This window comes from Eublepharis macularius, chromosome 8, assembly GCF_028583425.1.
Source record: "Eublepharis macularius isolate TG4126 chromosome 8, MPM_Emac_v1.0, whole genome shotgun sequence".
NCBI lineage: Eukaryota > Metazoa > Chordata > Lepidosauria > Squamata > Eublepharidae > Eublepharis > Eublepharis macularius.
In genome coordinates, this window is record NC_072797.1 from 64,494,601 (window position 1) to 64,566,689 (window position 72,089).

Here is a 72,089-nt window from a genome sequence, read left to right on the forward strand (position 1 = left end):
CCTCCGAGATGGGGAAGAGGTCTCTTGAGCCAGGAGCCTCTGCTGGGGCACCTCAGTCATGGAGTCCTTGCACCCCATCTGCCCTCTCTCTGTGAGGGAGGAGAGTGGAATTGGCAGGCGGTGTCCACAATCTCTGCTGTGGACTGGCTCCACCTTTGCCTGCCATTCACACAGCTGTCAAGGCAGCTGCCATGTGACTGGTAGATGTTGCCAGAATTTCCATGGAAACAAGAGAGCATGCTTTGCTGGCCATGCTTGGACAGGCTCACCCGCCAAAGAACCTCCCTGCCAAAAGTCCTTTGAGATCAGACTGGTGCTGCCAAAGTTAGACGAGCTGCCGCACAACACCTCTCCAGTGGGGTTTAGGACTGCACTGCCCGTCTGTTACAACAGCTGAATCATAACATTTGCTAAAAACATACTCTGCCCTTTATTCAGGAGTTTACAGTCAAAGGTGTGTATATATAACTGGAAAAGAGTGTAGAAATGTTTTTAAAAGTGAGGAGAGGGGTGTATTGTGGCCTCAAACATTAGGACAAGTTCATGAAGTTGAAAGCTACATGCTGAACTTCCTGGAGACAATTCTGCAGGCCACTATAAAATACCATCAATTAATTAATGACTAACCTGAAAAACTAACCTAGAGATGTCCTAAAGAATTTTAAGGCATAAAGTTCCCATCAAAACTCAGTTTAAATATATACAAAAATGTAATTTTATGTAGACTTGTTGGCACACACTTCTTTTTTAAAAAGCAGACTCTCAAGAACAAATATATGAAAAATAAGGACCAAATTAGATATGATTGGAAAGATCAATAACTTAACCATAGGTTTGAGGGTTTTTTACTCAAAGCAGTGGGGGAGAGAAGAGAGGAGGATTTGGAGCAGGGTCACAGGGGATAAGGGAAAGAGGGTTAAGCCATTTTCTTGCTAATCTAACATACACAACATGAATACATAGCGCGCGCACACACCCATGGAGCTGTTATTTTCCCTAGAGGATGGGAGACCCAAATGTGCCTATATAATACCTGTCCCTGTCTTCCCCCACCACAAAGGCCAAAAAGCAAGTTAAGAGTGATGAGATTGAGAAAACGGTACAAGTGAAGTGTGAAAGCCTCATTTCTATTCCGAAGTTCCAATTTGAAGTTTTCCCACCCCACCCCAACCCATTGCTTTTAGCCTAATTCTGATCATGGATCTATTTGATCGTATCTTGTAGACCCAGACAATTAATCTTATTTGCAAGTCCATCACTGGGTTGCATCCACTCTCCTACAAGTGTAAGAAATTCATAGCAATGGTTCTTTCTGTTCACAAAGCAGCCCTCTTTGCCTCCCCTCCAGAGGAGGATGCTGAGGGGACCTTCCAGAACACTACAGCATGTAGCATTGGGTGGCTGTAGCAAGAAGGATAATTGGACAAATCTAAGAACGCCAGGTCTCCCATTCTGGAGATCTCCCACACCTGCTAGCTGTTCTCACTGCCACTCAGCTGCATGGCAAGACAGAAGGGGTGTGTGTGTGTGAAGAGCAATAACTGGGACTGCAAGAATATCACTTTTTGTGTAACCAGATGTCACTGAGTTACTGTGACATCCAGATTTTGAGGACCCTAGCCATATTAAAAATTTTAAAAACTACCAATGCAACTACCAATGAAAACAAAATCAGGCACCAAAAAAAGTGACAAAATCTATAAACAACAAAAAATATGTCATTTACCACTTCACATCTTTTATTTGCTTAAACTGGCAAATATAAGCTCAGAGAGTATGCCACATTCTGGTCTGATAGGAGTGCACAAAAACAAGTTGTGAATTTTTTCATATGCCACAATACAGATAGTCTAAATTGGATAGTCAGGTCAAATGATTCTCCTGCCCCTTCCCATTTGCTCCTTCCTATTTGACCCTGTGTCAAAGTATTAGGCAAAGAATATGCCTAATACTTTGATTTTCAAAAGTTATCTGACTTTTTTTTGGACAATCACAGATAGAGCCAAAATAGATGTGATTCAGGTGAACTGTGATCAGGTTTTCTGACATCTTTTTCTTTATTTCAAGCTTTATTTCAGAAGAGTGCATTAATATAGCCAATGCATTAATCATACAACACAGTGTGTGTAGTTTGGTGCATGTGATGTATGAAAATAAGAGCTTCAAATAGGAAGCCTCCTGATTAATATGAGTGAATGTACATGGATACATTAAAAAAACTAGAGCAGTTTTACATTGTATCTATTTTAGTTATGTACATTATGAAGAGTGTTTTTGCTAGAAGATTTTGCATGCCGCCTGTATCCTTCAGTGAGGCACACCTTGATTCATCTACTCTGAGTTTTTAAATATGCATTGCAAACTCACTTTCATGAATGGACATGTTAATAATAATGTGGTCATTTGTATTCAAGCTCCAGCTAGCTCACCTTTAGGGACCCTTTGTCTCAAAGACTTGATTCATTATTAGTCTAGCTAACAAGGTTCCAGTTTCTCAACATCAGTCACCTATTTAGGTTCAATTTGTAATATCACAACCTTTGCTTAACCTTGGCTGCAGAGACATTTTCCTGATTCTCTTTCAGACAGTAAAAATACATTAATTTTTCAGTGCTTTTTGATATGAGAATATTTAAATCCCTTTGGCCAGTGCTAGCAGGATTTTATGGGCCCGAGGCAATCTGCCCTCAGTGTGCTCTTGTCTTCAAGAAGACAAGAGGTGGTACATGTAGAGTTCCATCATACTACCTGTGCCACAAAAAACAAGAATGCTTACTTTAGGACCATGCCCTTTGCTGCTCTTGGGGGGTACTGGCAAATGCCTTGCATAACTACCCTCTAGAGCTGTCCTCGATATTCAAAAATAGCAGAAATCATTATTGCATTGTCTCAGAATGGGTGCTTGCAAATTGAAATTATTCTGTTCCTAATGACCATTTTCTGTTGAATGGAGCAATTAGAAAATCCAGATCCCCAAATAAAGGTATGAAACACCAAAATATGGGTTGAATTAGGTTTTATGGGTGATCTGTGTCATCAAAACTTCTTCTTAACTCGATTACGTACAGATCACGATGGGCAGGTAGCCTCTAACTGGCATGAGTGTTGTGAACAAATCTACCCTGGCTCTGTACTTGGCCACCAATAGCATAAGAATTGATTACCTAATTTTTTTAAAAAACACAAAAACAGCAGAGGGTGGTTGTTATCCAGTATATTTTTGAGTGCCACATGTATGATTATCTGCCATTGAAAAGTTGTGGGTGAGTGCTTGACACATGGAGCTCTGAGCTCTCAAGGAATAGGTTTGTTTGCTCAAGACTAGGTTTACTGACTTATAGATGCAGGGCGGGGGGGGGGGGTGAGAGAGAGAGATTTGGAAGAAACTTTTCAGGGACCTGCTAAAATTGTCTCACTTCCCTGCTGGCAGCTTTTCTGCTGCCAGGAAAATTTAACGTCTCAAATTAGGAAGGTATCTGACTGAGGATAGGGGAAATGACCCTTAGAAGGGACTGCTTATTCAGATGGTGAACCTGTGATGTATCTTCCCCTCACATCTATCTGGGCACTCTCTCCGTGCTCATGCAACTAGCCAGCAAGTGGGCAAGTGAGGCACAATGCCACCCAGAGGCAAAGGGTTATGTTTTTACTAGGAATAGCCCCAGCACTCCTGTGGGAATCCTTCAATACACCCCAACTCTCCCCAATTCAGGCATTAAAAATATTGAGATTGTGAGTCTATAATGGAAATATGACAGCACAGTACATTCCTAATGTGAAGGCAGTAGCTATCACACATTGGTCTTGTTTCTGAATGGGCTTAAGACCTTGTGTGAAATATATGGAATGTTGCACTTATCGTGAACACTGACTACAATGCTATCAAGTGTAGTGTTTTTCAGTGAAACATTGTCCCCAAAGTTTAACACAATGTTTTATTTCAAAAAAGAGGGAACTGTACAAAAATGAGGGCCCTAATCAGAAGGAAGCTGAAAGGGACAAGAGAGAGAAATGACTCCAAAACGCTTGCAGGCTATTTAAAATCACATTAACTGGGCATACCACCAAGGTACCATCAAGTCTAAAAGGATGTCTGCATGGTTAAATAATGACCCAAGCCACAGAAGCCATAAAAGTGGGATGTTTACCTAAACAAGGTGAACAAAAAGGAGCACAGCTTCTGGAAAAACAAATGTAAGTTGACAATAGGGTGAACAAAAAGGGAATTTGAGGAGACTATTGGTAAAAACATTATGACAAACAATAAACATTTCCTCAATTGTATCAGGAACAGGAAACCTGCAAGAGAGGCAGTCAGGCTGTTGGAAGATAAAGGAGTGAAAGGATTACTTACAGACGATGGGGAGATGGCAGAGAAACCAAATGAATTATTTTCATCTGCTTTCACTGTGGAAAATGTGGGGCACTGCACAGGAGAGTTCACATATTTACTTAGAGCAATGACTAAATTTGAATCAATATTATTGAGGCCATCAGTACAGATAGGCCATTTAAGCTAATGTTATGATGCATTCGTGGGGAAAGTTAATTTCTCTGTCACATAAAAAGAAAGTAGGGGGAAGACTTATCAGTGAATTATCAGACTAATAGGTTGTGGGTATTTATGATGTGGACCTAAACACCTCCATTTGATAGTTTCATGCAATCAATGCCACTTCATACCTACCCATCACCCACAGGCACCCAGCCAGACTAAAACTTATTTTTTATTTTTAAAAAATATGTAATAACAATAGTAGATGAGAAACAGTTGGGGGAAGCAAAGTAAGAAAGTAAAAGAACAGAGTTTTTGCAATACAATTCCAAATATCCCAACAAAGCAAACTATTTTTGAGTTTTCAGTGGTGCTGCTTACACTTTGTAATTAAACACTAATTCAAAGAGAGGATGATCAAACACGTTTGTCTCTCTCTACCCACTATCAAAGCAACATCTTGATAATTTGTTTATCCACTCCAAATAATCACCAAGAAATGTGCAAGTAAAATATTGCTTTATTTTTTTCACGTGTCATTGTTATAATAATGTATAGTTGAGGTGGACAGATGCCATGAGTAGATTTGGAGTACGTATAAGAGATGTGGAAAAATTGTGGTTTACAGTCCTTTGCTTACTCTGGAAGGAAAGTGAGGAATAAGCAAAGGTTAAAGGCAATTTTCCCCCACTCTGCAGTGTAATACAATAACGTAGACTAGCCTCTCATGTTTTAAATAGGACGAAGGGAGCTGGTGTTAGAAACCACATTATTCCTTAGCCCTCAATTCCTCTGGAAAAAATAACTTTAAAGAATGCCTATTTTGTTTGACAGAGAAGTGGAGAACTTGTCTAACTTCTTGGAAGAACTTTTCAAGCCACAATGGCAAAAAACCATACACAAGCTCTCAGATTGGCCCAGGACTTCGATAAACCACAAAAAAGTTCTCAAGCATTTATTAGCTTACTCATTACACCACAAAATCCCTAAGCAAATCATAGGCCATGAAATCACTTTGTCAAAACAACTTGTGAAAGGGTATAATAATCTTGAAACTCTATATGAATTCTAGCTGTCACTGAAGGCAGTAATTTAAATATTGCCTTTTCCCATTATTAGGTTAAATCTTTTCAGAAGCTGTGAGCTATAAGAATTCCTTGCATGTCACAAGATCAGATATAAGAAAGAGGTTGTGTAGTTTTGGCAAGTTATGAAACCTAATGTTATTTACCTTTCAAATGGAAAACTGGAAGAATTACTGCATCTATATTTTTTTATATACATGCCAAGCATATTGTTATTGTATGTACATACAAACCATTATCCAAACTCATTATTTTCAATGGGATGTTTCTATTTATTTAAATAGGCTCAGGACTGCAGCCACACAGATTATTATCAGAACAAAGCTTACTGACTATTAAGATCTGAGTGCATTGTTGTATGAAAGACTACACAAATGACCTGGGTATTCTAGAAGAAAACCCAAAGGAAATCACATAAGCAACACCAGGCAAACTAGAAGATCCTTAAACAGTTTTGAATGACAAGCCTTTTTACACATGGAAGAGCAATGCAACAGAAATTATCTTCATATGATCCCTCATACCACCACTAAGCAAAAGCTACTTTCACTGCTCCCATCCTTAAGAGAATTAAAAAACAAAGAAACTTATATTATTTTCCTGAGATTCTTTCGCTGTTCCTCAGTAGCATGGGTATAGTCCATTTTGAATATCTCCTGTGTACATCCATAAACATGAACAGAATTGTATTAGAGTACAAACTGGGTCCATGCTGTTTAGGAAAGTTCCTGAAAATTACATTCAGCTGTTGAGCAATATATTGGCCTAAATCACTCCATAAGGTGGTGACGTGAGAAGTAATCCAGCAAAAGTGAGACACCTAAAAACTAAATCAACGGATGTCAAGTATATAATGACATATTTTAGTTCTATTCACGTCCATAGGATTTAAGCTTGCCTGAATAATATCTATAGAATATTGTGAATCAGTGTGTGAACTGACACATATTTATTTATCGTAGCGTAGCTGCTTCATCTGATGCACAATGTATAAGGTTATTTTTTAGGCAAAGCACTTCTAAAGAACAATACAATAAATTGTTTTCTATGTGTACAACCAACTTTAAACCTAAGTAACTATGGTACAGTATATTCTACAAAAGATTATATCATACATCTACAACTGGTATACATTGAAATTCTCCTTAGTTGGCCGTTTAGGTTTCAGAATGATATAGATGATCAAGCTACTGTAAAAGAGAAAGTTCACAGGACATTTTGATCACCTGAAAAGGAATAATCACACCCCTACAAACAATTCCCTTGTCTTGTTCCCTCCTCCGTCCCGCCTTTCCTTTCTACTCTTTCCTCCTCCCAACCAATCCTTTATATTACTCTTTCTGCCCCAACCAAGCCTTCCTTATTATTTATCTGCTTCTCAGCCAGGCCTTAGCAGGCTCACAGCAGCAGTGGCTGGGTGTGTGGATATTCACAGCTATGGAGTCCAGGCCTATGGGGCCTTGAAGTGGAGGCAACTGTGTCAGGGAGAGGTAAGGCCTGCTTCCAACCCCTCTAAAGCTTCACAGCTGCTGGCTTTATGAAGAAGCGAGAGTCAGACAGGCCTGCCTGCCATATCTGTGGAGGTATATTTACTGGGGGGGTGGGTGAGTAGTAAACATGGGCACAAACAGCATTACGAATGAAAATAACCACCAAACAGGCCGCTTGGTTGCTCGCGAACGGGCTGTTCAGGATGCGCCATTCCAGCCAAACGGGGTCGGCGCAAGCCTCATTCATTGCGCTTGGCTGCTGTTCGGGAAGCCAGACACTCAGGCACCTTCAATCAATTGCCTCAGCAATGGACGGAGGGAGTGCCTGAACTCTGTCTGCACTCCCACTGTCTCCCCGGACACCCCAATCAAAGCCCAACTTAGCTTGATGGGCAGGTCTTCCTTACACACGTGGAGCTGCAAATTGGTAACAATTGGTAACGTGGGAGCAGACACCAGGGGGGAGGGAGGGAGGAGGGGGTGTTCTGTGGCCATGGGAACTCCAATCTCATCCTCGAAAACCCTGTTAGGCAGTTCTGACTGCCAACCACAGACCTCCTGTGTTTCTCAATCAGACCTCTGTTTATAAAAGGGCACTGCGCTCCCAGTTCTGGTTTCACTTTCAGCAAGCAGTGGAGTAGTAGAGAGCTGTTATAGCCTTTTGGAAGAGAGACAGGTAGAGTACATTGGAGCTGGGCTTTTTTCTGTATGTGGTGGGTGGGATAGGGAGCTATCCCCTCTGGTTCCAGGGCTGCTGCCAGGCCCTGGGGCCAAGCTCAGTGGGCACCTCAGCTGAGGGCTCACTAATATTAGTACTAGTGCCTGATCTGGTCAGGTCTCTGGGAGTGCTGGGCTAGGGCTCTAGCCTCAGCCTCCAGTTCGAGGGCTGCTGCCAGGCCCTGGGGCCAAGCTCAGTGGGCACCTTGGCTGAGGGCTCACATTATTATCAGTGCCTGATCTGATGGTCAGGCTTGTGGGTGTGCTGTGCTAGGGCTCTAGCCTCAGCCTCCAGTTCCAGGGCTGCTGCCAGGCTCTGGGGCCAAGCTCAGTGGGCACTTTGGCTGAGGGCTCATAGTGTTCTCTCCTTTTCTGTCCTCCTTAATTCTAGTTTGGTGGCACAATGAGGCTTCCTGTTGTGGTGGCCGCCACGGGTGGTCGTGGGGTGAAGTGCAAATGCAGTCCTCCTGGTTTACTTGTGGAAAGCAGTACTTGATGTGGCTCGGGGGCAGCAGAGGGTACTCTCGCTCCCCCAAGTTCACCTGTTAGGGCTATGGAGGAGGCCAAACAGGTCTTTCCACTTGGGGGAGAGGATCTCTCTTAACATTTTGAGGAGGGGGTGGGTGAGGGATCCCTGGAGGAATGGTTTGTGTTTTGTGAAACATCCCTCCCATCCCCATCCTAAACTCTCGGTGGTGTCCCCGCCTGCAGTCCACCCCTCACTCCATCGTCCGTGGCTAGCTCCACAGCTCAGCCTGTAACCGTACATCCTCCTTCCCCTGGGGCAGTTAATGGTCTAGGTTTCAACGCCTCCATATAGAGGCACCTTTGGGCCCTTCCTAATGACCCCTGTGTGGTGCGGCGCCGTGCTTGTGATGTCCTGGTGCGCAGGGGCAAAAACCCAAAGCACCTGTCATCGACGGACCTGACTCGGCACCTGAAGACGCACCACCCAAGCCTGTGGTCTCCATCATCGCCCAGCAAAACATCCATTGGGGGAAGAAAGGGGGCAACCAGCTCTTCTGAGCGGGGATCAGTGGGAGGGTCACCAGAACCCACCCCAAGCAAGAATCCTTGCCCTGAGGGTGACGCTGGTGGGAGGGGAGCACTCAGGCAGGCTGTGCTCATGGAAGTTGTCCTCTCAGGGTCTGGGACAGTGCCGCATACAACAGCGAGGTTGAGGGTTCAGGAGGTGGGCCTTCGCGTCTTGGCAGAGACGATTGCCCTACATGGATTGCCCACATCCATCGGGGAGTGCGTGGGGTTACACAGGCTACTAAAGCATCTTGCCCCTTGGTTCTCCATGCCATCGCCATGCACCCTTGCCCTTCAAGTCCGGCAGGTATCTCAAATGAGGGCTGGCACGTTTGGGTCAGGTTTAGCCAGGCCCACTCCCACTGCTAAAAGGCTTCTGAGGCCTTGCTAGGCCTTCCTGGCACAGCCAGATCATCATAACACCTCCTTTCTGCGAAGGCAGGAAAGTGGGTGATGCTGGTGGCAGCCTCCTTTGGGTACTTGTGCTGTAGTTGAGCTGCACGGTGCCCCTATCCATTGCAAACACTGTGCCCTCTGAGCAGGGTGGAATGGGTCCCTCGACTCATGTCCTTCCTGCAAAGGCAGGAAGGACCGATGTCAGCTGCTGCTGCTGTCCCGTTTCTGTCTCTTCCTCTCTGGAACCACTCTGACCCGTCCAAGCAATGTCTTCTGTCCCATCCATCCCCTCCTTTCCATGAAGTCAGGAAGGCGGTTGGTGCCACCCAAACTGTTATGAGTAGTGCCCGTACTGCCTGCACAGGTGAGGTGTCTTGGAGCGGTGTGGAACTGCTCTGCCCCCCCTCATTTCTCAGTGCTGCTGGTCCCTCTTTCTACCTCCCCCTCTGTGGAACCACTCTGACCCTTACGAACAACCTCTCCTATCCTGCCCATCCCCTTCTTTCCGTGAAGGCAGGACAGTGGGTCATGTCAGCCACTGCTTCACGAGGGACTATCCTGTTACTGCTCCCTCCTTGGTCACGAGGGACAGCTCGGTTGCGATTACACAGCAAATTGTACCATATAGGGATACAGTCGGTTGCACATCATGGCGGCAACCCTGTCAATGGGACTGACTGGACCCCTTTGAGCTGGGGGGAATGTGTCCCGCGACTCCCATCCTTTCTGCAAAGGCAGAAAGGTGGATGATGGCAGCTGCTGCCACTGCCCTATTTCATCCTCTCCCTCTCTGGGACCACTCTGACCCCTCCCAAGTACCTCTTGCTTGGGAGCTTTCCAGTTACTGGTCCATTCCTCTCCCTCTCAGGTACAGCCACGAGTCCCTTCCCCACCACTTGCACCGCCCCATCCCCTCCTTTCTGTGACAGCAAGGAGGTGGTTGATGCCAGCAGCCGCTGATTCGGGGTCTTCTAGGCCCTGTCGCAGGATCTTCCAGGTATGGCTCATTGCCGTGGTCGGAACCCCTTAGTACCCCTCTCCCACCCTGACCACTTTGTGTTCCCTCTTTCTTCCTCTCCCTCTCAGGTACTGCCATGAGTCCCTTCCCCACCTCTTGCAAGGCCCTGTCCCCTCCTTTCCATGATGGCAGGGAGGTGGGTGATGCCAGCAGCCGCTGACGGATCGGGGTCTTCCAGGCCCACTTGCAGGATCTTCCAGGTACAGCTCATTGCCGCGGCTGGAAACCCTTGGTCTCCCTCTACTTAACCACCCAGCAGCCGCAGTGATCAACCACCTTGCTGCATAAGCCGATAGTCTGTCTGCCTCCGACCTGGAGGCCTGGTGGGCGGAGACATGGGGGTGCTGCCGGCAAGCAGCCAGAACACTGCCCCATGAGGGGAGGTGGCATACCACCCCCTCCCCATGCCCACCAGGCCCAGCGGCTGCAGTCATCAACCACCTTGCTGCATAAGCGGATAGTCTGTCCACCTCCATCCCAGAGGCCTGTCAGGCAGGCAAATGGGGGGTGCCGCTGGTAAGCAACCAGACTCACCACACCCTGAGGGGGGTGGCACGCCACCACCTCCCCATGCCCGCCAGGCCTGGCGGCCGCAGTCATGATCTTCCTTACTGCATAAGCGGATAAGTGTCCTCCCATACGTAGGCTTGGTGGGCGGGCACTTGGGGGTGCTGCCGGCCAGCAGCCAGACCCCCTACACCTGAGAGGGGAGGTGGCCCGCCTTCAAGTCCACCTCTCGGGGCCAAAGTGAACTGGACTGGAGAGAGTGGCTCCGTTTGTATTGAATGGGAGTTTCCTAGGGGCATCGAATTTGGGAATGTATAACTCTGAGATCCATACTGCAATCTTGACCAAACTTGGGTGATGGCTGGAGAAGAGCCTGCTGCACCTTCCCTGTGAATATGGGCTCTCTAAGTGCTAAGGGGGCTGCTCTGGTGCCAACAAACACTGAACACGTTTGTTAATGGGATATGTTCGGTTCTGGTCGGTTGTTCATGTTCGTCATTGGGAACGAACACTGAACAGCCTGTTTGGGGGGTTTTTCCCATTCATGCCGATGTCTAGTGGGTAGTAGTGTAGCTTTCTTCCTTCACTGTATCTTGGCTATGCTTTGCTTGGGTTGAGTGGTGTGATCAGTGCAGCTGGAACTGAACGTCTGGGAACCGACCTTGGGAAACACAGCTCATCTCTTTCAGGTCTTTCGCTGACTTCAAGTGACTCTTGTTTGAACTGAGGGGAGGGGACTGGAGATATAACCTCTTGGGGAAGACTTTGCTTTGGCATTCCAGGCAATTACACATACACTTCTAGAGAGCCCTTCTAGGGCGCCCTTCTAGGAAGCAATTTCTAATAAAGACCTTTAACTCATAGAACTATGTTTGATGAAGTAGAGAGTCTGAGAGAATCCCCTAGCCAGGCCTGACAGCTAGCTACTGAGACTTTTGTAATGGTGGTAGCACAGTACTTCCTACCTGAACATATTCCAGACACATCATTTGGAGTGCCCTGTCACCATGCAGTTCTGCTGGTGCTATCTGATTGGAATCCACTCCCCAACCCAATGATTGGGGTATAAGTCCTCTGCTCAGTGCAGCAGCAGAGCCTCTGCATTGCTGTTGCCCACCAGCACACCTATTCACTCACCTGCTGGAAAGAGGAAATTACAGGGGGATGGTGATACAGGGGAAAATGAGGTGCCCACTGCTACTAAGCATGGTGGCCAGTACAGCTATAGTTTTCCCAGATAGAGGCTACCCAGGGGTGGGGGGCTGAATGAGGGAAAGCTGAAGACATGGGGGCATATAAAGGTATGTTGGGTGGTAGGTGGGAAGAAAAGAAAAAAGCAGGAAAAGAGAAAAGGCTATGAGGGCTTTCAAGAAAGAAGAAATAGTGGGGAGGAGGGTATGAGATGCCCTTCACAAGTCTTTGTAGGTCCCCCACTTGTATTCCTTATATTAGTCAACAAGTACAAAAGGACAAGATTTGATTTCACATCCCATTTTAATACTCAGCTGAGACAAAAATATGCCAGTATCCTTTGGTTTCTGTCATGTCCTCCACACATGTAAAAGAGCCTGCCAGTGCATTAGTACAAAGATTCATAATTAGCATTTGTTTTGTTTAATTATTAAATGTTGCATTTGATCATTTTTTTCACAGTAGTACATAAAGAAAAATTAGAACATTCTTTACAAAGATGTGCCCAAATTCCAAAATATATGTGACTACTTAAGTCCTGAGCCCATTTATTTATATACCTCTTAACCTTTTCTGTTCCACAATATAGCTTTACCAAAATTCTATGGGACTCAGGGCCAAGCTACATAGTGATCAAGTGGAGCGCAAGTGGAGCACAAGTGAACAGGGAGGAATACACGTGAGTCTGTTCACTTGCCATTCAAGTGTCATTCGTCACTTGTAGCATGGCCCTCAGCCAAGCATAAGTTTAGAACCTAATTAAATCCAACAGGAAAGACTTATGATTATTTCTTCCACTGAAATTTATTTAAGTGTGCGTAAATTTGATTGGAATGTGCACTACATTCCAACCAAATCTATGCCCCTTTTTAGTAAAAAACAAATCTTATTAAAAAATAAATCTTTATACCTGCTGAAATTAGGTCTAAACATATTATTCCTCAGAAAAATGAAGAGAGCTGAATATTTCCAAACATTTTATTCCGTATTTATGAACAGAATAATATATAAAAATCAGTAACTGAGTCTCCACATCTGTAAGATACCATTTTGATTCTATAATACAAAATTATTCATTCTGCCACTATAGATTAATTTCTGTATCATTAACTATGGAGACTACTAAAGATCTGGGTAGATTTAGCATTAAATTATAACCCCCATTCTTGAAATCTTTGAAAACAGATCACTTCCATGAACTTCAGCAAGGCAATTTACTCTTCACATCCAACACAATGAACCAATTGGTGACTACAGATAAGATGTAGGAGATCTATGACTGAATTTCCCAGCTATTTTATATAGCATATGGGGGTCATCTCTTTCTTCATGTAATTTTCCTGAAACAGCCTTCAAAAGCTGCTTTTTAGAGACCCAAAACTGGGGGTGGGGGATACAGATACTAGTTTCATACTTGAATTCTTTCACCTGGTGGTTTAAAATTAACAGCTTTTAAATGTAAGAAAGCCAGTGAATCCCATATCAAATGTCATTCATTCTGAAGTCACAACTAACAAGATCTTGTTCAAATGTCTGGCATGTAGTCTCTATTTTTAAGAAGCCACATAGAAACACATTATCTATAACATGTAATGACACTACGATATCTTATCCTCTTGTAATAAATCACTTTAAAGTATTGGTTTTCTCTTACTCTGTGCAAATTTCAATTTCTGCAATATAATACATGGATTTTTCTTTATCTTGAATGCACTGATTGAATCATCTCAGCTGTTAACATGTCAATATTACCTTTGTTATTTTTTCAAACTTCCAGACTCTTACAAACACACCAATTGATAGGGGATTAACTTCTGAAACTCCTTTATTGACTAACCACAGACATATACCTCCCATCTGTTATAATAACTAGACAAGCAATGAGATCTTATCTTTTCCTTCATCACTCCCCCTGCCCTTGGCTTTCTCACCAAATATCTTTAGGTCACAAGAGCCCCCATATGAGAACAATTGGTTCATAATCTCACTTCTGAAATTATTGTTGAATTACTAATTTCAGTTCAATATGCAGGGCAAAACTATTAGGAAAGGGATGAATTTTACAGACTCTTTGGCTATTGTCAATGCATATATATTAAGGCATCTCTAGAACTATGAGCTACTGTACAATCAGGCATATTATTTGAATATACACAGGGATCCGATGTCCAGAATGTATAAAAAGTCATCCTATCAAATCTTTCAGTTCAACAACAAAATGAGTAACAGAGGGAGAGTGACTTCTGGCACCAGAAACTTACACCATCCGGTGTCATTTTCCTGATTGCCCTAAGACAGGGGTGGGGAACGTTCGGCCCATGGGCTAGATAGCCCTGCGATATCATTTGGTCTGTCCCGCAGGGCCAACGCGTCCATTAAGGCGGAGCTGGCAGCCGCCTTGAGCGCAGCTCTCTGAAGGAGGCATTGTGGCCCATGCCAGCCCCCGACGACCCCCCGGCATGACCCGGCACCAGCGCCATGGGCCACGCAGCACAGAAGCAACCAAGCTGTGCCTGTTGCTTTGTGCACTTGTGCCCCTGGCCCAACCCAGCGGCAGCACCGCGGGACATGCAGCGCAGAAGCAATCAGGCTGTTGCTTCATGCCCTTATACCCCCAGCCCAACCTGGCGACAGTGCCGCAGGATGCGCAGTGCAGCAGCAATCATGCTGTGCCTATTGCTTTGTGCGCTTGGTGAGTCAGTCAGGCTGTGTCTATTGCTTTGTGTGCTTGGTGGGACAATCAGGCAGTGCCTATTGCTTCATGTGCTTGGTGGGTATTGGACATTGAGAAGGTCAGTTTGTAGCCCCTCAAAGTAGCTTCCAACAGACACTCCAGTTTTTGCCACTGTCCCTGCCAATTAGAGAGCTCCTATTCTGGCCCAGCCAGCCAGGAAAAAGTCCAGCCCCTCAAAGTAGCTGCCAGCAGACACTCCCGTTTTTGCCACTGTGAAGAGAAAATGACAGGAAAGGGAGGGACCCATGGAACATGCCTTTCCCGGGGTTCAATCTCTCTGAAACTTGGGGGGGGGGTCTATAGAGGACGGTGAGTACTATGTCCCCTGCAAATTTGGTGGGTATTGGATATTGGGAAGGTCAGTTTGTAGCCACTCAAAGTAGCTTCCAGCAGACACTCCAGTTTTTGCCACTGTGAAGAGAAAACGACCAAAGAGAAGCAGTTCCAGCCATCACATTAGGGGTGAGTTAATTAAATGTTTGACCAAATATAGCAGACTAATTTTTAAGTTGATAATTTTGTATGGCCCACGAATGATGTTATAAATATCCCAATTGACCCTTGGCAGAAAAAAGGTTCCCCACCCCTGCCCTAAGACAAAAAAATTTAAAAAGCAGTTACCATTCATGACAATATATCTATACAAAATAAAGAAGAACTCTATCTATCCAAGCAATATTTCACAGGAAAAACTGTCTTGTTAATGTGTTTTTGGTGTCCAACCAATACAAAACTTGTTCAAAGTTCCAATATTAAAATCCAATTTTTACTATGAGTTTAAGGGAAGGAGAGGTAAACTTCAGAACAAATAATTTGTCAGAAGCATCCTGCACAAAATGGAGGAGCCTATGATTGAACATGCTTTTCTCCAGGGACCAGTGTGCTATCTTTATTATACTTGGTTGCCTGTTTTGAAATTATCCTTTTCCCAGCTGTCAGTGGTCTTGGTGACAATTCTTAAAATTCAAGTTCCTACTACAATGTTCAAGTCTGGAAGATCATACTGAGTTGCAAATTATCTTTCAGGACATCTGTACCTGTTATTGTATCCTTCATGAAATTCTGTTCACATTATTTCACACTGACAAGAGGTGTAGAGAAGGTGCAAAAACATATGTCCCTAACATTTCAAAGCACTGCATCTTGCTTTTGCTACATAACTTCTATTAAAGAAGCAGGGAAAGAAGCTGTCAGTGTCCCATCCTGTTCTTTGTAAATTAGGATGTCATCATCTTTCTTATGAAATTCTTGTTACTCTCTTAATAGCTGACATTCTGCTTTTGTTGTGGATGTTTCACATTATATAAATAAGCATGCTATGAAAAATTAGCTATCAACAACATAATTCATAGTACTGTTTCTATTTTTCTGCACCTGAATATGAATGTGAGCTACATTTTATTGAGGGATGAGTTTCAAATGAAGTTAGAAGATGAAGCTAGGAGCATTGGCCTTTAGAGGTAAATTGTACATGATGCTGAAACATCTGTGAGCAGGTATTCCTAGTATTTTTAAAAGGCTATCGTGAAAGACTCAGATGCAGTTGGAGACAGGGTATAACCCTTTCACTCTGCTTGGTTTCAGAAATTGAAATTGTGTGAAGAAAAAAAAGACAAAGTGACAGTGCCAGTCTTTTCCTGTTTGTTTCCAAAACTAACAACAGAACAGAGGGGTGATTATGGTAACAAACAATGTGGGGTAGAATGATTAATCAGCCCCCTTAGGGAAGCTATTGTCTTTTTTTAAAAAATGCATGGAAGATCTGCATGGGGCTTCCAGTGTTGCATATGTTTTGACCCTCTTGTGGTATGCTAGAAAGAGAGAGACAGTGACAGAGATGGACAGCACTACATTTTTTATTCTCATATACCATAACCTATACAAGCATGTCTTATCTTGCATCCCCTGCAAACTAAAGTCCTACCTCTTTCAATGGGATCAGAGAGGTATATGCAATGGCAATTTTTTTCTTTTAAAATAGTTGCCATGTGTAAATTCAGGTCCTCATCTCTAGATGTGATGTAATGCTCTATGATGCAAAAAACTGGAAGGCCAGGGCTTCTTGGGCAGGCCACAGGTGCTCCAAGTCAACAACCCAATAGTTTAGAGGCACAAAGGAATCTTAATATCAATGGCATCCAATTAACCATTCTCTTTAGGAAATATTAGTGGGAAAATTAGAGAGACAAAAGCCAAAAAAGTAAGTGAAGTGAACTTCTTTACAGTTGGGGATAAGGATAGGGCCCATGGAGCCAGACAAGTCTTTGATTTGTTTTGATGCTGTTTTGGTGTTGGGTCTTTGCCACCCCAGCCGGAAGGAAGAGACAGACACAGGCTTGGAATTAAATGACCATAACATAAACAAGGCAAGGGCCAACTAAGCGGTACAGGTCAAGCCCTGGGGTCAACTCCGGACCTCCGCCTTGACCTGTCTGGGCGAGCCCCACGCCCCCGGGTGTAGGCCATCCTTTGAATGGCTGCAACCCGGGCTGCCAGGCCATGGATCCCCTTTGAAGCACCTGTTACGCCCCAGCCGCAAGGCATGAGGGGAGGCCTTGTATTGAGGATCCCCGCAGGTTTCTGCCAGCGTACGGTAGCCGCAACCATGCATACCGCCCTTAATGGCAGCCCTGTCCCCACTCACGGGGAAGTGCCACAGGGTGCTCACCAGCCTGCACCCTATTCCCAAAATCTCCTGCCACCGCCAGGGTCAAGCCTCTGCTTAGACCCTCACACCCCACAGGTGGCCTAGAGCCACCCGCAGCCCTTGCTGCAGGTCATCCATAAATATGTCATTGCCCCCGGTGACAAATGCACACCATCACCTCGGTAGAGGTGGGCAAATTCGGCCCTAATCTTGGGGTGTGGCACATAAACGCCCAAGCCTTGCCCCAAAGATTTCCTAATATCATGGTTGGCCTTACGCCGGGCCTTCTCTATGGCCTTGGGATTTAAAGCATCCCTCCAAACCCGTCTTTGTAGCATTTCCGACCAAATTATAAGCACGCTCCGCCATCGGCTGCTTATATATCTCAGGTCCACAGCTACTTGCAACGACAGGGCTTTGCCCTTCATGAATCCCAGGTCATTACCACCCAGGTGAATGACCAAAATATGTGGGGGAGGACCCTTCCGTCCCCGAAACAAAAGGGGCAACAGGCCAGGCCATTTAAGGCCGCGCTGGCCCTGCCACTCCATGGTGGCCATAGCACTCAATCCCAGTTGAGATCCCATCGGCGTTCTCCTGCCTTGATGAGCTGCCAAGAACACCATGCTGTGGCCACAAATCAGGACTTCCTCGCACGGCCCGACACGGCACCTGAGGAAAGAGCAATTAGTTCGCCATTTAAAGTCAAGGCAAGGGCCGGATGTAGGCACAATATGCCCCTGACCGCCACCTGCCCACTCTCTGTATAGCCTGCTGAGGGTACCCCATAGCAGCTGCTGTCGAGGCTGCCCCAATCCAGAAGGAGTGGGTGCCGAATTTGACCCCTGACAGGCCAATTCCCTTAAGCGCCCTCTCTGTCACCACCCAAAACTGATATTTAGTCAGTGGGGACTGATCTTCGTGGCGGAACAAGACCCCTTGGTCATCCCCACGAAGTGTGACATATTCCCTGAGGGCCTTAACGGGGCATAGCTCCTGCTCATCGCAAGATTCAAGAAGCAAAGTGCTCCCTCACTGTCGCTGGCCCGTCTTGGACTGCCTAATCAAAAGGGAGACTTTATCCCCTACAAATTTAACATCCTTGGCAGCCAGGGCACGGCCAGAAGCATCCTCATGGGACGAAGGCACTAGCTCGCTGATTCGCAGAACTCCAAAGAAGGCTGTCAAGGAAGCTGCATGGAACAGCTTCCTTTCAAACGCCGAGGAACATACCTCACCCCAAGCAGTCCCCAGCCCCCTCAAAACAGAAGGGGAGATGGGCAGCCTGGGGTCACTTGGCGTTCTAACTTCCCTGGCCCACCCCTCTAACATTTTTCTAATCCTGAAAACACCCGTGAATTCAGGGAGGCCGTGTGCCTTGCTGGCAAAGGCCAAAGCCGCTAGCTGTCCCCTGATAGTTTTAACAGAAAGACCCCTCCCATGCTGCACTACACAAAAGTGCATCAGGTGTTCAGGGGGGATGGGCCACGACTGCTGGAGCCCCGCTGCTGCCCTGAATTTGTAGATCTGCCCTACCGCACGGTCGTAGGCCCGGCGTGTGCTGGGGGCAATGGACAGCTGGATGGCTCTATTTACTTCCGCCGTCCAAGCTCCCACAGCTCCTGGGGCATCCTTGCTGGTTGCCTGTTGGCCCAGGGGGCAAGCTGCCAGAATCGTTCCATCTGTTGGCAAGACAAAGCGTCTGCCACACCATTGTTAACACCTGGAACATGCCTGGCTCTAAACAAAATGTTCATCTGTAAACGTTTCAACGTAAAGGCTCTTACCAGCCGCATCACCCTGGGGGACCGAGATGCCATGGTGTTGACCACATGCACCACAGCCAAGTTGTCGCACCAAAAGTGGACAGCTTGGTTTGCCAGCTGTGACCCCCACAGCCACACGACCACTAACAAGGGAAAGAATTCCAAAAACGTAAGGTCTTTGGACAATCCCTGGGCAACCCAATCTGCGGGCCATTGGTCAGCACACCAATGCCCCCTGAAAAAGACTCCAAAGCCCGTAGACCCAGAGGCATCCGAGGTGACCTGGAGTTCAGCTTCTAACAGCAAATCTTCCCTCCAAAAAGTCACCCCATTAAAGGCGGCAAGGAATTCCTTCCACACTAATAAATCTTCCTGCATCCCCTTGTTAATATGCAAGCGATGATGGGGCAACTGCAAGTTCCCCATAGCATCACACAGCCGCCTGAGGAAAGCCCTCCCAGGCGCTACTGCCTTACAGGCAAAGTTTAAATGGCCAACCAATTGCTGTAACTCAAGGAGAGATACCTTGTCTCTACTCGAGCAGTCCTCCAACCTGGCTCTAAGGTCTACCACTTTCTCCAGTGGCAACCTCAAGGTCTGTTGAACTGTGTCCAGTTCAATGCCTAAAAACGTCAGGACAACAGCTGGTCCCTCCATTTTCTCATGAGCCAGGGGAACCCCTAGTTCCTCAGCAAGCTCAATGAACCCTGCCAGTAGCCTGGCACACTGCCCCGTGCCAGCAGGCCCAGACACCATAAAGTCATCTAAATAATGAACGGTGTCTGGGCAGGCACAGCGGCGACGCAACTCCCATTCCAGAAAGGAACTGAAGCGCTCAAAAGCAGAGCAAGATATGGAACACCCCATAGGAAGGGCCCTGTCCATATAAAACTTGCCTTCAAATGCAAAACCCAGAAGATCAAAGTCTTCTGGGTGAACAGGGAGCAGGCGAAAGGCAGACTTGATATCGCACTTTGCCATCTCAGCTCCCACCCCACACCGGCGCACAACCTTGACTGCTTGGTCAAAGGAAGTGTAGTGCACCGAGCAGAGTTCATCGGGGATGCCATCATTCACCAATCTCCCTTTGGGGAAAGACAAGTGGTGAATGAGGCGAAACTCCCCCGGCGCCTTCTTTGGCACCACCCCCAAAGGAGAGACCCTCAGGGACGGGACAGGAGGGGCTTCAAAGGGGCCTAACACCCTGCCCTCAGCACACTCCTTTAAGATCTTTTGGCGGACCACATCTTCCATGCCAGCCACTGACCTAAGGTTGGCTGCCATGAAAGGTGTCCTGGGGCCCTGAAAAGGGATGCGAAATCCAAACCTAAAACCTAAAAGTAAATAGTCAGCGTCCCTGCGCCTCGGATATACTTGCAGCAACCGCTCAAGTACCCTCAGCGTTACCGGGCTGGGCCCCTTTTCCAAGCCCTTGCTTATCCCCGCCGCCCCCGAAACGTTTTTCCCCATGACCTCCCTGTCGTCCCCTCGGACAGGCAGAATGGGCGTAGGGGCCGGCACAGTTGGGGCACTCATGCCTAAATCTGCACACACGCCGGTTGCACACTCCTCTGGACGTGAAGTCCCAGCAGAGCAGCCGTGGTTGAACCTGCTGCCCCGCAGAGGCGCGGGAACCTGTACCCTGCGTGGGCCGGATAATCACGTGACCGCTGTCGGTCCTATCCTCAATAATGGACTTGGAGGGGCCCATCACCTGAACCCAAAGTTGGATCAATATTTGATCCCAGGGAAGGCTTGGGGTCATAGCCGCACGCATGCGGAACTCCTCATCATAGCGTAACCACGCCGCCCCCTCGAAGTCAGTATAAGCCCTGTATACAATATTCATATATTGAAACAGGGGGAGAGCCCTAGCAGGCTGCGCCCTGGCCAAGACCCCAGCATAGATAAGGAAACCAGGCAGCCAGTGACCCCAGGACCGGTCAATCCGACTGCGCCGGATCTTTTCCTTATCCCTGTCATCTATGTCATCTTTATCCTTCTTCTCCAGTTCCCTGAAGAGAAGGGTAAAAACGTCCACATATTCACCCCGTATAATTTTTTCCTGGGTTGCCTGGGTCAAATGATCACCAAGCGGCAATGCAGTGTCCCTGGGCGGCAAAGCACTATACGGGACAGTGCCACATGGGGAAAAGCCCAAAGGGGGGGACTAAAATGAGCCCCATATCCACCCAGGGTGGAAAGAGGCATACCGTGGCTGCCCAGCCTAGTAGGCCCCCCATAGGCCGGCAAGCCATAAGGTTGCTGCCCCGAGGCATAACCCGGACCCATAGTAAATGCCGCAGGAGGGGCGCCCTGCCCGAGAGAATCATGAGCAGGCCAGCCAGGCGTATGCAAGGGATAGGAAATTGGCTGGGATGCCCCAGCCACCTCCTGCTGCCCCACAACACCCCACGGCCAACTGGCCACCTGTTGAGGCATAGCCGACTTACCCTCAAGAAAAGGCGGCTCCACGGCTATGGCCACCTGCCCTACATCATCCGTCACCTCCGCTTCGACCTCCAAAGCCTCGGGTAACGCGGGCGAAGGACCCTCTTCTGCAGCCACCTCCCTGGATGAGCCCTCCAGAGCAGACAGACGAGAGAAGAAATCATTATAAAATTCATTCCTAGGCACTTTCTTAGTGGCCCGCCGTGGCCTCACTGGTGCCGTTAAGTGCCCTAGTCCCCTGTCCTTCTCTAAGGCTGCAATTCTCTTGAGAAGCTCGCGCCTACTGGGGCCACTGTACTCCTCATCAGATGAGGAAATGGCTGGCGGGGGCTTCCTCGGTGCCTGGCGCTTAGCCGGCTGCTTTCCTTTAGACGGTCCCGTCCCCTTTTTGGAAGGCATTATCCCGCAGTAATTGTGTGCCTTACAGGCAGATTCACAGCCACACCACTTAACCTATGTGACTAATCAATACTCTGCTATTTTATTTATATTTAATGGCTCACAGCCTCACCCTTCAACCTACGTGCAGACTGTGTGCTAAGTTTAGGTATTCCCTTGCTGGCCACTGGGTGGTGTCAGGATGGGCAATAGCTATCAAATTGGCTAATGTAATGACACCTAACCACCACCGGGTGGTGTCAGAATGGTTCCCCTCAGAGCTTCCAAAATGGACACCCTTAAGCAGCAACAAGCAGCCCCTTAGTGTAACTGCCAGTTGCTATAGCAAAATGGCCCCCAAGCGGGAAATCATCCACGACTGGGGCTTATACTGGGAATGGGCCCCTTCAAGCAGGGCTACCCGCTTTCAACCCCCTGCCCTCCTCCAATGGCACCCTAAGTGACTTATGACTTATGCCCTGGCAATGGGGGGGTAGGTTAACGTCTTGCTTTAGACTTATACCACCTGAGTGGCCGTACTGGCCTGCAGGGATGGCGGGAGGCTGTATGACACAACCTCCCCCACTCCCGGCCCCAGAGCTATTGCTCCACAGCCAGCAACAGCCAAAAGGAACAGGCAAAAACCCGCTCGAAAGTGGGCGCTGTAGCCGCCGCTGCTACACAGCGTCCTTCGCCACCACGAGGCTTCCCCCGCTGCCGCTCAGCCTCCGACGCTCGAAAATCGTCCAACACGGCCGCCGCAATAACGGCAGCCGAAAAAAACCCCACCCGGGATCCCTGCGGGCAACGGGAGCAGCCAAAGCAAGCTCTGAGCCCTCCCCACCCCGGGGCAACTCCAAGAGCTCGGAGGAGAGGAGAAAAAGCACTCCTTCCCCTTGCCGAGCTCTTTCAAAACTGCGGCCAGGGGAAGACGGAGCCGCCGAAAAACGGCCCTTGGCTCCGCCCCCTGGCCAATGCCCCGGATGCCCGGGAAGGAAGGGAGCCTGCCTCCTTTCCACCGGGTGGGGCGGCAAATGGAGACTCCCTGCCGAGGCTGTTGAGCAGCCGCAGGGTGAGTCTTCTTGTCTGAGGGCCCATGATGGCTTTTGGAAGCCCTGATTCCATTTGCTTGGTTGAAACCATTATTTACACTAAGATACATGGGAATATCAGTCAGATTGAAGATCATTCATTTGTCACCTGCCCAGTACTACCTTCTCTTCAATATTGCCTACTGAGTGAATGGGAACAAACATTGAGTGAATGGGAACAAACATTGTTCTTAACGTTGAAATATATGGCTAGAGTGATATTTCCTAGTGTTGGCCTTGGTACAACTACTATGCTTACAGGTTACCCATATGACTAAATATATTCCCATTTCTCACTTCCCCATGGTCACATGCAAAGGCAGCACACCATGGGGAATTGCATTTCGCGTATACCCTTCCATCCTTCCCATCCTTCAAAATGTAAGATATTCATGCTCCATTTTCCTCTCAAAGGGAGGAAGAGCTGAAAGGGGATATCACACTATCTGCAATGACATGCAATATGCCAAAAGGTGAAGGGGGAGAAATGGGGCTCTGTTGAGACTTGAGGAGATCTCTTTGCACAAAGATATTTGTCTGTACTAGGAAAGTTCATTCCTATAAAACCCACCTGTTTAAGTAATCAGAATATCCTACTAACTTGTAGTCTTAAAAAGGAATAGCGTGTGCACTCTCAAAAAGTTGTGAACAGTGTTATTGAAAACTAGATATGTTTAGAATGAAATATATTCAATGAAGAAGGAAGTTATTAACATTTTAATTATTTATTATTATTTTATTTCTGTCATTTATAGCCTGCCTTTCTCACTGAGACTCAAGGTAGATTACATAGTGTGAGACTAGTACAATCAGTGTCAAGGACATTTCCATACAGTGTCAAGGATATTTCCATAAACAATGCCATAGGGTAAATAAATACAAGTTTTCAAAGATATAACATTAGCAAGGATCTGATACAGAGTTGAAGAAATGCTGAAACAGAGCATAATAAATTGTAGGACTGACATCAGACAACATGAAGCACAGGTATTATATAGGAGCACATATTTAAAGCAACAGATAATATGTAAGGCAACATAGTGGTGAAGTCTATGGTCCCTAACTCATTAGTAAAACCATCTGAGACCCCTAACTTACAATACAGCCCTCCTATCTGAGTAAAAAGCCTTTTTGAATAATTCGGTTTTGCCTCAGTTGTGGAAAGCCAGGAGAGTGGGGGCTCTCCTGACCTCCTCCAGCAGGCTGTTCTACAGGGCAGGTGCCACCACAGAGAAAGTCCATGTACAGGCTGCTGTTGATTTCACCCATGTGCAGGGTGGCACCTGCAGGAGACATCACACACAGCGAAGCTGCTGTGAGGAACATAAGGAACGAGGCAGTCCAGTACGTATTCTGGGCCAAGGTCGTGAAGAGCTTTGTATGTAATAACCAATACCTTGAACTGAGCATAGTAACTGATATGTAGGCAATGGAGTGACTGTAGGATGGGTATGATGTTCATGCTTCTGCTTGCTCCTGATAACAGTCGAGCTGCTGCATTTTGCACCAATAGGAGCCTCCTATTTAACTTAGATGGGAGACCTATGTATTACAATAGTCAAGTTCTGATGTTACCGTAGCATGGATCCAGGTGGCCCGGTCAGCCATGTCAAAGCCATCTTCCAGGCTAGAGTGAGATTATAGAAAGCATTTTTTGCAGCTGCCTTAACTTGTTTTACTAGTAGTAGTGCTGGATCTAGTACAACCCCTAGTCTCTTAACCGAGTCTGCAAGGGTCAGATGAACGCCATCAAATGTGAGGAGTACAATGTCCTTCAAGATCTCTGGCTTCTCAGCAAGCATCACTTCAGTCTTGCTGCATTCAATTTCAATTAATACATACTGGGTTCAATTTCATTTAATACATTTAAAGCACCTGCATTACTATTATTTTGTTTCATTGAGAAGAAGGTAGGGTAGATAAAAAGTACAGCCTCTCTGGAAGTTCCAATTAGAATAGTTTCATTAAATATTTTCAGACCATTAAGCTGTTCAATTTTGCATTAAAATCATTAGTATCTTAAATGTAGCAAGAAAGATGCAAGGCAAATAGTGATGGATATAAATGAAAAGCCACAGTAAATATAGATATATTTTTCCTTTAGTATTTGTCATTGTATATATCTATCCTGATATTTCAGTGTATATCTATATAGTTTTGCAGTAAGTTGATGGCCCTGAATGGGCAGAAAGGAAGAATAAAAATGTTATAAATAAATATTGTAAACAAATAAGTTGGTAAGTTGGAAAATTTGGAATTTTTTTACTTAAAAAAAAGAGATTTACAGCTCAGTCCTAAGCTATGAGACAGTGCTGTCACTCATGCGTGGATGCAAATGCGACGCCACCCCCACTCCTCCCTATGGGCTTTTGTCGTAGAGTCCCACCGACGGCCAAGCTCAGCGAGGCGAGGCACAGCTGCAGCCAAGAGCACTCACCCGCTGTTCTCCTGACAACCCTGCCCACACTAGCCAATGGCTGCACAGGCAGGCGAGGGGCAAGCAAAGATGCAGCCAATGGAGAGGGCACAATCTCCACCAACACCCCCTTGTCAGGGAGCAGACATCCCTTCTGGGGAGAGGGGGCAAAGGTAACACTGAAGGTGCAGATTGGACACCGACCCTCTTGCCCGTCCAGCCTCCATTTCTGATGAGGGCCTGGCTGGTGGCTGTAGCTCAGCATGCCAGCAAATCTCCTAATTGCTGCTGCCGCCAAAACCACAAGAAGCAGGTACCCCTTCCCTGAAAGGTAGGGCCAGATGTAGGGAACTGATCTCTGTTGCCTGGAGATCAGTTGAAATTCAGGGAGATCTCCAGCTACTGGAGCTACTCATGCACAAAGTCCCCACAGCAGAAGGCAGACAGGCAGAGCCTTCGGCCATGTGCTCACCTACTTGAGGTCATCATGAGCAGCGCAGCCGTACATTTTTTAGGGTTCGTGAGCGGGTGATTGGGTGCGGGGAGGGGGGCTCGCCCACCCCAGAAGTGCACGTGGATTGACCCCCATGGTAGTTCCCATCCTATGCTCCTTCAGGCCGCGGGGTCAGGGCTGGGTGCCGGGAGAGGGGCACAAGTTTTCCCCGTTCAATGGGCACCTATGGGCTACGCCTGCTTTTTTCATGTTGTAACTTTCTGCTGCTGCAGGGGGTGTTCCTGGGCTGGAGTAGCTTTTGAAGCAGACTAACTCACACCCCACACCCCACTCCACACCCTTCCACGCCAGCGTGGGGACTTGTGCCATACTAGCACCTCTGCTGGCCGCCAAGCATGCCCACTGGCGGCAACCAGTCTGCGGTAATGCACCTCAGGCTGGCGCCAGCAGAGAGAGACTTACATCAACGTAAAAGCCATTTATGCCTGCGCAAGCCTCAGTTTTTTCCCTATACACTCCCCCCCCCCTTAGGATTGAGGTGTTAAAAGTTCTTATCACTTGGTAAGCTATAATAGGTAAAATCCAACCCAGCTTGATTCAAATAGACTTGAGTAGACTATTTTCTGTTTTAACTTGCGTAACCGGTTGGATTTGTTTCCTGACCAATATTCACACCCATACCCAAACACAAACCCACACCCCCACACACTGCAATTACAGACATCCAGCCTTTCTTCTTTCATTACTGAGACTAATTGCACCCAGAAGAGGACAGTTTTGATCAGAAAAAGAAAGCACTGGAAAATAATTTCATCCCCCCCCCCCCCCCCATGTCAGTGTCACAGGCCAGTCCATATTGAGGCTGTTGTGGATGCTTTTGAAGATTTTAAAAAATGGTATAAATTTGATCATGGAATTCCAATGTAACATATAATTTGGCTCTGGAGCTTTAAGTGATTTTTCAGCTTTTTCGACGTCCCCCTTGGATCAGTAATGACTCGGTGCTTGCACAGGGGACTACCTTTACCTTTTACTCTGGGGATAAGGGTACAGAACAATCTAGGGACAGGCTTACCATAGGTGTCGTTTTGTATATACACAAAAAAGACTAAGCAAAGGAGCTACATCCCAATCAATATTTCAGCTCCATTCCAATCAACAAGTGTGTTATGAGTAAAGGCCTTTTGCAGCTTAAAACCATGGAAGCTAGGAGTCTGGTCAGGCAGCAAGCCCTAATGTTTTGTTTTTAAATATCCACATATTTTAGACATATCTAGTGAATGGCCTGCCAAGGGAAGGTATCCTGTCAGAAAGGTATGGGTTTTCTAACAGCAGAGTTTGTGTGATTCCTCAATGTATTTCATGGTCTGTGTTTAAATTCAAATGTTGATATCTCCTTCATCTGCTTTTCTAAATGGGTTAAATGACTTGATTTTATCTCTATTTCAGACATTCTTTTTTTAAGAATCCAAAACTATTTATTTAGAGTACTTATATGTCCTGACTTTCTCCTGGTACAATGGGTCTAAGAATAAATACAATACCAAAACCATCTATTAAATCATTTAGGGCTTTGGTAAGCACCAGCTAGGGCTTTCAAGTCTCCAATGAGGGCAGGAAATTTCCCGCCCCAGGTCTCATTGCCTGCTGTTGCTGGAAGTATCAGTAGGGGGGAAATTGAAAAGAAAAATAAGGTATTGTCTACTTACAGGAAGTTCTTATCATAGAGTTCTGGCAATTCCCAGAGCTACCTGAAAGTAGCAAAGGACAGCTCTAGGAAACACTCTATGGTAAAGCCAGAGGTTCTTATCATAGGAGTCACCAGAATTCTATGATAAGAACTTCCTGTAAGTAGAGAAGGCCTTATTTCTCTGTTTAATTTTTTTCCTAGGATGCTTCCCGCCCCCCTCCCCTTAACACAAACCTCCTGCTGGTTACCAGGTGCTGTTTTTCAACCAGCACCTTAAACTTGACACAGAAACAAATAAGCAGCTAGCGAAGAAGCTTCAGGATGGGTGTAATGTGGTCCTGCTAGGCAAACCACAATAACAAACTGGACCTTGCATTTTCCCATAAAAAATAAAGTTTCTTAATTGTCATCAAGGGGCCTACAGTATTCTAGCCTTGAAGTGGCCAAATCATGTCTGCATGAACAGGGTCAATTTCCCAACTAAATGCAGTTTAAGAAATATTATTTGCTAACATATTAACCATTTTCCTAACAAGATTCCAGAGTCTGATAGGACTTGCAAGCTTTTAAATGAATTCTTTTCTGATTCCTTCCCCATCAATAGTAAGGAGAGCATATTCAATTACCAACCAGTATCAATATCATCTTACCTGAATGATAGAGATAAATCCAGTGCTGCTTCATGTTCTGATACTACATTTTTATGTATTTATTTAAAGCATGAAGAACTGTACAAGAAAATGAGCATGTCCTGTTTTTTGTATAGAAAATACAGAAATAGTTAATTGACAAGAAGTTTGGGGACGAATGGTAATTTCAGCCCAATAGTATCAATTAATCCTGATATTAATGGTATTTAATGGTTCCCAGTAAACTTGATAAACAAGATTTGCGGCTTAGTAGTCCTCAGGTTTTGGTCCCCAGTTTCATTTGTAAAGTGAAAGCACATGGACTCTTTCTTACAAAAAGATGTATGCATATACATACATGATTTATGTATATCTACTATAACGTGTGAGCAGGGCTACTGAGACACTGCAGACCACAGTAGACGACAGTAGGCCAATTGTCTGATTCAGTATAAGGAAGCTTCATGTGTTCATATGTCGTTTTAACATACAAAAAGCAAATAAACGAATCTACAAGCATGCATACAAGGACAAGGCTTTTGTTGTTTGTAGATAAAAGGACAAAATATAGAATACATTTTGTGTATTACCCTGCTATAGCTATTGGAGCCATGTGATTCATTTATTACATATTCTGTGTATCAGGATGTAATGTCACATCACATGTTTTTATAGACCCAACACTTATAATGATCTGTGAATTCTTTATATGAATCAGTGGGTCCTGTAGCATCAAGGGATGAATTTAAAATATGCCTAGAAAAACATCTTCATGAATAATTGCTGAAATGAAAAGGAGAGAAGATTACTATAAAGTGTTGTATATAATAAATATTAAAAAATATAAAATGTTGGAATATGTAAAAGATGCTATTCAGAACAGGAAGGAAAAACGCTCTTGATCTAGCCATCTACAAAAAAGGTTATTACTGGTTTTTCCAGTCATTATGGTGACCATTAGTTTACAACTTTCGGTGGTTTGTGCTGCTGACAACCTTAGGGCATGGTTTAGTGGATGACCAAATATATTTCATCTGAGAATCTTTTTGTCAAAAAGAGATCAAGAGAAGGGGTATATTACCCTATCAACAGTCTCTTTACATCCTTCAATGAGTCATTCAGGCTTCAAGGTTCTCAAAACAAAACAAAAAAGATATCAAAGACATCCATTTTGTCCTCAGAGATTTTTTGACAGGTGCTACCTAAAATAATAGGATGCTGACTGGAATTACAGACTGACTTCAATTAACCAATAAGTACTGGGCACATGGTAACATGGTAGCAGTTCTCATTTGCAAACCTACCCCCAAAAGCTAAAACGTTAATGAACACTTGCTTTCAAAAATTATTAATTTTTAATTATTGGAGAAACAGAAAATAATTCAAGGGAGAAATGACCCTGCTCATTGAATTTGAAGACACACTGCCATTGAAATCTTCCATCATCTTCAAAGGTACTATGAGGGTCACAAATATACCAAGAGCCCCTTTGCTAATTGGTATAGCTTCTAGACAATTTTGCAGCTAAGTTGGCTTGTGTGCCAGACAAGAGGATGCCCAGCCCTTAGCTGTCAAACTACCAGTTCAATGCAAAGGTTTGCAGCTACATCCAATCAGACTTCAGAGAGCTGACAGAATGTTGGGAGAAGGACAGACTGCTGATAGTTAAGGGCTGTATCTGGGAAAAAAACAGATGGATTAAATGTCTGACTCTTAGAGAGCAGATGAAATATCGAAAGACCAGATAACATTTTTTTTTAGATTAGCACCCCTGCATATGTGGATCTAATCAGGAGGTCTATTTATTTATTTATATTGTTTATTGTCTACCTTTTTCTCCTAGACTCAAGACAGATTACACAGTATAAGTAAATGTAGTCAATAGGATGTGATATCCAGTGAGCAATCTAAAAAGGACTTTCCCATGCTTGACTTAATGTTGCTATTTTGGCAGCTGATCCACAAGCACTGGAATTGGTTTGGGCATGGTTCTGCCACATGTCTGCCATCCCTCTTCATTTTTACAGCTGGGGAATCAGTTTATTTCTTCCACATGTGCCTTAAAATAGTCATGATTTTCAAAGGATGGTGCTGTTGCCATCAGTAGCATCACTGATGGTGTAACAGCACACACACCCTTTTTATTTTTGTGCATGCTTATATCAATATATCAACATAATGGCTTAATTTTTAAAAAGATCAAAAATGAACACACACTTAGTGTTGTAATGATAGGTTTAGCAAGTTCTCTGAATTCCCACTATTCGTTTTTTAAAAAATGTCTCTAGCCCCTTCTCTTGCAGAGATATGTGTGTGCATGCTTTTTGTGTGTGTGTGCATGCTTTTATCAATATATCAATATAAGTGTTGGTTTTTTAAAAAAATCAAAAATGAAACCAATTGTCTTCAGGGCAGAGAGAGGGAGGAGGAGGAGTGCTTTGACAATGACCAGTCATTGAAAAGTGGGTTGGAGGTAGGTAGGAGGGGACAGGACAAAGACCCCCCCCCCCCAATTACGCACAAGGAAAAAGGGAGGTTCAAAATCAGCTTCCAGAAAAAGATCAGGGTAAAAGTGGTCTCAAAAGAACCAGAAAACCCCTGGGGGAGAAAGACAACAAACCCCGAAGAGAAACTAAAGGCACAAATATGTATGTTGGAATCAGGGGATAAAGCAAAGCAGTATGGGGCAAGAACTGATGAAAAAAAATCAGAAAAGTCTAGGATAAGGGTTGCAGAAATTAAAACTAATTAAAAATCTGAAACAAAGTATAAATATTAACATGGCATATTAAATGATGCAGAAATTATATAATAGGACAACACACCAACAGATAGGGGCCATTTTCCAGGCTAAGAAGATGGTAGAAAACTTTTTTTCACCACTACATCAATGGCTACAGATCAGTAGACACAACAAAGAAGTATGGCCTTTTTCTACGTTCAGACAGAAGTCGTCAAGTAAAGCCACCAGGACTGTCTCTGTTCCATAGCCCAGCCTGGAGCCACACTGAAAAGGGTCCAGGGCAGATATATTATCCAAGAAGAACAAGAGTCTGTCAGCTACTGCTTGCTCAATCACTTTGTAAGCAGTCAGCCTGGCCTCCGCCAGTTGTACAGCTGTTTTCATATAGCTGTGTGTGATATTAAAAGTGGACAAGCCTCTGGAGTTTAAAATGGCTACTGTATGGCCACCAGGGAGCCTCTGTCATTGCTATGTCCCGCCTGGAAGGACCAGGCATGCAAGGAATGCTGCTCTGGAATGCAGAGGCACCATGGCTTGATTGGATTTTCTGCCATCTCCGGCCCCACCAGTGCCCAGATCAACAAAGGACTCGCAAAGTCAACCCCACTTAGCACATTCCTCTCCCTCCTTCTGTGATGAGATCCCCTGTCCGTGATTGAGGAGTTAATCAAATGACATTCATAAGCATGTACAGTCGTTCCTGGCACAATGTGGCACAACTTTACCCCAAAGGGTTGGATTAGAGATTGGGTAACAACTGGCCACATAATTTTTCTGCAGTAAGTAGATAACTGCCTCTTTAAGATGCTGAGGGAAAGTGCCATGAGTTAGTGATTGATTTATGATGGACACCAAGGGCTCTCTCTCTCCCCCTAGAAGTCCCCTGGGGGAAACTGCCTGGGGAAAACTGTAGTCCAGCTGAAGTGGACCCAGTTGCATAATGCTGGCAATTAAGCTGGGACTAGTTGTACAGTGCCATCCACTAAGCGGGGTCCACTAGCACAATGAAGAATCCTCATGGACTTGTGAAGAACATGTCATTTTCGCCCATAATCTCCATCTCCACATTATTCTTTCCCACTTCCTGGCAAAGCCCATATCCTCACTGTTGCTGACAGAAAACAAGGCTTGAAGGCTTGCAATATTGTCCTGGTTGCCTAGCAATGGTCATTGATGGTATATGTTTCTTAAGGCTACAGGTGCTTCTTCTATTGTTTGGCAGGGGGTTACATTACATTATACATGTCTTGTCTGTTTATGGTTCCAATTTCTGGATTTAAGAATCCAGAGATTCATCTTCATGTCTTCTGTGCAGTCCCACATTGGGAGTGCACATATGCAGGCCAGTCATGGAGATTTCCAGAGCTTTCTAGAAGACTAAGGATGCCCCTCCTCCCTTTGGCACTTACCTGCCAAAAACTTCACATGACCAGGAGGAGGGGCTCTATTCCTTCAATTCTCTTTTTGCAACCACAGAGAGAGGATCTCCATTGTTGTTTTCTGCTTTTAAGCTGTTAATCAACAGGTCTTTATGATCCTTTTACCTTCCCCCTTGAAGGGAGCATGAAACACATTTTTACTCTATCCTGTGGCATAAAGGGTATTGGCCAAAATGTTATAAATTGAGGCCATTGAACATCTCCAATAGCAGGTTGCCTCTTTGTATAATAAAAGCCCAGTGACTCTCTAATATTTATTTGAGATGAGCTATTGTGAGTTCAGCTTACTCTTACAGATATCTCAGTGTTTCACAGCCTATAACTGTAGTGTATATTATAAGTTTATTACTATTACTGTGACTTAACACAGAGACTCTGAATTCTTCTGTCCAGATAGACCACACCCCATGGGGAGGAACAGTTTTGCTGACAAATCCTTTAAATTCATTTGTCTAAACTTATTGATGATTTACTTTACAAGAGAAAGTAAAAATTCAGTGGTCTGCAGCATTGTCCACCACTCACAGGTTTCCAACAATTCTGTTTCACATCTGTATTCCTTTGTGGACTCAAAAGACCCAAAGTCTTCCCCACATCTCCTCTCAGGGGAGGTCACTTGCCCTCCAATTAATTGAATATTCAGTTCAGCATTTCCCCAGGACAGAAAAAAGGTGTTATTTTTGAGTGCTTCTTCATTGTCAAAGACAGATGGAAAATCCTATTTTAAGTCCAGGTCATCTATCTTTTTGTGTATTGTGTTTGTGTATTATGTCTTTACAGTTGTGCTTGGCTGTCTTATTCATACATTTCTCTGCCCTACCTGCAGACAGTCCCTCTGCTGTTGGGAGTATAGACTGCTAATGGCAGAATTCCAACACCTTGGGTGTTTATAAAATGCGTAATAACTAGAGTATCGTGTTTGAGGCTGCAATGGAGTTTTTTTTCTATGCTCTGTTGAACCTTTCCAGGGCAATCCCCTTTTTGACCTACTAATTGAAAAAGAATTTCCTTTGCCTTTTCTGTCTTAGTCAATCCACATTTTTCTAAGAGCCAAGCTACAAGTGACGCCTTACACAGGTTGGACATTTGTCAGCTTCCCTCAAGTTTTGATGGGAAATGTAGGTGTCCTGGTTTTACAGCTTGGCTCTCCATTACAGCTGCAAGACCAGGATGCCTACATTTCCCATCAAAACTTGAGGGAAGCTGACAAGTGTCCAACCTGTGTCAAGCGTCACTTGTAGCTTAGCTCTTAGATTGTTCAGAGTTTTCACATTCACATTTGCAGTTCTGAGTTCCTATATACCTGTACGTGTCACCTTGGCAGAATTTAGTCTTCAGTAGAGGTGGGCACGGACCTCATAATGGACCTAATTTCCCCACGGATTTACCTTGTTCATTGTTCGTGAACACACGGGTCGTGGGTACGTGTTCTTTTCATGAAAGCGCTGAACTTTGGGGCATTCTGTCCATCTGTCCGTTGGCCCATTATCCCAGGATTCCCAGCATCGCCACTCAATCAAGTTTCTAGGCAATAGTGTGGAGTCACCTTTCCCTTTTGGAAAACACCAATCTCAGCCCAGGAAACCTTGATTGGCAGCTCTGTCAGCCAAACAGAGAGCACCTACTAGCATTTCCTATATAAGAGAAAGCGTGCGAAGCACGGCTTCAGTTTGCAGGCAGGAGTGTGAGTTAGCAACTGCTTGCTGCAGAAGTTTTTCTTTTGCATTGCACGTTGTGAGAGTGGCTTGTGCCTTAGCAAGGGGCTTTGGGGCTTTGGTTGCAAGAGGGCTAACTCCATTCCTGTTTAATTTTTTTTTGCCTTTCAATTCTTGCTTGCTTGGTGAGAGACCTTTTTAAAAATCCTTTTACTGTGCTATCGGGTTACTCTGATTTCTTCCCCCTTTCAAATCCTTGGGTTCTTGGACTTGATTTTTTATTTCAAACTCTTACTTGCTTTTGGGTTCCTGGTGGGTTCTATTGTGCTCTGACCCCACCCACTCGCAGACCTGCAATGGGTGCAAGGCACCTTATAGGGCTCTTTGTTTGAGTTCATTCTTTCCTTCCTTTCCGTTCCTTTCTTCATACTTTCTTTCCTGGCTTTTGAGGTGCATGGTGGGGGGTTGCTATTGGGCTCTATGAAACATCCACTCTCAGACAAGCTGCAGTAAGCTTTTGGGGCTGCTTGCTTGAGTTCTTTCAAAGCCTTTCTTTCCCCAAACAGTGTGCCCATCTTGGGGTGCACTCTTTCCTGGCTTTTGAGGTCCTGGTGGGAGCTATTGGGCTCGCTGCGGCCTGATGGGGAGGTTTCTGTTCCCCCAGGGAGACTCTCCCACAGAATCACCTCTGTCCTATACTGTCCTGTCGAGGGTTATTTCTGCGTGCCCAAAGAAATCCACTCCCTCCCCCCATTTAACCTCCTCTCCAAGATTGTCGCTGTCCTCATGTCTTTTCCAAGAGGCTTCCTCCTGCTGTCTCCCCCTCAAAAAGTCATCTTGACTGTCCTCTCACAAAGTCCTCCTTTCCCTCCCCATTCCAGCCACAGAGCAGGTTTTCTGCTGCTAGGAAGGGGATGTACTAAAATGAATGACAGGATTGCCCATTGGAAATCACGGGAGGCAGGAATACCAATTTACTTGCAAGGGCTCCATTGTAATACATTACAGCAAAAAAAGGGGGGGGGGAGAAAATGTAGAATGGATTTTCCAGAAAGGTCTCTAGGCCCAATAAACTATACAGGAACTGGAAAGACAGGCCCCACAGTGCAATGACAGCCCCTGGAAATAGTATAAGGGCTCTGGGACTGGAATGACAGGCCCCTGAGTGGAGTGACAGCCCCTGGGTGATGCTCTGTATTCTTAGTGTTTTGGGGGGCAATCAGTGGGAGGGCTTCTAGTGTCCCTTCTCCACTGATGGAACTCCTGATGACACCTGGGTTTTTTTGGCCACTGTGTAAAACAGAGTTTTGGATTGGATGGGTCATTGGCCTGATCCAACATGGCTTCTTTTATGTTCTTATGTTCAAAAACCCTCTGGGACTGGAATGGCATGCCTCTGAATAAAAAGACGATCCCTAGAAGTAACAAAGGCCTCTGGGAATGGAATGACAGACCACTAAGTGGAATGATGGTCCCTGGGAGTGTCAGAAGGTATATGAGACTGGAATGACAGGCCCCTGAGTGGAATGATGGTCCCTAGGTAGAGAAGAACTGTTTTGGGACTAGAATGCCAGGCCTCAGAGTGGGATGACACCCCCTGTGTGTAGCAGAAGCACTGTGGAACTGAAACGACAGGTTCCAGTGTGGAATGACAGCCCCTAGGTGTAGCAGAAGCATTCTGGGTGTTGAATGACAGGCCCTAGTATGGAATGACAGCCCCTGGGTGTAGCAGATGTGTTTTGGGACTAGAATGACAGTTGTCAGCGTGGGATGACACACCCTAGGTGTAGCAGAAGTGCTCTTGAACTGAAACAACCAGTTCCAGGGTGGCATGAAAGCACCAAGGTGTAGAAAGATTCTTGGAGTTGAATGAAAGGCCTCTGGGCATAGCAGAAGTGTCCTGGGACTGGAATGACAGACCCCAGAGTGGAATGACAGCCACTCAGTGTAGCAGTTGTGTGTTTGCTGCTGGCTTTCCCCCTCCCTTCCTCCCATCCTGAAGCACATTTGATCCAAAGTGGCAGGGAAGCTGCTGGGAGGGAATGAAGCACCAGCATTTAACGCTTTCCTAGTTTTACTAAAAAAAAAAAATGAGAGTACAACAGGCTTTAAAAGTACATGTTTTTCCCCAGAATGCTGCTACCAATTGCCTCTCCAGTGGGCAAGGGACAGCACAAACAGCAAATACCGGAGGGGGAGATGGGCCCCATCATTGCAACATTGCCACACTTGTGAAATGATTTTTTAAAAAACTGACATCAGCCCCAGCCCCCACAAAATGCGGCTCCAAACAGACACATCTGAACTCATCAGCAGTCACCAACTCGCCTTGAGGTTGTGCAGTGCAGAATGATGCTAACCCAAGCTGTTTCAGCACTAATCGATTTGAATGCTCAGCAACATCAGCTTAAAGTGTGCCATGCAGAATGGACCATGGTGCTTGTGGGCACTAAAGCACCAGGTAACATTTTCCAGGTACCCGTCAAGTGTTTTAAGAAAGAGAGGGACCAGGTGGGACTACTGATCAGCTGTGCAGATTTTTAAAATCATTCCTTTGGTAGAATCAGCCACCACATTAGAAGAATCTTCACTATGTGAGTGAAGGTACACTGTGGCCATTCTTTCCTGGCTGGCTCACCTGTGTCTGTAGCCACCTTGGTGTGTCAAAATTACAAAGGGGCCTGCAGGCTCAAAAGGTTGAGGAGTTCTGAACTATTTATTTGTTAATGTTATTGGATTTATAGTCCACGCTCCCTGCAAGCGGGATCAGAGCAGATAATAACAAACTAAACACATAAAGATATAAAATAGTGATACCATAAAACAAGATAAAAGCATCAATAGTTTGTTAACAGTTTGTAAACTAGAGTTTGAGAGGGGATTTTTCACAGAGAGTCTAAGGAGGGTGCTTTGAGTCAGTGGTGAACACAGTGAGCAAAAGTGAGCAAAGAATTCAGGCAGAGTATGACACGTGATGGGAACATGAAGGTCTGGAAGGCTGCAGAATTGGAAAGGAGAACAGGAAGGGGAACAAGGGCAGGAATTTTTCTTGAAAATAGAGGAGGTGGCTCATATCAACCTCATAAAAGTGTAAGTAAACGGAGGAGCTGAAACGAAGGATAAATATACAGATGGGACTGATTCGGTGATAGCTACACATCTTCTAGAAATAATTAAAATGTGAAGTATTTAATTCCACTATCTCTACTCCCAGGGGCTGTCATGGGGCTGTCATGCCAGTCTCACAGCCCTTCTCCTACTCCTAGGGTCCGTCATTCCACTCGGGCCTGCCATTCCAGTGCTACAGCTCTTCTGCAACACCCTGAGGCTGTCTTTGGAATCATGGGCCTATTATTCCTCTATCAGAGCCCTTCTGCTACACCTAGGGGTCCACATTCCATTCAGGGGCCTATCATTCCTGTCCCAGAGCTCTATGGCTGCACCTAGGGGCCATCATTCCACTTGGGTTTGTCATTCCAGTCCATGGCTGCACCCAGGGGCTGTCACTCTACTCAGGGGCCTGTCATTCCAGTCTCAGAGCACTTCTGCTTCATCCAGGGGTCATCATTCCACTCAGGAGCCTGTCATTCCAATCCCGGAGCCCATCTGTTACTCCCAGGGATCATATTTTTACTCAGAGGCATGTCATTCCAGTCCCAGAGTGCTTTTGCTACAGCCAGGGGCTGTCACTCCACTCAGGGGCCTGTCATTCCAGTCTCAGAGCGCTTCTGCTTCATTCAGGGGTTGCCATTCCACTCAGGAGCCTGTTGTTCCTGTCCCAGAGGCCTTCTGTTATTCCCAGGGATCATCTTTTTATTCAGAGGCATGTCCTTCCAGTCCCAGAGCACTTTGGCTACACCCAGGGGCTGTCACTCCACTCAGGGGACTGTCATTCCAATCCCAGAGTCCTTCTGCGATTTCCAGGGGCTGTCATTGCACTGTGGGGCCTGTCTTTCCAGTCTCTGTATAGTCTATCTGGGCCCAGAGATCTTCCTGGAAAATCCATTCTACATCTTCTTTGCCCACCTTTTTTTGCTGTAATGTATTTAAATGGAGCCCATGCAAGTAAATTGGCATTCTTGTTTCCCATAATTTACAATGGGCCTTCCAGCCTCTCCCATTATCCAGCCAAGGAGCGTCATTCCCCTCTGGGGGCCGACCTTCCATTCTCAGAGGAAGATTCTTCCACTCCATCCCAGGTTTTCATTACAACTTTTGGGTGCTGCGAGGCAATGCCAGCCAGTTGGCGTTTGCAACTCCTATTCTCTGTACAGGAAGTTTCCTTGGGGTGGCTGCTTTGGGGGCCTGTAACTCAGACATCCGAAATACAATCTTAACCAAACTTGGAGGGTGGATGGAGGAGAGGCTTCCGAAGATTGTGTGAGTTTGGGCTGCCTGGGTGCAAAGGGGGCAGAGCCAGGGCCCCTGGAAGTGACGTAACCTGGTTCACAAACCTGGTTCACAAACCGCGCTGGTCTGTTTAAAAGTTCATGGTCCATGGTCCATGAAAATCAACGGACCACAGACGAGCGGTCCGTGCCCTCTCCCCGGTCTGTGCCCACCTCTAGTCTTTTCCCCCCTTTTTTATTGTTATAACATATATACATAGTCATACATTAAACCGTATACAGCTATTTTTACCCCTTCCCCCCACCCCCCCCACCCCACCCATTATGTCTTCATATCTTTAACCATGTGCACAAATTCTTCATTCAGGTTTGAATGTTTGGGTTGGCTTCCCCGCTTTCCACCCAATACCTATAACAAGTCCATTTACTTATAATCTTTTGACGTTTATCCTCCCATGTCTCATCAGCTATTATCTGTACAAATATATCCTCTTGTACACCTTCAAAGACATCATTGTTCCATTTTTCCATTGTCCGTTTGTTCTTATCCTTCCATCCCAATGCTATTACAGCCATTCGGGCTAAAATAATGATTTTATATAGATCTTGCTTATTTCTATCTACTCTTTTATTTCCCAATATTCCGGAGACAAGCAAATCCCTATTAACCTCTATATTCACTTGAAATAAATCAGAAATTACCCTTATAATCTTTTGCCAGTATTCCTTGACAACATTACACTCCCACCACATATGAGCATATATGCCTACTTCTTGGCCACAGTGCCAGCATTTAGGGCTCATTCTTTTAACTATATATGATATCTGAGCCGGTGTTCTATACCATTTCCATATAAATTTCCTAGCCAATTCTTTATCTTTATCCATTTTAATTTTATTTATACCTTTCATTATTTCTTGAATCATTTCCTGATGAGGTAAGCCGTCTCGCTCCCATTTATTCTGTATTATTCTTATCATCCTTTCCTTTTCTTTTATCATTAATTTATATAACGCCCCTGCTAGCCCTTTCTCTTTTATTTGTCTTTTACTTAGTATATCATCCATTTCTGTTTTTACCCCAATTATCTCCTCCACTTTTTCAGATTTAATTAACTCGTATAATCCATGCACATCCAACCAGTATTGTTTTCCTATTTTCTCCAGCACGTTATTTTTTGCCACTGAAGTCCCACCTTCAACAAACATATCTTTTAATCTATTAAATCCAAATTCTTCTAATTTCTTCCACCCACCGGTGTCTGTATAATCCTTATTTATATATTTTAATGGAGTCCACTTTGAAAGACCCGGCATCCATTTCCTATACCATCTTTTCCAAATACTTAACGCCGTTTTCCTTGGACCAATTGCCCTCTTATAAGCCATCTGAACATCCCTATTAAAGATCCCCTCTCTTCCTATTCTATTATTTATCACATTCTCCATCCTAACCCATTTAATTCTATCCTTATACCCAATCTCTATTAAATATTTCAATTGAAACGCCTCATAATACAACTCCAAATTTGGTATCCCCCATCCCATCTCCTGCTGTGATGCATAATTTACTATATCTGGAGTTCTAGCCCTTTTGCTTCCAAAAACCCAGTTCTTAAGCACCTTATTCCAGAATTTAAACCAATTTGTTCTTATCGGAAGTGCAATTACTTGAAATAAATATAATAGTTTTGGCACCAGAAACATCTTAACTGCCCTAAACTTACTTAAGATAGACAAGTTCTTATTTTTCCACGCTCTCATATCTTTCTTAACCTTCCTCCATACTTCTTTATAATTCACATCTGGAATCCTGGCAACATTTTTAATAATATTCACTCCCAAGTATTTAATTTTTTTTCTCCTGGGGTCCATCCTTGTCATTTTTACTATTTCCTTCCTTTCCTCTCCGTTTACATCCCAAAATAAAATTTCAGACTTGTCCGTATTAACTCCCAATCCAGACTCCTCTTTAAAATCCTTCAAGATAATCAAAAGTTCTCTTACTCCCTCCAGTGGGTTTACCAGTATTAGTAAAATATCGTCTGCATACATATTTATTTTAATTTCCTCCTTACCCTTTTTATATCCTTGTATCCTTACTGAATTTCTTATCCTATCCGCCAGGTACTCCATTCCCATCACAAAAAGTAGTGGTGAGAGTGGGCAATCTTGTTTAACGCCTCTTTGTATATTGAATTGTTCAGAGACTCCATCATTCACCCTTACCACTGCCTTCCCCTCTTTATATAGTTCTTGAACCACCCTCACAAAGTTTTCTCCTATTCCTGCCTTCGTCATAATATTCCATAAAAACGTATGTCTTATAGTATCGAAGGCCTTATATACATCTAATTTCAGTAAAGCCAATTTCCCTTTTGTCCTACTTGTTAATACGTTTAACACATTTCGTATAGGGTGCCCTATATATCTTCCGCTTATGAATCCATATTGGTCTTCTTTGATTATTTTTGGCAGAACCTTTTCCAAGCGTTTTGCCAAAATCTTTGTAAATATTTTATAGTCTGAATTCAGTAAGCTGATTGGTCTATATGAACCCACCTCTGTAGGGTCCTTCTGTGGTTTTCCTATCAATACTATCTCCACTAATTTCCACGTTTCTGGAGCCCTCCCCCCTTCTAAAATATTATTAAATACTTTTTTTCATTTCTGGGCCAATAATATCAATTGTTTCTTTATAAAAATCCATAGTAAACCCATCTAATCCCGGGGACTTCTTTCTCTTAAATGTTCTTACTGCCTCTTCAATTTCCTCCAAAGAAATTTCTTCATTTAACCCTAGTCTATCATCTTCCTCAACCTTGGTTTCCAAACTTACTCTACTGATGCTTTTATTTTCCTCTTTATATAATGTTTGGTAAAATTCCGCAAATTCCTTCCTTATTTCTTTAGAGCTTTCTGTAAGTATTTTCCTTTTAGTCCTAATAGCTTTTACTCTCTGTTTATCCCTTCTTTTCTTTAAGTAATTTGCTAACCTCTTAGTAGATCTTATTGACGTTCTCTGAAAATCATTCTTAATCATATTATCTCTCTTCCAAATCATAAACCAGTCTAACTCATCCAATTCTTGTTTTAATTTTCTTAACTGCCCCTGTCTACTTAAATATTTTGCTTACTTCTAGTCTTTAGTTTAAGTTTCACACTTCAAGGGATAACCAAATTTGTTTTCTTATTTCCTAGACAGAGCGTATGTGCATTGTTCTTGGGCTTTTGGAGCTCTGTTCTTCCCAGAATACTCTTGTAATGCTGTGACTCTGAGAGTTAGTGCCATCTCAAGAGGCGACCCTGTGGTGTGGGGACCCTGCTATGAGGTTGTGTCTCCAGATGGCTCCTCCTGGTATTCTGCAAAATGACTTTGTCATACTACCACTACTTTCACTTAGAGTACTAGACATGCCTTATCTTTCTTTGTCTTTTGTTTTACTGCAAATGCTCTATATTATTGCAATGCATTGTGATTGTGTTTTCCTCAACTAAATGGTGCCAACTCCTAGATGCTGTGATTTGAGACATGGGCCATGGCCTGCCCTGCTGTTTGCTCCTTTGTTGCCAGGGACCCTCGTCATTGGGGAATGCCCTTGCTAATCCACTGACAAGGTAATCTGTTTTTATGTTTTATCCTCTGTCTTTTTTTGATGGTGCATACTGTCTGTCCTTTCTTTGGCCCCATCATGCCTGTTTTACTGTTTTCATTATTCTTGTGTGGAGCTGCTATGTTTTCACCTCCACTGACAACTTTGGCAGTTTTGGTCAGCTCCTTTTCCTGCACTATAGCAGTAATCTGGAGGGGTATGTGTGTTTTGTTCTGAGTGGCAACTGCTGCTCCATAACTACCATATCTTGCACCTCTAAATGGATAAGAGTCTCTACTGAGGCTGTAGCAGGACTTGACCCTGCTTCCTGTGCTATTTTACTGCAAATCTGGGCAGTCCCCCAAGTTTGCAGGAAAATCTTCCTTTTCTCTACCTGGCCCCAGTTTATGCATTTAAGTATCTGCAGATGGGAACATGTATATATTGATTTATACACCAAGTTCACCAATCAATTGATTTATACACCAAGTTCATCAAAGTTCTATCTGAGAAAATATGTAGTTTGTTTACATCTTCAGCCCCAATGGATGACAGTCTCCACTGAATCCAACAACATACAATATGTGTTATTGTGGGCTCACTACTGTTGTCAATCATCCAACCTAATTGGGTGTGCTTCTCACATAATGATCACTCATTCTGTTTGTACCTGACATGGTTTCTTTTGGAAAGCAACAGCAGACCATATAGTAGCTTTGGGAAGTATGAAGCCAAACCATATGGATACATCCAGGCTCGGCATGTGGATTATAGACTGTTTTATCTGACTTCTATGGCAGACATATTGTAATAAGCCATTTAAAAAAAAAGAAATACAGTGTTGCAAAGAAATCTCAAAGTGCAAATGAACAGCTGAATACTGACCAGGAATATTTTTAAACAGGCCAGGCATACACTAGAGTTAATTATATCTGTGCAGGTTACACTACTATAAGCATTTTTTTGCAGTATGCCTAACATACATATATAAAGATATAATACATGCATCACCTACTTTCATAGCAATTAAACAGTTATTAAAGATAAACAATTTTACAACATGGGTAATTAAGTAAGGTCATGTACTGCCTTAGCACTTTAAAAGTTCCTATTAACTAATAATCCATCAAATCCTCACAGCAGCTCATGAATGAAATATTCAACCAAGTTCCCAATATAAATACTCCAGCAATCAAAAAGAGATTAATGGAAGTAATCTGCAATGTGTGCTGTTGAAGTTTTATCATTGCCAGCTGAGACTCCTCTCCTGCATTCTGCTGTGTACAGCTCTCCTCCTGTGCTTGTATATGTGCTGGCTTCCCGACACAAAACAATAGCAAGACAAGGGCTAATGTCTTATTTGCAGACATATCCATCACACACTTGTAGAAAGGTCATCTATACTTCTTTTTTAAAAAGTCTTGGAGAACTTTAGCATACAAGGACATGCATTATTCATTGGGGTATGCTGTGCTGCATGCACACATGCATTCATCATGATCTTAAAGAGTGCTGCTCCAACCCAGCAGAATACTCAATGTTTACTTGTAAAGATCTTAATTTTTTCCACACAGTCAAAAAATCCATAATACTTGATGGAGCATTTTCTTATCCAGCCTCACATGTTTATGTTCCTCATCTAGATGCAAAGCTTGTGCATGAGGGAAGTTCTAAGGATTTATACCAATGCCCATGCTTAGAAATCTATATACTCTTCTTGCAAAGAAGCTCTGAGCAATGAAGGAGAGGAGAATAATATTCCATCACAATCATTTTGAATAATATATACCTGTCTACATCTGTGGGTAAACAAGAACTGATAATATATTCTGAACTATTAAGAAAACCTCATGAGAAGTTATTTGGAAAAAGTGGCTCATATTCAAAATGAGCATGAATACCCGTGTTGATAAAAAGTGATTTGATTTGAAACAATGACATAGTTTAACTATTCCCCCAAATTACAATTCTAGCCTTTTCCTTCTAGTGAAAGATTTGGAAAAAATATGCATGTACAGAAATTGATTATAAAAGTAGTTATTAGAGATGGGCACAAACGGCAATATGAACAAAAAAAAAGCCACGGACAGCCCAATCTGCTGTTCGAGAATAAGCTGTTCGTGAGGCCCCATTCTAAATGAACAGGTGGTCATTGCAAGCCTCATTCATTGCTGTTTGTCAAGCCAGACACTCTGGCACCTGCAATCAATTCCCTTGGCAACATAGGCAGGGATTGTCTGAACTCTGTCTGAACTCCTGCTGTTGCCCTGGAAACCCCAATCTAAACCCAATTTAACTTGATAGGCAGGTCTTCCTTCCAAGTGTGGAGCTCCAAATTTGTTACAAGAGAGCAAAGACCATGGGAGAGGGGGGCTCCCGGCTCTGGCTAGTCTTTGCAGACAGTGGAGAGGGAGAAACAGCTGCTGTTGGCATTTTGATAGAGAGACAGGGAGAGTGCATTGGAGCTTGAATGTTGTTTGTATGTGGTGGGATATGGATCTACCCCTTCATGTTCCAGGGCTGCTGCCAGGCTCTGAAGCCAAGCTATTATTTACTATTGGTACCTTTCCTGCTGCCTGCTCAGGTAGGGTTTCTGGGAGTGGTGTGGTAGGATCTACCCACCCTCAAGTTCCAGGGTTGCCGCCAGGCTCTGGAGCCAAGCTATTATTTATTATTGGTACCTTTCCTGCTGCCTGCTCAGGTTAGTTTTCTGGAAGTGGTGCAGTAGGGATCTTGACCAAACATGGATGATGGCTGGAGGAGAGCCTGCTGGCCCCTACGAACAGCCAACCACAAACATGTTTGTGAACAGAGTCATGTTCGTGGTTGTTCATGAGTCCCTGTTCGTGGATGGCAACGAACAACGAACATCATGTTCATTTTTTTCCTGTTCATGCCCATCTCTAGTAATTATTTCTTGTAGCCTTTGCAATGCTACTTGGGCTAGGAGTTAGTAGGAGAACACTATGAGGTGAGAAGAGGGCATTGTGGTGAGGCACATTTGTTTCATGCAGAAAATTCTCAGATAACCCCCTGGCAAATCCAGTTAAAAGAGCTTGGGCAAATTCCTGCTCAAGCAAGAAATTCGCTGTGCGACCTTGGGACAGTCACTTGCTTTTCATCCGAACCTACCTACCTTCACAGGTTTGTTGCAAGGATAAAATGGAAGTTAACCAAAAGTGAAATACTAATATTTAGAATTCTTGTGGAGAAAAGAGTGACAACTATTAAGGATTAGCCAGTGTTTTCCAGCATGGAATAGCGATACCTTTCTCATTCTTAGAAAGCCAGGATACAAATATCATTAATCTTTAGTTGTATGGAGACTGACTTGTCATCTATTGGAGTTGGAATTTGTGACATCTCATGGATATGAACACTTGGTACATAAAAAGGAGCACTGGTGATGAAATCTAGGAACTATACATCACCATGCATTATAACAAACAGATCCAGATAGCTATTTCCTTGGCTTAGGGCCAGTTTCATGATATATGAAAACATCTGTGCTGATAAATGTAGAAAGCACGACCAGGAAAATCGCAGCACCAAGATCAGTAACTGTAGGTTATCATTTCAGTAGAAAACATAAATCCTTTTAGCATCCCTGGAAGGAAAAATATAGAGGAATGAACAATGGAATGGTGCACTGTGAAGTCTTTTTCTGGTCACATAGACTATTAAAAATTGTGTACAGTGCTGCATTAATTCTTAGAGGATTACCAGAAATAACTGCAAATAAGTACTCAGTACATGCCTTTGTATATGTGGTGTGAGCACCACACATGGCACACTCACACATTTAATATGATTTGTGGACAAACAAAGATGCACATCTATCATTTGGTTTTCTAGAAAGATCCTTCCCTGATATGCTTTATGGATAGCAGAATAGAGTTGCTGAATTTTACGAATTGTTGATTTAAGATTAAACGTCTACAGTAGAACATGCCATCAGAGTCACATTGATCTAATGTTTAATGGACATCTGAATTAAACCATTCCTAAAATGCATTCTCATGATCTCACACTTTAATTATTAATTACAAACACTTTGTTTGTTCTTGCAATCAGCCAAGATTAGTACTAACAGTCAAGATCACATAACATAGATTAATTACCCCGTTATATTCTTCAATAACCCTTTTATTCATAGAGGAAAATTTTCTTTTCTTTTTATATTCATAGAAATGAACTCTAAACTCCATATTAAACTGTGGCCTCAAAATGACTAATAAAGAAAATAAGCACCACTCTTTAAAGACTGCGAGGTAGTTTTAAAATGCTTCTGACATTACTCAGAGTATTGCGAATAGCTGGGAATAAGAGGAACCACAAGGAAAAAGTACTTCCTACTGCCCAAATTAGAGCTCACTCTGCTGCCCATGTTGAACCTAGTTCATGTTGCTAGTAATGGAAATGGAATTGGTACTTTGATTGGGTGGGAGACCCAAATGAATCCACTAGGCTAGAATAGAGAGGACACATGTGACACAGCTTCCTACCCACCTCTGCAGGATTAAAATACCTTCTTCTATTGATTTTTCATAAAACAAAGGTGACAGATGCTAAATGGAGAATGTTGTAGAGTGTGTGTGCTCAAGCATTTGTAATCCTATTTTGAATGATAAAAAAAAAACACCCTGAACTTTTTTTAAAGTTTAAAGGAATTGTTCACAATTTATGATCAACAGAGAGGTAATCAAGCCATTCCTGCAGAGAAGCTTCCTGACTGCCTTTTGCAATCACCATTTCCCAAATTTATCTTGTGAAGGAGGAAGAAAAACTGTTGGCAAGAATGGCTAGTAATTGTGGATGATGAATTCCAAGCAGCAACAGAATATTCAGAGCTCTTTGGGAAGCATCAGTTGCCTACAGAAACCTGGAATACATAGTTTACAAACTTTACAGTTCTTCCCCATTCATTCTAGCAAATGAGAATAAACTGAAAATTGCAGTTCCTAGATTTTCTAACAGCAAAAGTACCTTAAGGTAGAAATCCTTAATGCTCTGAGGCCTCCCCATTGCTACACACCCCATATTGCAGTAGTAGCTTTGAGTGGCATTCAGGCAAGTGCATTATGAACCAAATACAGGCCGTTTTCACACACGCCCTGGGAGATCGTGCAAACTCACAGCATGAAGCGTCTTCCTAGCATGATTTCCCAGCATGATCCCCTTTAATGGCTCGATGACAGCAGAAAAGGGGCCATTAAATGGGATTATGCCGTGAAATCACGCTAGGAAGACGCTTTTATGCCGTGAGTTTCGCATGATCTTTCAGGTGCATGACCGTGTGAAAACGGCTACAGACTTTGATGGAGAACATTGTACATCCACCCTGTTGTATGAACAAAAGCCTATGTGAGTTATGCACATTTTAGATTTCATTAACATAAGCCTGAAATTACATGTCCTATTACACACCTGCACACTTAAATAGATTACTACCCAACTGGCACTATATTCATCCTGAATTTAGTTCCCACATGAAAAGGTTAATTTTGACAAATTTTAGACCACTGTATATTGATAATAATGCCTCTTGTGATATTATAGTATCTGTATTATTGCCTTGTTAATATTGGGAGGTTTTAATCATGTAATCTCAATTGTGTTAGCCTTTTAAGCCCTTTTTATCTCACTGCATCATTCTGATATGTTTCCTGACCTGGGGGTCTGGAGTGTTCACTATTATCAGACAATTAGTCCTTCTTGCTTCTGGCTCAGGAAAGACAGATTCACTATATTTTTTAGCGCTTGACAGTTCCAATTCCTTAACCTCTAAATTCCCCTTGATATATGACTCTGTGCTTACCCTTTATTTCAGTATTCCAGAATATCCAATGACCCTGCATTCTGAAATCAGCCACACACACAAGTCACAATGCAGTTACAATTTTCTTTTGACAAGCATGTTTTTAATGCCAGCAATTTGTCACTACTTCATTATATCAACTGTCAGAATTTATTTAATATATTATACATTTATTTTAGAATACCTACATTCATAGTGCCCCTAGATAGTGTACACACAGCCACACACACCACTCTACGTAAATAATGTTGTATTAGTTTAGCACACAGAATCCACTCCTCTCCCATTCAATCCACCCAACTCTTTTTTTTTGTAAAATTTTTATTTTTAATATCTAATATAAAAAACTACAAAAGACTACAAAAGTATAAGGGGGGGGAAAGGAAGGGGGGACTGGGGAAAAGGGAAAAGCAACATACAAACAACAAATGCTACACTACATGTCTTGTATTCCCTTCACGCTGCAATTTTTCTTAAAAGTTAACTTTCTAATATGCTATCAGATTGGTAGGTCTTATACAATACAGACTATATTCAGGATCAGGTTTTCCTTCCCCCCCCCCCCCGCGTCTCGGTCTCAGTTCTCTCTGCGCAGCTGAAGCAGCTGCGCCCGCTCTCTCCTCCTCCCCCCTTTCCCCTTCAGACTTTGGACTTTCTTCTTGCTGGAACTCCTGATGGTTGAACAAAAAGTCTGTCAGCTGCGCTTCCGATGTAATCTTGTAGGTTTGATCCTTATATCTAAACCAGACGCCTTCTGGAAACAACCATTTATATTTTACATCACATTTCTTCAAGAAAGCCGCAAGTCCTTTATACTTAAAACTTCTTTTACGAGCCAAAAATGGAACATCCTTCAATATTTTAACCCTATTGTCCAAATAATCCAAGTCCACATTGTACGAATTATATAAAATGGTGTCCCGAGTCTTCTTAGATGAAAAGTCAATAATAATCTCGCGAGGCAGCTGACGCTTCATTACATACTTTGAAGATGTCCGCCGGACTTCCAAAATATCGCTTTTTAACTCTTCTTTAGTTGCCTTTGCGAATGGCGCCAAAAGTCCAGACACCAAATCTTTTAAATTTTCACTTTGCTCCTTTTTTACATTCTGAAGACGCAGTACCGTTTGGGCACGGTCCACTTGCAATCCTATTATTTGATTCTCCAAAAGCTTCACTTCCTTACTTGTTGCTTTCATGAGTACTACGTTCTCGTGTGCAGACTGCTCTGCTCCGGTCGCTGTTTCTTTAATGGTTTTCACTTCGCTTTCCACTTAATCAACCTTTTGCCCCATTTCATTCAGTTTCGCTACAAAGGGCTGCACAGCTTCAAAGACTGCTCGTCTCACCATCTCTTCCAAAGTTTCCCCCTTCCCCTGTAACGTCGCCATCACCAATTTACTGATTGCTGGGCTCTGCTTTTTCATCGCCATCTTAGGGGGGGGGGGCGCCAACTAAGTTCCGAAACTCTGTGAAGGGGAAGAAATCCACACCTTCTTAGTTTCAACTCCCACCAATCCTTCGCATACGCTTAGAAATCAGAAGGGATTCGCTTACTTACAGGTTTTCACCTTAAATCTGCTTATTGCCATTCTCCATGGCCCGGCTGCACGCGATGTGCTGCGCAAGTTGCCAGCCTCCGTTGGAGCAAACGGGCAATTTACCCCCTGCATTGCTTTCAGGGGGTTCTTCCCGCCGCGCTCCAGACCCCATCTCCCTCACTGGGAGTCCTGGAGGTTAACCCTCGCGGGCCAACCGCCCGGTCAGGCTGCTCGGACGTTTCCTCCCGGACCTGCGGAGAGGAGCGTCTGACATGGCCGGGAAAACGAAACCGAATCCAATCCACCCAACTCTTGTTGAGCATAGAGAAATCATAGGGGCAAGGTATGATGAGAATGTATATACTCAGGCTTCGGTTCACTTAACATATCCTATTCAAATTGTATTGCATGTAGAGTCAAGACTTGCTTCCATTTCTAGCTGCATAAAAAACCTACAAACCAGTTCACCATGCTGGCCATTCAGTCTTCAGAGCCAAAGAGTATGATGAAACCAACTGCCACCTTTTTGTAGTAAAATATTAGGAATGTTTGCTTGTTAAGTAGGATAGCACAGCCATTAAAGTTTTGTTACAGGATTGGGATGCCAAAGTTTAAGTCACTTTTCAAGTGATTTGGCTTTCAGAGATGCTGAGCACAGGTACTGCCTACTAGTTCAAGTGGAGCATAAGCCTTTGGACTCTTCATTGTTAGACTCCCATATACCCAAATGATCACAGTGATTTCTTTACTAATGCTCTTGTCTTTCTGTTTACACAGGCAGTAACAGTGCCATAATTTGATTCATTGGGGAACTTTTACTAAACAAAGCCTAATGCTCTCAGTTAATAATGACATAGAATAAATTAGCAGAGGGAATTTTAGATACACTTGAGAACCTTTTTACCTTGGAAAAAAATAACGGAAATCTAGGACACTAACAATTAAAGTAATTAAAGTAGCACTTAAGTCGCTGTGCATCACAACAAAGTGGAAAGCTTTGGATTCTGGCTGTTGGGGTTTTTTTTTTGCATAATCCATCTACTCTCTCCACCCACCCCCTCCTGTTCTTAATGAAAAGTATTAGACATTTTCTGGGGTTTTATTTTCTTTAGAGATGTCTCCTCTGAGAAACCTAAATGTTTTGTGTATGTTCCTGCACTTTAATTGAAAATATAAAATACAAAAGTATCTGTTTATGCAAGCATCCCTCTTCAAGAGTAAACATATCTATTTTCATTTTTTTTAAAAAGAGCTTCTAATGGATTGCATTTATGCCAAATATCACTGGAATGCCACCCACATAAAAAGAACATACATTATTTATACTATACAATAGGATGCCACCTGCAATATTATGGGCCCGGTTTGCACATAAACAAGGTGAATGTCTCTACACTGTCATAAAGCCTTGCAATCTCACAAAGAAATGGGGAGTCCAATTTAAGAAAGGCTATTGAAGAGGCAGCAAAGAGCTGGCAATCTAAGGTTTTATCCATTAACAGAACAAGATATTTCAAAGGCTGTGATCCTAAGAATACTTAAGACTCTTTTCACAGGTAGCAGAATGTGGGGAAAGAGGAACTGTGTACATTATTTAACATGAAGAAATGGAAGACTACTCACAAAAGGCCATAAGGTAACAGATATAAACCTTTAATCTACAATTATCAGGGATTTGAACCAATAACTTTTATGGTAGTCAAAAAGAAGGCATAAATGTAGGAACTGAAATGACCGGAAAAGTTTATAGATGAATGTGAACAACCTGACCAAGGCAAATCAGGCTATTATGGGCAGGTGGTTTATATCACTATAAATAGGGGCAAACTAGCAAAGATTGTTGAAACACACAAAGAGTCTTCCTAGGCAGATGTCCAGCATACCAAAAGATTCTCATTTCAATGTTCATTCCCTTACAGAAAAGAGCGTATGTGAAGCAGAATACCTTTGCAATATCCCTCCTGGTTTTATTTTTTTCCCTAATTTCCTTTATTTTTTGATCCTGTGAAAAAGCACTTTGCATTTTTAAATGTTTATTTTGATTGGTTAAAGCATGGATGCAAGAAAGTTAACCCTTTCTTAGCCCAAACAAGCCTCTTCCCTCACTCTAATAGGAACAAAAGGATATTTTTGCTCTTGCTTCCATTGCTATGAACTGCAGCTTTAAATCAAGGATTTCTTGAATTCCTACCCTGCAATGTTCCACTTATCTCCTATATTTTTATTCCATTTTAAAGAGACTATTTAAAAGTTTCTAGAAAGATTGTTGATCTTTGATTGTTGGTCTAATGAACTTTCCTCATTTTCAAAAGTTCTTCTAAATAGCTGACTGCATTTTTGAGATGTTTGGCTCTCAAAGAACTATTTCTGGAAATTATTTTGAATGTTTCTCTTATCCATACATTTAATTTCAAAGATATTATATTATTATTTTACAATACAAATATCAGGCTTCTGAACTGAAATTGTAATGAAAACAGAACCCCAAAGAATCATAATTTCATTATCAATCTGCCTTGAAGGTGATTAGATGTCTGCACCACATTTTCTTCATCATTTAGGATGAAAGAGTTTTAGGTCTATGAAAAAAATATACATCTTTTCTGCAATACTGGGATTTGCATTTCACCATTATTACAAATGCTTATAAGTGCAAAGACATGACTGTATACCCAAGACATCCTCTATAACTAAGAAAAAAACACTAAAATAAATAAGTCACATAGGGAAGTCTAGCTGTTGCTCTTTTATGAAACGTACATAACAAATGTACGACTCTTAATGAACAACAGTGCTTAACGTATAAGGAGATAACGCGAATAGAATCTTCTAAAATAAGAATAAAGACGCAACAAGAGTTGTCTCCAAATTATGACTGGTTTCAATACAGACAAGTTAGAGATCTTTACTACTCGGACTGTGTGAAGGGAGGGATAAGAATGGAGAACTCAGATTTAGAGAAAGTAATTTTACAAGAAGAAAAAAAGGAAATCTCTAAGATTTACAAAGTGTTGTTAAAATGGTACACGGAAGACGAAGTAGTTAAAGTGCAAATGGTGAAGTGGGCTATAAACTTTAATAAAGAAATAACAATGGAGGCGTGGGAATATTTGTGGAAAAATACATTGAAGACTACGACATGTACCAGTATCAAAGAGAATCTCTATAAAATGATTTATCGTTGGTATTTGACACCAAAGAAAATTGCGCTAGGGAATTTGAATATGTCTAACAAATGCTGGAAATGTAAAAAGCATGAGGGGTCTTTGTATCACATGTGGTGGACTTGTGAGGTAGCTAGGCAGTACTGGGGGGAAATAATAAGAGTAATGAGTGAGATTTTACAATTTCAAGTCAATAAGAACCCAGAACTCCTGCTACTGAACTTGGGAATGGAAGACATTTCAGCACAACACAGGACATTGTTATTTTACATGACAGCAGCAGCTAGACTTTTATATGCGCAGAAATGGAAAGTACAAGAAGTGCCAACTATTGAGGACTGGATTTATAAATTGCTGTACATGGCGGAGATGGATAAAATGACGAGAAAATTGAGAGACCTTGACCCGGGACAGTTTAACACGGACTGGGAGAGGCTGAAACGATATCTGGTGAAAAAATGGGAGGTGGGAGGAGAACTGTGGCAGTTTGAAAATTACTGAAATATAACTAAAGGAGAGGGGAGTGACTATACCGGGGGGAGAGAGTTAAACGAAAAAATTCTAAGCAATTATTTTATTTGATTAGTATGAATAGATGGGTATTAATAATGTTATTATTATAAGGATTATAAGGATAGAATTTAATTAATTTTTTATGTCAGTAGATAACTGTACAATGGAGAACGAACATACATTAGCATACAGAATGTGGGTCTAATTGGTAGACTTATGCTGAACGTGTACATAAATTGTTTGTTGGATAGTTTTATAATGGAGGAATTAGTTAATTAAAAAGGACAAGACATGTAAAAGAAAGTAAAGAGTAACATATAGAGTATAAGTCAAATTGATTGATCGATAATGAATGTATGCAATGGTTATAGAAGTATTTGAAGTTATGTATAAAGAGGGACAAATTGTTTGTCTCATTTTGAAGTAATTAGAAAGAGTAAGATAGAGTATAGATTATCAAAATGATTATTATTATTATTATTGAAAAAGATAAGTTAAGATTGTTATACTTTTACCCATTTGGGAAGGGATTTAGAGATAGCACTATGTTATTATAGATAAGCTTAGAAGAGTCTGAAAGTATATTATAATAAGCATAATAAGTTTGAAATGAGTAGACGGAGAATAGACAAGGGGTTGGAAAACTGTTGGAAGTCAACAAAAGGGGGGGAAAGGGAGGGGGTTAGAATTGGAAATTTAAGGGAATGTGATTGTATTAAATTTTATAAGTGTCTAATCCAATAAAATTTTTTATAAGAACAAATGTACGACTCTTTATGGGCCTCTTTCTTATTCAGCTCTAAATCATACAGAGTTTGTTTAGGTAGGTTTTGCAAAAAGTAATAATGAGTTGCCTTGGACAACTTCTTTATAACAACAACAACAACAACAACAACAACAACAACATTCAATTTATATACTGCCCTTCAGGACAACTTAATGCCCACTCAGAGCAGTTTACAAAGTATGTTATTATTATCCCCACAACAAACACCCTGTGAGGTGGGCAGGGCTGAGAGAGTTCCAGAGAGCTGCGACTAGCCCAAGGTCATCCAGCTGGCTTCAAGTGGATGAGTGAGGAATCAAACCTGGCTCTCCAGATCCTGCGCTCTTAACCACTGCACCAAACTGGCTCTCAAGGAAGGATAAATAAGCTTCACTTCCTATTTTTGAGTTTTTGCTGTAATCAGGGTCTGATTTGGGAGCGTGTGGCCTAATGTGCACCTATCATGAGTTGTGCAAAGAGTTCATTTTCACTTGTAAGGCTAGTAACACTTGTTTTAACAGTATTTAATAATGGCCCACACAAGGCTAGTTCACAATTCAGTTTCTTGATGTTAGTATTTTTTTAACTTTTTCTTAAAATTAAAAAAGGTTAGAGGAAACAACTTTTTTTAAATATAAGTTTCATTAGGTTTTCAAAAATACAAAAAGAAAAAGAAACTTTTTAGTATCAGATTAATGTACAAGATAGTCATTATATCATCAATATTTCAGAAAATCTACAATATAGACCTCAATCCTTAAAAAAGGAAACTGAATAACCAGACACCCCCCACACCTTCTTTCTCTCTTTATATAGTACACAGTCCATTTAGATCTCTCCAAGCACTTTTTCATTTCCTTGCTTTTTAACCCACCTATTCAGTTTCCTTTCTCATTTCTAACAATTATTTATATTTTAAGTGATCATCTTCTCAAGGCACATTTCGATCCTTTAGTTCTTGAGCCTAGGGTATTAAGCCCTTAGTCCTTCCAGAAATAGAGCAGAGAGGAGAAAAAAAGAACAGAGAAGAGCAGTGAACATCCACATCATTACATTCTATTGTTAGTCGATTATTTGCATATGTCATTAACTAAATATTTTCTTAAAGGGGCGAAGTATACAATGAAATTTTTATAACAGCCTACCCTCAATCTTTCATATATCAGATCTCAAGCCACCTAAGATTTAATACTTGTATTTTCATTATAAAAAGGCAGAAGAAAAACAAAGCAAATATATAGGCGGACTTACCTTAACCTATAGTTTAAATTTTAAAAATTATAATTTTTATAAGGTTCCCTCTACATCCCTAGTGTTTCCCCTGTTAGACCTAACAGCTATCTTATCTCAAAATAATTCTTATCCTTTTATTTAAAGAAATAAAAAGAATTCCAATAAAGAACATAAGAAATAAGAGGGGAAATAAGAGACACCTAAGACCTGTTTACTGGGTCATACTTAGAATTTTTCTTTTTGTTCCTCTTCTCTCTCCCTCTAAAATAGCATTATGGATCCTTCTTTCCTACAATACGTTTATTTAAGGGGAAGAAAAAAGCTCCAACAGAAGGAAAATAAAAATAAAAATAAGAAAGGGAGCATAAAACTCCAAAAAACCCTTTTACCACACTTCCTCTAATCCAGTAGCAAAACATAAACAGTGTCTAACATGATAAAAGAAAAGCATATAGAGTTATATTAGGTCTATACTAAGCTTGATAAAGCAGAAAAAGGTGGTTCTTTCCTAGTTTCTTTCGATTCTCTAGGTTTTTATATCAAAGCAATTTAAGTAGAATTCAGAACATATATAAATCGCAATATATCCCATATACCCTCCTTATTTATCAAAGCCCCAGGATCATGATTTAAGTTCCATCTTCTTTCTTCTTCTTTCTCCCTCTAGAGTAGTGTTGCAACTCTTTCTTTCTGACGATCAACCATAAGCAGCTCTTCTTGCTTTCTAAGCATCCCTGAAAGGTGTCGATGAATACTTTGTTATGTCTCTGGTTGTCTTTCTTCATCTTTGTGATGTATTTCTTGATTGAAGTACGTTGTGTGCTTTTTGCTTCGTACAGAGGCAATACACTAGATCTCTTCCTCCCAGCTTCCTTTCCACGCTCCTCCCCCTTCTTCACCTTTCGTACTTTCATAGAAAAAGACTAATTTTCTACTCCATTTTGTTGCTGTTTCTCCTCCAATTTTCTTTCAAATACATCTGTCCCATCAAAGTTTTCTTCTAATTTGGCATCTAACACAGTGCTCTTGTCTGATTTCAATCCAAATGTCTCATCTGCTTTTCTTAATACATCATCCAACAGCTTAGAGATTTGCTGCAGCTTTAAAAATATCACTTCAGAAAGTGCCATTCTATTCACTCACTTTCAGATAGTCAATCAAAGATCTCTTAAAACTGGTAAGAGGCTCCTTTGCTCTTGCTGCTTATAGTTCAGGAGATTTTTGCTGCCCAGTTCTTTCCCAGGAAAACTCTTTTTGCAATCACTCTTCAGTGACAGTCCCCTGGTTCATAAATCAGCTGCTTCTCCAGAGGATAATAAACGCCCCCTCATCAAGCTGGATAGCCCTCGTAAAGCCATAAACAATTCTCTTACTTGGAGAGATGTCAAGTAGAATCACTCTTTTTCGGTCATTCAGTTATCCTTACTTCTATCTTGTTAGGAATCTCCGCTTTATTTTCACTTGTTCAGAATCCCAGGATTCGTAGCTTGAGAGCCAGAAGGCTTCTTCCATGGTCCTTGCCTTTCAAGCTGGTGTGGGGGCTCCACAGGGGGTTGCCAGTCCCCTTGAGCTCCTCCACCTTGCTCTGGTCTGCCCCCCTCTCCGTGGAGGGGTCTTGGGGGCCCGAATCCTCGAGTCCCAAGGAGTCAGGAAGATCACAGCACTGAGCTCATAACTCAGCTGCCGTGACAGTGCCACACCATACCGGAACCCCCGAGGAAACAACTTTTAACTTGCTTATATATGGATGAATAAATTCAGATTTTCAGACTGAACGTGCAAATTTATCATTTTATAGGAATAAATCATGTATGCAAATCATGAATTAAAACCATGAAATTGGCTACAAATACAATAAAAATGATATTCATGCTGGACTGGTGGTAGAGAGTGTATTAAAGATGTTCCTTACATGATATTTCATTTGTTATATGGCCAGCCATGGTTGTATTCTTCCAAAGGAAGTGATGCCATAGATTACACCCTCTAAAACTGCCATTTCCCCCAGGGAATGGATCTCAATAGTCTGGAGATCAGTTGTAATTGTGGGGAACTTCAGTCCTCACCTGGAGGTTGGTAAGCTGTTGAAGTGGAATTTTTGTAAACCGCTCTGAGTGGGCATTGAGTTGTCCTGAAGGGCAGTATATAAATTGAATGTTATTATTATTAATAATAATAATAGCAAATAAACAGCCATCTGTATGTCCTACAGTACTGGCTTTGACATGTAGGAGGGGATAAACACTGCCAGACTAAAATGGTACTCAGTTTGTTAGGCAAATATAAATAATGTGAAAGTTGTGAGATCTAAAACTGTCATTGTAAATGTCCTGGCATCAAGCATGGCACATTCATCCAACTCTTCTGATTAGTTATATGATGTCTACAACTATTCATATGCAGCCAGGCTAAAGCCTCATTTGCAACAGCTGACTCCACAGCTGAATTAACTGAGAGCAAAGGGGAAACAAAGCAAAAAGAGAATGCTCTAACAAAGGAGGCTGAAAACAAAGAAATGATGATGAATATGAATGAGGAAAAAAATGTATGAAATATGTGTATATGTTTAAAACAAAAAAGTAAAATTACAAAGACAAAACTCCAAACTGAGTGCTCACTATATCCAAAGATGACTACTTTATGCAGTGATACTGCATTCTGGCAGCCTTTTTCTAGAAAGGCAGCCACTTTTTTATTATTATTATTTAAGAGCAGGAGAGAGGAGAATGATGCCTACTATCAACCAGAGAGAAGTTCTATACCCTAATATTTTGCTGCTGCAGCTTAATGGGAAAAGCACAGCAGGGCCAAAAGAACCATCTAGGACTCTAGCCCAAAAACTCAGGGGGAAAGCTATTCCCATAACCATGGTAAGCATTTTGAGGCAGCAAATTGCTTTAGATTTACTATGTTGAGTATTAAAATGCAAGTACACATTACTATCACAAAACGAATTTTGTGAACAGAGATGAAGCAAGAAAGCTTTTAGCCCATTTCCTGGGTCATAAACAAAGAGCTTCATAGGCAGCTACTGGAGAAAACATAAAGGGTACAGCACTGTACAAACCTCATTGGATTACTCAGAGGTTTTAGTCATCAAAAGCTACCATCACGAGGCATATAAATCATGGCAAAATACTTCCTATAGAAGAGTAATCAGGTTTTATGAAAAGAATACCTTGATGCCCCTATCACTGAACAGCAAGTTTGTTTACGATTCTATGAGGATTATTAGAGAACCCTTTTTAAAAAGGATATTATTTATTAATTACAATTGATTATTAATCATTTACAGGATTCCATGTGTATCCCATTTTTCATCTATGCAGCTCAGGGCAGCACAAATGTGATCACCCCAGTTTCTTTTTCTTTATCACTTCACAGAAACATTTTAAAGTAGGTAAGCCTGAGAGAGACGACTGGCCCAAATTCACTGCGTGAGCTGCACAGAGTGTTGAACCCAGGCCACCAACAGTCCACCCAAATGCGTGGTTAGTTTCCATCTTGAAGACTCAGTTACATAAAAGAAGTTATTAGACGTTACTTGGGAGCCTTTCAGCATTAATTCATTTTCTTCTTTGTGCCCTTCCATTGGCAGTTAAACAAATGACAAAGCCAGCCACAATGCCAAACCAACAGTCTTTTCAAATGAGTGTTCATAAACAGGTGTGGAATAACACTTTTCTTTATACACCATTCCTGGTTAATTAAATAAGCTTTAGCTCTTTAGCTTTGGGAACCAAGGTCTAAAGTACAGAAAGATGGCTTAAAAGATGGAAACGAACCTGCTTTCTATACAACCAGTTCAGTTATACTCTCTCATGGTTTTATATACTTTTTACACCTTTTCACTCAAACCATTTCAAAGTGTTTTGAGTGAAAAGTGCTCTTTAAAAGATTTTGTTTGTAAAATGGCAAAACACAAATGAAAACGCCATTATGCATTCAATAATAGCCTTGAACATCGAAGCCTATGTAAGTGAGCATGAAAATCTGTAAGAAAACATCAAAGTATTACTCTACATATTGAGGAGTAGATGTCAAAAGACTGGATCCAGAAAAAAAAATCATTGCCATTTTACGTCTTCACTATAGTGCACTATAAGGATTAATTAATGTTAACACTTTGAAGCCTTTAATAGAAAGTACTTTGCATTATCAAGTCTACGACTGATGGCTCTAAAAGTATTAGATGAAATATTAATTTTATGTCACCTAGAGAGAGCAGAACCTATGATTGTTCAGTGTGAGTCTAAAATATAGAATAAGTTGAGCATCTTTACTGACTCACATTAAAACATGGACACTAAGTCAGAGCTAAGAATTCTTTATCTCTTGACTTGTCAGTTGTTTAAAATTCTGTTTAGAATTCTGATTAGTTAATAGTGTGGAATTGTTCACTCAAAAGGATATTCTGATTTGTGATAAAGGATACATATCCCCCACCACATTTATATGCCAATAGGTGGCATAACTACTACATACATACATTTGTATGTATTTGCATATGCCCAATTTGTATTGTTTTGACAGGGAATGGTTGTGCAAATCAGGCCTATGTTTATATAGAGGTGTATGCATAGTGCCCATACAATTTGGTTGCCAACCTCCAGTTGAAACCTGAAGATATCCTGAAACTACAACTGATCTTCAGATCAGAGATCAGTTTCTCTGTGGGAAATGTCTTTTTTGAAGTGAGGACTCTATAGTAGAGATGGGCAGAAAACGAACCACGGAACATAATTCCGTTCGGAATGGCTGGTTCATTTTTAAAGAAACACGTTCCAAGCAGCAATATTTTTAAGGAACAAACGAACTTTCCTACTGTTGCGTTTTCCTGGTTTTAGCAGCAACACACATTCATTCCATCACCAAGGCAACAGGGGCAGTCTTCAGGTTGCCCCCAATCTGAGGCCTCCACATTTGATTGGCAGCTGTCCTTGGCAAGTAGAGAGCTCCCATGTCTGGCCAATCCATCCAGGGAAAGGGGGGAGGGTTAGGATCTCTAAGGCAACTGAGGAGATGGGTCTTCAGCAGCCACAGTAACACAAATCTCTTCCACCAAACCATGGCCGATTCCAGACGGCCCTCCCCGTCCCGAAACGTTGCGCATCGTCGCGCGGAAAACGCGAAATGCCGCATTTTCTCACGCGAGTTTTGCGCAACGTCGCACAAAACTTGCGTGAGAAAACGCGATATTTTGCGTTTTCCGCGCGACGACGCGCAACATTTCGGGATGGGGAGGGCCGTCTGGAATCGGCCCATGTTAGGCACCTTTTTCTCCCAACCAGAGTGCTCCTGTGTTGTTCTAATCTTGGCTTTTTCTATAAATAGGGAAAGCCATGTGACCTGGTTTCATTTTTCTCCTGAGTGGGTTGTAAAGAGCTTGCTGGCTGCCTGGCTGGCTGTTTTGCTAGGAGAGGATCTGTGGCCACTTCTTGCTTCTTGGGAAGGCACTAAAAATCCTCTTTTCTCTTTCTTCCTTTTCTTACTGGGGACTGGGGGAGGTTCTTGGAAAAGGGTGCTGTTTTCCCTTTCTTCCCCCACCCCATTCCAATGCTAGCTTTTCACCACCACCACCACCCTCCCCAGGCTAGTCCTAGGCCTTTGAGTGGGACTGGGTTCTTGCTTTTCTAAGTGAGTTTTATTTGCTTTTTCTCTGTTTCTCCTCCTCTGCTTTTTTGAGCTCCAATTTTCTGGTTTGGTTTCTGGGGGTTTGTGTCTCCCTTCTCCAAGGAGCCCTTCTTTTATTTGCTTTTCTTTCTTCCTCTGCTTTTTGGAGGGTCTGTCTTCTGTTTTGTGTGCCCCCCCCCCCCAGGAGCCTCACTTTTCTGTAGGCTGGCTCCCTGTGTTTGTGCACTTGTGTGCACTTGTGTAATGTAGTGCAGTTTTCCTTTTTTCTCTACACTCTTCCAGTGCCCTTTACTTTTATTTGGAGTGCCTCTACAGCCTGCGCCACTGACTGGGTGGTGTTTTGGGAGGCTTGTGCCTCTGGTGAGCTAACTCACACTTGCATGGGGCTGTTTGCTCTCTGTGTGGACTTGTGTGGTGCAGTGAAGTCTGCCCTCTTTTCTGCACACTCCTCCAGTGCCCTTCACTTTTATTTGGAGCACCTCTCCAGCCAGTGCCACTGGGCTTGTGCCTCTGGTGTGCAGATTCACATCTGCACAGGGTTGCTCAAATGTCTCTGCTGTGCACACCATCAGCACATGCACTGTTTCATTTTATTTTGAGCCCCTTTCCAGCTGGAGACTGTGTCTGAGTGGAATTGGTTTTGGGGGCTGCCCGCTGACCCATAACTGCATGGGTAGCTTTTCTGTCTGTAGGCTCCCTACTTGCACTCTTCTTTTGTGCAGCTCGCTTTTGCTGTGCACACACACACCATCAGTGCACACACTGTTTCATTTTATTTTGAGCCCCTTTCCAGCTGGGGACAATGTCTGGGTGGAGTTGGTTTTGGGGGCTGCCTGCTGACTCACAACTGCACGGGTAGCTTTCCTGTCTGCAGGCTCCTCACTTGCATGCTTCTTAAGCTCACCTTTGTGTGCACACACCCATATAGCCATGAGAGCGGGCACAGGAGATGACGCTGCACAGCAGCCAGACCCTCTGCCCCAAGTTGGGAGGTGGCCAGCTGCCTTCCAACACCTGCTTGCAAGGAGGGGGCGTCCACCTATATGACCCACACGCCAGGTATGCGGTCACTCGTAGGGCCATGCAGGTGGGCACAGGGGGTGCTGCCAGGTGGCGGCAGAACCCTGAACTTGAACCGGTTCAGGAATAGGGGGTGGTTCAGAAGTTCATGGTTCGTGTTCCAGCAAAATGAGCAAACCTTGAACCAAGCGGTTCATTTTTTTTCTGTTCCGTGCCCATCTCTACTCTATAGCATTATACTCTCTTTCCCTAAATGCTACCCTCCCCAGAATCCACTCTCAAGTCTCCAGGTATTTCCCAACCCGAAGTTGGCAGCCCTACATATTGTTCATGTGGTAGTAGGGAGCATAATCACAGGCTCCTCCATCATACGTATGTTGGTGGAAAATGGGTTAAAACAATTTAATATCAGAGGTGCAATGGATCTTGAATCAATAGAGAGTCAAACATCTATTTGCTTTTTAAAAACATTTACTTCTAAAGGAAAAAGCTACATGAGGTTCCTACAAAATAAGAAAATCCTATGAGCTACATCTTGCTGACTATGAGAACAAAGAGAATTCGGTTCTCCCGGCAGCAGCATAGCTGCTTAAGCCGGTGGGGTGTTTGCAGGAAAATGCCAGCCTCCTAGGCAGCCTTTGGGGAGCTTCGCTGCAGTGAGCTGCTGTAGCAAAGTGGTTAAGTGGTGTGGTTGTATTCTGCCCTCTGCTGCCTTTTGTTCTTTGATCGTATACTTTGGGAGTAATTATGCCACCAAAAAAAGGGGGCGGCCCAACAGCATGCTAAGGGCAAACAGCCTGCCAAATGGCCAGCTACTAGGAAGCTTCCTCCAGCTCTCTCTTCCTTGGATGAGAAGGACACTGGACCAAGTATGCAGGAAATTTTGAATTGTTCACTGCACTTGAGGGTGTTAGGGGTGGTTCGGTGCCATCTGGGGTGGCTGTCAGGGTGCAAAGGCCCTCTAAAAAGGTTCCCAAAACAACATTACTAAATAAAATATTATCTCGTATTTCTGCTTTGGAGGGTTCATCTGGTGTAGCGTCCGGTGAAGGCAGCAATAGCCAAGTGCCAACTGCAGCAACTGAGGGAGTGGCCGAGGTGGATCAGGAGTAGACATGGGCATGAACAGCATTACAAATGCAAAGAAGCCACAAAAAGCCCATTTGTCAGCTCACGAACAAGCTGTTCATGAGACCCCATTCTAGATGAACAAGTGGTCATCGCAAACCTCATTCATTGCGTTCGTCCGCTGTTCCTGAAGCCAGACAGTCAGGCACCTTCAATCAATTCCCTTGGCAACGGAGGCAGGGACTGCCTGAACTCTGTCTGCACTCCATTTGTTGCCCTGGAAACCCCAATATAAGCCCAACTTAGCTTGATGGGCAGGTCTTTCTTCCAAGTGTGGAGCTCCAAATTGGTTGCACTTGGTTACATGGGAGCAGACACCCGGGAGGAGGGAGGGGGAGGGGTGAACTGTGGCCATGGGAACTCCAAACTCATCCCTGCAAACCCTGTTAGGCAGTTCTGACTGCCAATCACAGACCTCCTGTATTGCTCTATGGGACCTCTGGTTATAAAAGACACTGTGCTCCAGTGCTGGCTTTCAGTTTCAGCAGGCAGTGGAATGGGAGAGAGCTGTTGCTAACCTTTGGGACAGAGAATAGGAGAGTACATTGGAGCTGGGATTTTTTCTGTATGTGGAGGGATAGGGATTTATCCCCTCTGGTTCCAGGGCTGCTGCAAGCCCCTGATGCCAAGCTCAGTGGGCACCTTGGCTAAGGGCTGACCCTGATTATTGGTAGTATCAGTGCCAGATCTGGTCAGGTTTCAGGGAGTGTTGGGCTAGGGCTCTAGCCCCTCCCTCTGGTTCCAGGGCTGCTGCCAGGTCCTGGGGCGAAGCTCAGTGGACACCTTGGATAAGGGCTCACATTATTATTACTGCCGGATCTGGTCAGGTTTCTGGGAGTGCTGGGCTAGGGTTCTACCCCCTCCCTCTGGTTCTAGGGCTGCTGCCAGGCCCTGGGGCCAAGCTCAGTGGGTACCTTGGCAGAGGGCTCACACTGCTTGTTAGTGTCTGATCTGGTCAGGTATCTGGGAGTGCTAGGCTAGGGCTCTAGCCACTTCCCTTTGGTTCCGGGGCTTCTGCCAGGCCCTGGGGCCAAGCTCAGTGGGCCCCTCAGCTGAGGGCTCATGCTGATTATTTGTGCCTGATATGCTCAGGTTTCTGGGAGTGCTGGGCTCTACCCCCTCCCTCTGGTTCCAGGGCTGCTGCCAGGACCTAGGGCCAAGCTCAGTGGGCACCTTGGCTGAGGGCTCACAGTGTTCTCTCCTTTTCTTTCCTCCTCAATTCTTGTTTGCTTGCACAATGAGGCTTTGGGCAGGGGCCAAGGGAGGTCGCTGGGGAAGTGCGAAGATTGTCCCGGTTGCCATGTGGGAAGCAGTACTGGGCAGGGCTCTGGTGCAGCAGAGACTCCTGCACACCAAAATCACCTGTAGAGGTTGTGGAGGAGGCTGAAGAGCTCTTGCCGCCGGGGGAAGAGGAACCCTTTAAACTGTTTGAGGAGGAGGAGGAGGGTGAGGGATCCATGGAGGAATTGTTGGGGTTTGATGAAACATGCATCCCGTCCCCATCCCAAACTCCTGGTGCTGTCCCTGCCTGCAGCCCCCCCCACTCTATCTTCCATTGCCAGCTCCACGGTGCAGCCAGTAACTCTTCATCCTCCTTCCCCTGGAATAGTTAGTGGGCCATGGTTCAAACGCTCTGTATGAAGGCACATTTGGCCCTTCCGAATGACCCCCATGTGGTGCAGTGCTGTGTCTGTGATGGCCTGGTGCACAGGGGCAATGACCCGAAGCACCTGTCATTGGCAGTCCTGACTAGACACCTGAAGATGTGACACCCGAGCCTGTGGTTTCCATCCTCGGCCAGTGAAATATGTGGCAGGGGGAGACAGAGGGCTACCAGCTCCTCTGAGCCGGGATCAGTGGAATGATCACCGGATTCAACCCCAATCAAGAAGCCTTGCCCCGTGGGCTTCTTGGTGGGAGCGGAATGGTCAGGCAGGCCGCCCTTCAGGATGTTGTTCCATCGGGGTTGCAAATAGTACCGTTGAAAATGGTGGGGTCAAGGGCTCAGGAGCCAGGCATTCGTATCGTGGCAGAGACGATTGCCCTGCAAGGATTCCCACTATCCATGGTGCATAGTGTGGGCTTCCAAAAGCTGCTTCAGCACTTTGCCCCATTGTTCTCCATGTAGTCACGGTGCACCGCTGGGCATCGAGTCCTTCCTGCTCTCTACCAGTCTGTGCAAGACGTGGTGCTCAGGGAGCTGTTGGTCGCCAAAGGCCATACAGTACACTTCACGGCCAACCTCTGGAGTGTCTGTCATCATGGCTACCTTACCATCACCGTCCACTGGTGGCAACCAGAGGACCTCCGCCACCCCAGGCCAAGAACTGGCACCCAGAAAAAGGTGCCATGCTTGACACCAGGGTACAGGTTAGTTCTTCTCCAGGCCCAGGGAATGGACAATGTCCATACTGAGAAGAACATCTCCACCACCATAAAGGCAGCACTGAGGGAGTGGACAGCCGGGGGGGGCGGGAAGGGTTTGTCCATGGCTTCATGGTGAGAGACGCAGGAAGCAACATGTTGGCAGCCTTGAAAGAGACATCCCCCCGGGGCCTGGTGTGCATGGCGCACAGGCTGCATCTGGTGATTAGGGATGTGCTCGGGCTGGGGAGCAAGTCAAGGGACACCTGGGACGAGGGAACATTCTGGACGCGCAATCTGCAGGACAGCCGCCACATCACTTCCCACTTCTCCCGCAGCATCAACTCTTCCAGTAAGCTGTTCCAGAGGCAGGGGGAGGGGGGACCCCAAGCACCAACTCTTTCAGGACCTGCCCACCCGCTGGAACTCCACCTACATTATGATATGTCATCTGGGGGAGCAGAAGGGCCCGTTGCAGGACATCCTGTCATCTACAGACGTTCTGAGTAGGGGAAAGGAGCTAAGCCTCAGCTCCATGGAATGGAGAGTCTTTGCCCAGATGTCCCAGATGCTGAAACCCTTTAAGGAGGCCACCGAGCTCCTGTGCTCCTACAAGGCCAGCCTGGGTCAGGTCATTCCCCTGATCCACAGGCTCGACCAGTTCCTGGCCAAGGAGCTTGAGCACGAGAAAGAGCTGCTCCCCAGGGTCAGGGACTTTGTGAGGAGAATCCAGGCATGCGTGTCAAGCACTTGCATCCTCTGCACCACGAGGTGCCGTACCAAATGGCCTCCGTCTGTGACCCTCGGATTAAGGGCAGCATCACCATGCGGGCGGGTCAGATGCTTCGCTGGAAAAAAGAGCTCCATAAAGTGGTGCTCCATTACCAGAAAGAGAAGGCAGGATGGAGGGAACTGGGCAGGGGCGAGGGACAGGTGGCAGAGAAGGAGCAGGAGGAGGAAGGGGGAGGAGGTGGGAAGAGAGCCACCCAAATGGCCCCATGATCTCTGGGCCTCGTCGGTGGGATGTGTGGTTGGCTGCAGCACAGTGGAAGCATCCCTTGCAGTGAAGGACTTGGCGGCAGCTATGGTGCGAGTGTACCTCACGGACCCCCCGAGCCCCCCCCATTCCAATCCCTTGGAGTATTGGGTGAGGAAATCTGCCATATGGCCAGACCTGTCCATCGTGACAACCAACATCCTGTCCTGCCCCCCCACAAGCGTGCAGAGTGAGCGGGTGTTCTCCCACCTGGGAGATCTCCATTCCGGCCCTGACGTGCACGTCTGCACTTGGACCTGGTGGACATGTTGCCCTTCGTGAAGGTCAACCTCCTTGGGCATCCCTCCTTGGATCTGGACCTACCTGGGCTCTGAGCATGCCCAAGTCTACTATGGTTCTCTAGGCCAAGCACCTGTGCAGCGGTCTCCAGCCCTCCTCAGTTCTCTGGGTTGCTTTGCTTCCATGGTTGGTAAACCATGGTCCTCCTCTCCCAGACAAGTTCCCGGATGCTCCCTCTTTCAACCTCTCCCTCTCTGGACAGCACCAATACGACCCTTCCCTACAACTTGTCCCACCCATCGCGTTCTCTCCCTGACAAGTTCCCAGAAGGTCCCTCTTTCATCCTCGCCCCCTGTGGATGGAACCAGAATGACCCTTCCCAGTGACCTGTCCTGCCCATCCCGTCCTGTCTGCGAAGGCAGGAAGGTGGGTGATGTTGTCTGCCACCACTACCCTGTGATTCAGTGGTTTTATCAGCTGATGGCTTGCCAACAAAAGATCTTCCCAGTCCTGCTCCACGATGCAGCCAGTGGTAACCCTTTGTCCCTGTCTCCCTGACAGGATTGCTGATGGTCCCTCTTTCTACCTTTCCGTCTCCGGAACCGCTCAAATGCCTCCCAACCTGTCCTGTCCTGCTCACTCTATCCTTTCCGTGAAGGCAGGATGGTGGGCGATGTCAGCTGCCACCACTTTTGGCCACAAGGCACAGATCTGCTGCTGTTGCTGATGATAGGGTTATACAGCATGGGGCTCCCTATCTATGGGCTCCTGCTGTCCCCTCTGAGCAGGGGGGAATGGGTCCCTCCCACCTACCTTTACCAATACAACCCTTCCCCATGACTTGTCCTGGGGCACCAATACAACCCTTCCCCATGACTTTTCCTACCCATCCCGTCCTGTCTGTGAAGGCAGGAAAGTGGGTCATGTCAGCTGCCTCCACTTTGGGGCATGAGGGGCCAATTAAAAGCTGTTGCTGGTATGGTTGTGCCGCACGATACCCCCATTCCATGGCGGCGCACATCTGCACCTGGACCTGGTGAACATGTTGACCATCAAGGTCAACCTCAACCTACTTGGGTATCCCTCGGTGGATCTGGACCTACCTGGGCTCTGAGCCACCCCATGTCTACTGTGGTTCTAGGCCAAGATCCTCTGCAGTGGGATCTAGCCCCCCTCAGTTCTCAGGGCTGCTTCCATGGCTGGTAACGCTTTGTCCTCCTCTCCCAGACAAGTTCCTGTTCCCTCTTTCAACCTCTCCCTTTCTGGATGGCACTAATGAGAGCCTTCCCCACAACTTGTCCTCCCCATCGCATCCTCTCTCTGACAAGTTCCTGGAGGGTCCCTCTTTCAACCTCTCCCTCTCTGGATGGCACCAATATGATCCTTCCCCACGACTTATCCTGCCCATCGCGCCCTTTCCCTGACAGGTTCCCAGACAGTCCCTCTTTCATCCTCGCCCTCTGTAGATGGAACCAATATGACCCTTCCCAACGACTTCTACTGTCCTGCCCATCCCGTCCTTTCCACAAAGGCAGGAAGGTGGGTCATGTAAGCTGCTGTTGCCTTTGAGCACAAGGGACTACCATGGCACTGCCGCAGCCTTTGGACCTTCCCGGTCCCGCTCCGCAATGCGGCTGTAACAATCCATTGTCTTCCTCTCCCTGACAAGGTCCTGGACATTCCCTCTTTCAACCTCTCCCCCTCTGGATGGAACCAATACAACCCTTCCCAATGACCTCTCTTGTCCTGCCTATCCCATCCTTTCTGCAAAGGCCAAAAGATGGGTGATGTCAGAAGCCACCACTTTTTGCCATGAGGGGCAGTTCAGCTGTTGTTGCACATGTGGTTGTACGGTACAACATGGTGCACCCTATCCATGGTGCCTTCTGTCCCCACTGAGCCGGGGGGAATGGGTCCTGCATCACAACTCAAGTCCTTTCCGTGAAGGCAGGAAGGTGGATCATGTCGTCTTCCGCCACTGCCCCACAACTCAGTGGGTTTCTTGGCTCATAGTTCGTCAATAAAGGGGTCTTCCCGGCCCTGCCCCTCGATGCGGCTGGCAACCCTTTGTTCCCCTCTCCCTGACAAGGTCCCGGCCCTCTTTCAACCTTTCCCTCTCTGGATGGTGCCCAAACAACCCTTCCCTATGACTTGTTCTGCCCATCGTGTCCTCTCCCTGACAAATTCCTGGACCATCCCTCTTTCATCCTCATTCTCTGTGGATGGAACCAATACAACCCTTCCCAATGACCTCTCCTGTCCTGCCCATCCCATCCTTTCCATGAAGGCAGAAAGGTGGGTCATGTCAGCTGCCACCACTTTTGGGCATGCAGGGCCAATTAAAAGCTGTTGCTGATATGGTTGTGCCACACAATGCCCCCTATTCCATGGCACCTGCTCTCCCCTATGAGCAGGGGGGAATGGGTCCATCCCACCCTTTCCATGAAGGGAGGAAGGTGGGTGCTGTCTGCTGCTGCTGCTTTTGGGCACAAGGGGCAGCTCAGGAGCTGTTGCACATGTGGTTGTTCCACATGGTGCCCCCTATCAACGGAACTGGCATCCCCCTCTGAGCAGGGGGGAATGGGTCCTGCATCTCCCACCCTTTCCTTGAGGGAAGGACGGTGAGTGCTGTCTGCTGCTGCTGCTTTTGGGCATGAGGGACAGCTCAGCTGCTGCTGCACACATGGTTGTACAGCACAGGGACCCCTATCCATGGGCAACTGCTGTTCCCCCTGAGCAGGGGGAAATGTGTCCCGACCATAATACCCATTCTTCCCAGGAAGGCAGGAAGGTGGTTGATGCTGGCAGCAGCCTGCCTGTACAGCCTGCACAGGTAAGGTGTCTCTGAGTGATGTCGATTCTGTGGAACTGCAATCTTCTGTAGGGTGCATTGAATAGACTGCCATGTCTGTGACGGCAGGCCAGTGGGTGGTGCGGGGGGCAGCCCACAGCTCCCCACGTGGGCACCTACCTGTCTGCCCACAATCCCCTTTCCTAGGGGAACCTATGCTTCCCCCACGATGGGGGGAAGGCATCCTCCACTGCCTCCATGGCCAGCACATTAGCCTCCATTTCTACATGTTAGGGGTGGGCCCCACCTCCCAACCTTCGTTCTTTCCTTCCAACTTTCTAATGACGGGATAATGCAGATATTTATGCAATCCACATGTCTCCCCAATATGCCCGTACATGGTATCTGTCTCTCCTGTCAGTCCAATACAGGTATTCAATATATCCATGCATCCTTCTATCCTATACACCTATCCCTCACAGCTATGCACCTGTCTATTGAGAAACCTATCTATCCCATCTACCTAAATGTCCAATGGTGCATGTCCAGTCAGTGTGTTTGGGCGGCAACAGCCTTTGCACCATGTGAGGTGTGTACAACAGCATTGGCCCCGATGCCGTGATGTCCCTATCTGGTGGATGTATGTTGGTGTCTCTGACTCACCAGGGTGTGTGTTTGTGTGTGCAAGGCCTTCACATATGCCATCATTTCTTGCTGGAGGGTTTCCTTTGCAGACTGTTGCTGGGTCATTTGGTTATGAGGCAGCCGCCGACATGACCCACTGTTATACCTTTGTGGAAAGTAGCCTCTGGGAGGCCTGGTGGGTGGGCACATGAGGGGTGCTGCCAGTGAGTGGCCACCCACCCCACACCTTAGAGGGGAGGCAGCCTGCCTCCACCTCCCCCAGCCTGCAAGGGCCAGCAGCCACCGACATGACCCGCCATTATAACTTGGTGGAAAGTAGCCTCTGGGAGGCCTGGCAGGCAGGCACATGAGGGGTGCTGCTGGTGAGTGGCCAAACCCCCCACCCCCTAGAGGGGAGGTGGCCCGCCTTCGAGTCCACTGCTTGTACACAGGTCCAAAGTCAACTGGTGGCTCCAATTGTGTCAAATGGAAGTTTCCTGGGGGTGTCAGATTTTGGAATGTATAACTCCAAGATCCGTATTGCAATCTTGACCAAACTTGGGTGATGTCTGGAGGAGAGCCTGCTGAACATGCCCTGTGAAAATGGGCTCTCTAAGTCCAACGGGGGCCATTCTGGCCCCCACGAACAACAAACAACAAACATGTTCATTAACGGGACATGTTCATTACTGTTCGTCTGTTCATGTTCATCGCCAGCAATGAACAATGAACAGCATATTTGGGGTTTTTTCCCCGTTCGTGCCCATGTCTAATCAGGAGTGGCCTTCGGATAATGGACAAGTAGCTATAGTGTTCAAGCTGGATTTATTGGAGTGTAAGTCAGCCCAATCTCAGCAACCTTGCTCTTGGCCATAGGGACTTTGGGGTCAGCCAGTTGCTTCTGGGTCCACCTCTTCCTCACCAACATTTGCATCTTCACTGTACGGCCTGGGTCCTCAGGTGGGTCATTGAGTCTACAACAGGCACAGGGTGCTCCTGCCCAAGCTCGTTGTATTAGCAGGGATTATCAGGCCCCTCACCAGCAGGCGGTGGGATGGCCTTCTAGTTATGGACCATCTAGTTACAGCCCCCAATGGGGCTCACGCCCGTATGGGTCCCCCACAGACGGCATGGTCCCATATAGGGCATTACTCTTTGGGGACACCACTTTGCCCTTCAGTGACCACTTAACACAGGCCATTAGGGATAAGATTTTAAAAGGGGAGTATGTGGATGTCTTTACCCTTCTCTTCAGGGAGCTGGAAAAGAAGGATAAAGATGACCTGGACAAGAGGGACAAGGAAAAGATCAGGCATAGGCAGATTGACCATACCTGGTCCCATTGGTTACCCGGGTTTCTGATCTATGCTGGGGTTTTGGCTACGGCACAACCCTGTAGGGCTCTCCCACTCTTCCAATATATGAATATCATATACAAGGGATACACTAACTTCAAGGGGCGGCTTGGCTGTGGTATAACAAAGAATTTCGCATGCATGCGGCCTTAAACCCAAGCCTACCGTCAGACGAAATTCACCAGCAGTTATGGCTGCAGGTAAGGGCCCCTGCTAAATCTAATCTGGGGGATAGATCGGACAGTGGGAACCTGATTTTCTGGTCCTCTCAAGCTTCAGGTTCTAGTACCCATACCCCTGCGGGGCAGCAGGTTCAATTCCAGCTGCTTTGTTGGGACTTTACATCCAAAGGGGTGTGCAACAGGAAGTCATGCAAATATAAGCATGAGTGCCCTTCCTGTGCCAGAGCCCACCCATATGCAGTGTGTCCCAAGGCCAAGCAGGGGAGTAAATGCTCTGGGATCGGAGGTGGCCAGCAATCAACTGGTAAAAGGGCCCAGTCCAGTAAAGCTGAGGGTACTTGAGTGTCACCTTTGGGGGTGGTGCCAAAGAAGGTGCCTGGAGAATTTTGCCTTATCCACCACTTGTCTTTTCCTAAACGTGGCTCAGTGAATGATGGCATTTCTGAGGAGCTCTGTTCAGGGCATTACACTTCCTTTGACCAAGTGGTTAAGGTTGGGGTGGGAGCTGAAATGGCAAAGTGTGACATTAAGTCTGCCTTTTGTCTGCTCCCTGTTCACCCAGAAGACTTTGAACTCCTGGTGTTTTCATTTGAGGGCAGATTTTACATGGACAGCATCCTTTCAATGAGGTGTTCCATATTTTGTTCAGCATTTGAGTGCTTCAGTTCCTTTCTGGAATGGGAGCTGTGTCACTGCTGTGCTTGCCCTGAT